A 72,089-nucleotide genomic window follows, 5' to 3' on the forward strand; every position below is an offset into this window, starting at 1 on the left:
ATTTTTGTACAAGTGATGTTTTTACCCTTTTTCATGATCTCTTCAGGGTATAGACCCAGTAGTGACATTATTGGATCAAAGGGTATACACATTTTTATTTCCCTTTGGACATAATTCCAAACTGTTCTCCAGAAAGGTTGGATGAGTTCACAGCTCCACCAACAATGCATTAGTATTCTGGGTTCTCTCTCTCTCTCTCTCTCTCTCTCTCTCTCTCTCTCTCTCTCTCTCTCTTTAAGGTTTTTTCCAAGGCAATGGGGTTAAGTGTCTTGCCCAACACCACACAGCTAGGTAATTAATTAAGTGTCTGAGGCTAGATTTGAACTCAGGTCCTCCTGACTCCAGGGCTGGTGCTCTATCAACTGCACCACCTAGCCACCCCCTGGGTTGTCTCTTAAGCACTATCTGCCTCAATTTCCTCTTCTGTAAATGGGGACAATAACAGCACTTCCTTCCCAAAGTCATTGTGAAGACCAAATGACATAACATTTGTAAAGTACTTTATAAACCTCAGACAAATAGATAACAGCTATTGGTGGAGGAGTTGTTTAAAACTTTATTGTTTGTACTCCCAGTCTCTGGTAGTCTGGCATAGAGAAAATGCTTAGGGAATGATTAAAGAGGCACTTACACCAGTGAAATAATGTATCTCCTCCCCCCTTTTCCCTTTATTTTACCCTCAATTACATGTAAAGCTATTTTCAACATTCATTTTTTGTGAGATTTAGAGTACCACATTTTTCTCCCTGCCTCTCATCCCTTTCCTTGCCAAAGAGTAATCAGATATAAGGTTATACAGGTTCAATCATGTTAAACATATTTCCATATTAGTCATGTTGTGAAAGAAGAATCAGAAGTAAAGGAGGGAAAACCTTTAGATAGGAAAAAAAAACCCAAGTTTTGAAAAGGGAACATAATATTCTATGCTCTGCATGCAGAATCCATGGTTTTTTCTCTAGATATGAATGGTATTTTCCATTATAAATCTTTAGAATTGTCCTTGGTGGGGGTGGAAGATGAATAATGATCCATCCAAAGATACAAATAAGAAGAAAGTCAGGAAACATCAGTGGTATGGAACCCAAGGCAGGAGAAAGTTTCTAAGAGGAGCACGTAGCAACAAGTACTAAACATTGGAGAAAACATTGGAGATAAAAACTGAAAAATGGCTATTTGGTATAGTAGTTAGAGATTGTTAGTATTCATGTAGTTTGATCTAGCAATTCTACTATTGAGTATCTCAAAGAAGTCAAAAACAGATATCTTGTACATACTAAAATATCCACAGCAGCACTCTTGTGATAATAAAAACTGACAATGAAGTGTTACCCACCTCATTGGAAATTTTTAGACCAAAAAGAAAACGAATTGTCCTTGGTCCCTGAAATGCTAAGAGGAGTTAAGTCCATCATAGTTGATCATCACCCAGTGTTGCTGCTGCTGTGTACAAAGTTCTCCTGGTTCTGCTCACTTCACTCAGCATCAGTTCATGGAGGTCTTTCTAGGCTTTTCTGAAGAGCATGGATATTTTGAAATATGAAAGAGGAGGAGCAGAGGAAGCAACCACAATCCATCTACAAGTATTATTCAGCTCTTTGCATACATTGGGCACTGATCTAAGCTCTATATCTGAACACAAGCCTGGCAAAAATATAGCTGCTGACCTCCGTGACTCACGTACAAGTGGGACAGATGGCCTGCAGATAAGTGAGTGTGTTCCAGACTGTACAATGTAAGGAGTCTCAGAGGAAAGGTACAAGTCAAGTCAAAAAAACATTTATTTAGAACTTACAAAGTGCCAGGATTAGAAATATGAGAGAGAGAGAGAGAGAGAGAGAGAGAGAGAGAGAGAGAGAGAGAGTGAACAGAGAAAGATTGAGAGATTGAGCAAGATTTAGAGACAGAGAGAAAGAAAAACAGACAGAAAGAGATTGAGCAAGATTGAGAGAGACAGAGGGAGACTGAGCGAGATTGAGACAGACACAGAGAGAGAGAGACAGGGAGAGACAGAGAAAGAGAGAGAGAGAGCAAGACTGAGAGAGAGAGAGACAGAATCCTTTTCCTCAAGTAGCTTGTATTCTAATGGAGAAAGACAACACATAAAAGAGAGCTGAAAGTAGGACTGGGGAGGATGGTGAGGAAGGTACCAGGTAGGAAAGAATGATGGGGAATTCCAAGAAGTCCAAAATGAGCAGGGTCAGATGAGAATAGAAACTCTGTCTGTGCTCCCTTCTTCAATGGAGGTTGTGGAGTTCATGGCTCCACCCTCCAATCAGAAGACAGAGGGCAAAAGTAAGGGGTGAATACCAAGTGTGATTGATGACATTTCCCAAGCTGATATTCCTGGGGACTTGGTAGAGAGGTTGAAGAAATTCAAATGAGTGTAGCTGGGAGGCATTAGTAATGAGAGTTGGGAAGGTCTCCTCCAGAAGGCAAGATTGGGGTTGAATTTTGAAGCAGACATGGACAGAAGACATGGAGTGAGGAGATGGGGTGTCCAATGAATGTCATAAACAGCAGCAAGCATAAGACTGGAAAGGGTCGGATTATAAATGGATTTTATGCCAAACTTTGTATCTGATCCTGGAAACTGCTGAAGGCAGGAACATCAATGAGAAGGCTATTGGAAGAGATCAGGAGCAAGGAGTTGAGGGTATAAACCAGGATAGCAATTGTATGAGTAGAAAGAAGGGGACATAAATAAGAAATATGAAGGTAAAATAGACAACACTTGGAAACAGATCAGATATGTGTGGTAGGTGCAAGTGAAGAATGGAATTAAGGATGGCACCCAGATAGCTAGGCATATATTTGACAACAATATAGATATACATACATATATGTGTCTAAGTATGTATATGTATATATAATATGTAATATGTGATATTATGTGTGTATAAAACAACCATGGAGTCTCATGGTATATATATATATATATATATATATGTATATATATAGTAGGTATGATATAAATGTTTATTCTCTTCCTTCCCTTGAACTGCTCAGCAACCACATTCAAATTCAGAGTTCAAGGTTCAGGGTTAGAAACCTTCTTTTGCCACCTACTACATGTGAAACATTAAGTGCATCGATTGATCTTGCTGGACTTTTAAGTTTCCTCACCTAATAAAATGAGGGGGCTAATGATCTCCATGGCACCTTCCCACTCTAAATCTATGTTCCTAAATAGAGATGCCTGAAATGTGGCATTGTTTCCTTGGCAAAGTGAAAAGTGTTCCCTTTCATTCTTAGATACATGGTGGTACCCAGTTGTCATGGTTACCATAGCTTAGAGATTGAAAACAGGCTTGCTTAGAACCCAGGATTCTTGATTTTTGTTACCCAAGTGGTCCCTCATCGATTCTGTTCAATTCAATGGCAGCAAGTTAGTGGGAGTGTTGGGACGAGAACCTCGGAGTCCTGGGACCAGCTTTCTTTCCATTCTTCTGATACTGCTCCTTCTTCTTTGTTAATTCAGGGGAAGAATGGGGACAAGTCAGGGGAAGAAGATCTCTATTAAGAAAATATATGATGTCATTTCTGCGGCTTGATGTTTGATTACTCACCATCTCCAAAGGCGGTGATTCACTGGACCACTTGTGTTTCTAACCCCAGGCATGTGTGGAGGCTGTGTTTTCTCTGAGCTCAGATTCCCCTTGCATCATTTCATATGGTAGAGAGACATCTGGGGAGATTCTCCTCCCTCCCCCTGACCCGTTCCACCCTCATCCAAGCCCTGGCCATCAATTGACATTTTCCATGTTCCTGAACCTTGGGAAAACAAAAACAAGGAGACTGGGATGGAAGTCGGGAGAAAAGGCAAGAGCAGAGGAAGTCATTCAACCCCTGGCGTCCAGGCCCAGACCTGGAGCCCGTGGCAGCCATGATGGATTCAGGCTCCGAGACGGACGCCCACAGCACTTGGAGTACAACCTTCATCTATAGCAACTGTGCTTGATCCTTAAACAATATTTTTATAATTGTATTTCTATATAATTTGTTTCCTTTGAAATCTTAAGTATTTTATTGTATACATTTAAAAACAGGATTCTGAGAAGGGTCCATAGACTTTAGCAGACGCTGCCTGAAGGAATTGTGATCTCCCCAAATGGTTAAGACCTCCTCTATAGGCTCTGGACTGGTCAGGACCCAAGACCAGGGAGAGGACCTTGTGTAGGGTAGGGACCATCAAGGCCAAACCAAGCAAGGCTTACACCCAAGAAATCATCTGTGACTGTCCCTGTTTCATTGTCTTTTGGGTAATTTTTATTAATGGGGTGGGCTTGGTCAAGTTTCTTTCCCTTTGGGGGCTGCAGTTTCCTCATCTACAATCTGAGGTTGGACTCAATGACTTTCAAGCCTCTTTGGATTTGATGATTTACAACTCAGGGTAGGCTTTGGATCTAGAGACCTGGATGGAGTATGGATTAGAGTGTGAGCTGCTGGAGGGGAAGGGCTGCCCTAGTCTTCTATTTGGATCCTCAGCAATTAGCACAATGCTTGATACATAGGAGGTGATTAATTAGTGCTTCATTCATTCATAGGTTTAGATTTAGGAGTGACTGTGAGAGTATTTGTAATGCACTTAGTCTACAAATGAGGAAGGAAAGAAGGAAGGAGAGAAGGAGGGAGGAGGATAGGAAGGAAGGAGAGAAGGAGGGAGGGGGATAAGAAGGAAGGATGGAAGGAAGGAGAGAAGGAGGGAGGGGATGGAAGGAAGGGAAGGAAGGAGAGAAGGAGGGAGGGGATGGAAGGAGAGAAGGAGGGAGGGGGATAAGAAGGAAGGAAGGAAGGAGAGAAGGAGGGAGGGGGATAGGAAGGAAGAAGAGAAGGAGGGAGGGGCATGGATGGAAGGAAGAAAAGGAAGGAAGGAAGGAGAGAAAGAGGGAGGAAGGGAGGGAGCAAAGAAGGAGGAAATGAGGGAGGAAGGAGGAAAGGAGGGAGGGAGGAAGGAAGGAGGGAGGGAGGAAGGAATCATTACATTCAGTCTTTATTGTCGCGTTTAAAGCACTGTTCTAAGTGCTAGGGATGGTTGGTTCTTGTCCTTTATTGAAGAAGACCAAAACGACATCACTATGTTAGAGACAAGGTACATACAGTGTGCCTGCCTGCGGCTGATCAGACCAACATATTCTTGGAATACTCTACCACAGATAGTCCAGGGGAACCCCTGAGGTGGGCCAGGAAGGGACTTTAAAAGGCAATCTACATCAATGATGGACGCAGCTCCTCTCAGCAGTTCAGAGATCAAAAACAACCCCGAGAGATCTGTCTCTCTGCCATTTACATCCAGAATAAAAATCCATCAAGTCTGAATGCATACTATGTTCACTTTTTAAAAACTTTTATGTTTTCCTTCTTTTCTTATTTTTTCCTTTCCCCTTAGTTCTAATTCTTCTTTCACAACATGTCTAATATGGAAATACGTTCAACAGAATTGTAATGTACAACTTTTACATGGAGACTATTTGCCTCCATGGGGAGTGGGAGAGGAAAGGGTGGATAGTAGAAAGATGTGGAACTCATAAATTTGCAAATGGATGAATGTTGAAAAACTACCGTTGGAAAAATAAAAGAAAATTTCAATAACAAACAGATTATCTAGACAAATCTCTTCAAGAAACTGAGGCCCAGTGGGGTAAAATGCTAAGTCCAAAGGCACCTGAGTAACAAGTAGATGAGGTGAGATTTGAACCTTTTTTGTTTTTTAGGTTTTTGCAAGGCAATGGGGTTAATTGGCTTGTCCAAGGCCACACAGCTAGGTGTGTCTATTAAGTATCTGAGGCCGAATTTGAACTCAGGTACTCCTGACTCTAGGGCCGGTGCTCTATCCATTGCACCACCTAGCCGCCCTAGGTTTGAATCTTTTGACATCAGTCATTGCCTTTTCTACCAGTACCTTAATAATAATAATAATAATAATGTTTATCCTTCATTCTTGAAGAAGACCACAACATCAGGGAGCTGATGTCATGACAAGCACATGAATTGGATTGGGGGGTAGGCCTGTGCTAAGTCATCAGCCTCTGGATCCAGTGACCAGATATGAATTGGGAAGATTGGACATGGCCCTGAATTTGAGACAATCTGGGTTAAGTGACTTACCCAAGGTCACACAGCAAGTAAATGTCTGAGGTTAGATTCCAGCTTCTTCCTTCTGACTCCAAGGTCAGTGCTCTATCTGACCCTTACCAGTGCCATAATTACTATGCAGATAAAATTCACAGAGTATTTTACATGTGAGGTAAGGGCTATGGTAAGCACCTCTTTATAGAGGGACTGAAAGACATTAAATGACCTTCCCAGAGTCACACTTTTGCTCTGCATTTTTCATATTATTTTTATGACATAATAATATTCCATCACATTCACACACTACAATCTGTTTAGTCATTCCTTAATTGATGGCCCCCACTTTGTTTCCATTTTTGTTTTGCTTTGTTTTGTGTTTTTGCTACAACAAAGAGTGTTGCTATGAATATTCTGGTGTCCATGAGATCCTTCTTTCTGTCTCCGACCTCCTTTGAGTGGTGTATTGCCCGTCACACTAGACACCAACATAAATATTTGTTGAACTGAATCGAGTTTACAAATCATAGCTAATCTGCCATAGCATTTACTGCCAACTCATCTGCCATGAGGAAAATACTTTGGAAACCTTTAAATCACTTGAGAAATGGTGGCTCTTGTTCCTATGAGGATGCCAGTGCCTAGGACCTCCTATAGTTGGGACCCTGATTTGAGGTTGAAGCTTTAGGGGTCCTCAATTCACATAGAATAAGACGAGCTTTTTCCTTCCTGTGTAGGCAACCCCTGGGCTGTGACCCAGAATCTAAGAGGACGAACTCATCTTCCAATTGCCAAGCCCTCTGGTTGCCAACATAAACAGAGGCTATATATAGCAGCCCAGAGAGGGGCTTTGTTTGTCTTACAAGGTGGAAAATTCTCCTGGTCCATCTGAGCTACCCAGGGGTACTTGGTTGCCATGGTTACTCCTGACAAGAGATTAACAGAAGCACTTTTCTAGGAATCTGGGGGTCCTGCTGTTTACATCTGAATTGGAGTATTTATTAAGCTCCTGCTGTGTACTTAGAATGGGACTTCGAAACTACCTGGAAATAGGAAACATTTTTCCTGCACCAGGACCTGGAAGGGGGGACTCTTTCCTTCTTCAAGAATTTTTTTTATCTCTCTGAAACCACAGTCAAGATTTCAAACCTCCTATTCCCAAAGATCTTTTATTTACGGTTTCTCCTCTGATCAACTCAGCAGCCCTGCCAGGGAAGTAGGCAAATGGCAGGATGGTAAATGCCAAATGGGAAGGGACCAAACCCAGATATGAAATGACTTCCCCTTGGTCATACAGGCAGTAACAGAGCTAGGGTTTTCAATCCACTGATCCCAACTCTGTTGCCTTTTCCACTGGGCCACATTATTTCCTTTTTTTTTTAAATAAAAAAAATGAAGGAACCACAGAAAGGGAACTAATTTTTTTTTCTTTTTATAAACAAATGAGGAAATCAGAGAAAGGGAACTGATTTACCCAGGGTCACACAGCTAGTAGGTGCAAGAACCAGGATTCAACCCAGGTCTTGTGATTTCTGCATCTGGGCTCTTTCTGCTACACCCCCAGCCTCTCCTATTACCACTAGCTAAGAGGAAGAAGTATTAGTCAACATCTGGGAATTCCTCATCCCCCTTGCTCCACCAATGTTCCTGCCCTGCCAACCCGCAGCCCCTAGCAACCCATAGCATCTGATTTCTCCAACCCAGGGTCTAAGCTGAGCCGCTGCAGCTGACTCCGTTCACTGTAATCTCGTGGCATATAAACTCAGTGGGGCCCTCACTGATTCTTAGCAATCCTGTTCTTCCCACTCTCAGTTGTTGTAGTGCAGTTATTTCAATCATGTATGACTCTTCATGACCCCCCCCCCCTATTTGGCAAAGATAATGGAGTGGTTTACTATTTCCTTCTCCAGCTCATTTTAAAGCTAGGGAAACTGGGGCAAGCAGGGTTAAGTGACTTGACTAAGGTCACCTAGCTAGGAAGTTCTGAGGCTCAGTAATCTATACACTATACTGTCACTCATCTGCCTCCCAAGAAGTATAAAATTGTTGTTTATTCATGTCATACTCTATATGATCCCATGGATTTCAACCCATGGGTTTTCTTGGCAAAGACACTAGAGTGGCTTGCTGTTTCCTTTTCCATTGTGTTCCTAGTTTACAGATGAAGAAATGGGGTAAAAATATGGACCCCCCCTAGTTGCCCATTACTCTTAGTTGACTCCCACATTATTACTCACAGTATTACCTTCAAGTCTCCTCTCTCTTCCAACCTCTGACAAGTTAGCATTCATTTAGATTTCTGAGGTTTACAAAGTACCTTACCTATATGATACTTTGACCCTCACAACAACCCTGGAAGGCAGGTACTACTATTACCGCCACCCCTCCCCCCCCACACCTTTTACAGATTAGGTAACTGAGGCTGAGAAAGTTTCAGTGATCTGCCCAACATCACACAGCTGTTAGGTGCATGGGGCAGTATTTAATTTTAATTTTGACAGTGTCCTAACCTCTGCACCATCTGGCTGCCAGTCTCTTTGCTTACAAGATTGAGGTCATTTAATATGAATTGGATCAGCAACACTCTTATGCCCATAAAGCATTAAAGCCTCTTCACTATTTGTTCCATTTTTCACCAAGAAACTCTATTCCCTCAGTCTCCATCTTTCATCCTGTCTCTTCCCACCTCAGCCTTCTTACCTACCAACACACATTGAGAGCAGAGTTGTTCTCAAAGGGAAAGAGGGTAGAGAGAGAAGAGATCTTGTGGGAAACCCACAATGGAGGGTTATGAAATGGATTATATTCCCTCAGTTTTACAAAATTTTATTTTATTTCAATTCCAAAGTCTCTCTCCTGAATTCATTGAGAAGAAAAGAAAAATAAAATCCATTATAAATATAGAGGTAGATAGCAACTTTCTTCATGAATCCTTTGGAACTGTGGTGATTCATTGTGTTGTTCAGAGTTACCAAGTCTTTCCCTTGATTATCTTTACAATATTGCTTATACTGTGTCAATTGTCCTTCTGATTCTGGCCATTTCAATTTATATCAGTTCATCTAAAGTCTTCATGGTTTTTCTGAAACTATCTCCATCATGTTTTATAGCATAATAACAGCATTCTATCACATTCCTATACTGTAGCTTGTTATCCAATTCCCTAATCCTCAATTGAAACCCTCAGTTTCCAATTCTTTGCTATCACAAAAAGAACTACTATAAATTTTTTTTTGTGGATCTGAGTCTTTTTTCCTCTTTCTTAATCTTTGGGTAGCAGTAGCATTGCATTTGGGGTATTGTTCCAAATTACCTTCCAGAATGGTTGAACTGGTTCATAGCCCCAATGATAATGCAATAGTGTGCTTATTTTCCTACATCCTCTCCAACATTTGTAATTTTCCTTTTTTTGCATTCTTAACTAATCTGATGAGTATTAGGTGGTACCTCAGAGCTGTTTTAATTTGCATTTATCTAATTATTAGTTCTTTAGAGTAATTTTTTTAGGGTTTTTTTTTTTGGCAAGGCAATGAGGTTAAGTGACTTGCCCAAGGCCACACAGTTAGGTAATTACTAAGTGTCTGAGGCTGGATTTGAAACCAGGTACTCCTGACTCCAAGGCTGGTTCTCTACCCACTGTGCCACCTAAGCTGCCCCTAGAGTATTTTTTCATATGGCTATTATTGGCTTTGATTTCTTCCTCTGAAAACAGCCAATTCATATTCTTTGATCATTTATCAGATGGGGATAGCTCATGTAAATTTGATTCAGTTCACTATATAGTTTAGAAATGAGTTTAGCAGAGAAACTCACTGCAAAGATATTTTCCCAGTTTCCTTATTTTCTTCTAATTTTAGTTGTATTAATTTTGTTTGTACAAAACCTTTTTTAATTCTATGTAATCAAAATTATTCATTTGACCTCATGTGAACCTCTTTATCTCTTGTTTGATCATGAACTCTTCCTTTATCCATGGACCTGACAGGTAATTTCTTCACTAATTTATGCTACCTCTATGTCTAAATTATGTACCTATTTTGAACTTAGCCTATTATATTGTGTGAGATACTGGTCTATAATTTATTTTGCCATTAGATTATAAGGTCCTTGAAGGCAGAGACTGTATTTTGTCTCTTTTTCTATCCTTAAGCATTAAGCTTGCCTCAAAGTAGGCACTAAATAAATATTGATTGGTCGATTGCCAGCCTATTTTCCAGTTCTCCCAACCACTTGTGTCAGATCTCAAGTTCTTTCCCATCTATGGCTCCTCTTGCTTATTTGCTTCTGAATACTTAGATACTTAATCTGTTTCACTGATAAACTTCTCTACTTTTTATCCAGTACCAAATTGTTTTGAGGATTACAACTTTTTTTGCATAGTTTGAGATCTAGTACTTATGATATGAATTATGAATCAGCAAAAGAAACTGAGGAATGATCAAATATATGGAAGGATACCAGGAAAAGTATCGTGGAAACCAAGGGAGGAAATAGTGACTTGGGAGGAGAGGGAAGTATATTTTGTGAGAACTTGAAGAGAAGCTGAGAAAAGACCAATAAATTTAGTAAGTTTATCATTTAATTTTAGTCACATGGTGGGGGCTGAAAGCCAGATTGTCAAAGATTAAGAAGTAAACAAAGGGTGAAGCAATGGAGGTTGCCATATTCAGTAGCCTGAGAGTAAGAACTGGAAAGGCAGATGGCACAGCCCAGGGTTGAATATTGGCAGAGTATAAACAGCAGAACAAGTGGGTCAGAGATTCAAGGGTGGAGCCATGGCATAGTAGATCTGACTAATTATAGGACCAAGGAGGAAGGTATGAAACTGAGGTCAGAACAGTGGTGGTGGTCTGTAAGAACAGGGAGTGATTAGAAATCATGATGATGTGTACACCTGATAAGTAAATACAAATACTGATAAATATGTGGGAGTAGATGAGTGAAGGATAAGAGTGTTGCATGCAAATATGAGGAAGGTGAGAGCCAATTGGGAAAAACATGGGTGGAAGAGGCACCTCAGTTAAGTCTTGAAAAAAACTAAAGAAACTGAGAAGTAGAGATAAAGCGGAAATCTATTCAATGTGTGGGAATGGTTTTGTTTGAGTGGTTAATTGCCAGATTACATTCCAGCTTTCCCAAAACCTGGTTTTTATCAAATAGTGGGTCTTCCCCCCCCTCCCAGCAGCTGGGTTCTTTGGATTTATCAAACACTGTTACTGTTCTCATTTTCTTTTATGTATTGTTGTTCAAGTCTTTTCAGTTGGATTCAACTCTTCATGACCCAATTTGAGATTTTCTTGGCAAAGATATTGGAGTGACTTACCATTCCCTCCACCAGCTCATTTTACAGATGAGGAAACTCAGGCAAACAGTTAAGTGATCTGTCCAGGGTCACACAGCTAATAAATGTCTGAGCTAGATTTGAAATCTGGATGATGAGTTTCCCTTGAATCCAGATCTGGTACTCTCTCCACTGAGCCAGTCTAGCTGCCCATCTGGTGTCTGTATTTTATATACCTAAGCTGTTCCACTGATCAATCTATTTTTTACCCAATACCAAATTGTTTTAATGTTTACAGCTTTATAGCATAGTTTGAGATTTGGTGCTTATGATATAGATTATGAATCAGCAAAAGAGACTGAGAAGGACTGAGAAGGAGTAGACTTGTGCTGATGCCTGGAGGATAAAGAACAGATTTAGAAGAATAGTCTTTTGGTTGGTGCATCCATCCCTAGGACCATCATTTTAGGAAGGACCCCATTCATGCTTCATTTCACAGATACTTAGCTTGTCTGTCATGACTCTTTCTTCTCCTTATCTGCTGTATTGTTGAAGAACCCTCTACTCTGAAGTTCTCTTTTCCTATTCAATGACTCCATCCCTGATCCACCATTTTGGAAAGTCTCAGTGCTAAGCATGGTATCTGACACATAGTAAGATCTTAATAAATGCTTTATCTGTTGGAAAGTAATGAGGCATAGAAAGAAGGGCGGGGACTGGTAAGCAGAGGAAGAAGACTGAAGAATTCAGGATCTCAGAATTAGAGTGATTTTAGGGGATAGTTGAGGTTTAAGTTGGAACCACTTCTGTGGGTGGGAATGTAGGTTATGGGACTTGAGAAGGGTAATTAACTGGGAGGTCAAGATATGTTAACAGGCATTATTAAAAATATTGAAATCTCTAAGAATGAGGGCAACTATGAGCCATCTGATACTGAACCTAAGGAGCAAGGAGAGTGTATCATGACAAGTGGCAATGGCAAAGATCTGGATGTATCTCTGTAGTCTGGGTATTTTGGGGGATCCCAAATGAAGTGTCCTGCCTCCTGGATTTTGTTCATTCTATTCTTTATACTTGAACTGTTTTTGGTTCCCATCTCCGTCTTTTGAAATCCTACTCATACATCAGGATTCAGTTCAAATGGTACCTCTCTTCCTTGAGACAAGGAATTCCCTTTTGTTCCCTTTTGCAATCAAAGACCTGGGTTTCCATCTCATTTCTGCTACTATGTAACCTTTCCCACACTTACCTTTGTGAGCCTTAGTTTCTTTCATCTGTAAAATGAAAGGGTTGGGGCCAGATACTCATAAAAATCCTTTCAAGTTCCAAATCTCTACTCCATGATTTGGTCAGAAGTTTAGCACTGTGTTTGAATCTTTCCTGATGCCATTGTTATTATTCTCTTCTCCGCCCTACTAATGTCTAAGTTGTTTTCCATCTCTTCCAGAACTCAAAACAGCAGAAGTTGCTGGGGTTTTTTAAAGTGTTTATTTAGCTGAACTACTATCAGCCTAATTGGGTATAAGCCCTTCATTACTTATAGGAGCAAAGGTTGCAAGAGACTGTAAACACTGGTATTTCAGGGATACAATAGATCCAGATTCCCTTCCATAATTTCCAACCCTTTAATTGTGTTAGCACATAGAAGAGTTTCCATTGGTATGTAAGTGCATTCCCTGTCCTTGAAGCCAGGAGCAATGACTCCAAGGAGACTTCCTTTGTGATCACTGGTTGGCTCTGCTCCTAGATATGGGCCTCAGTTTCCTCATGGGTAAAATGATTAGATTGTAGTAAATGATTTCAGAGGCAGCTGGATAATCACAATAGATAGAGAGTTGGACTTAGAATCAAATCCAATCTCAGACACTCACCAGCTGGGTATCTCTGGGGCAGACATTTAATATCTGTCTGTCCATTTCCTCAATATTAAAATAGTGATAATATTAATGCCTACCTCTCAGGGTAAGGATCAAAAGAAAGGCTGGCATCTTCCATCTTCCCTCATATGGTAGAAATTTAAGGTCCTTCGGTATCCTGGAAGTGATCCATCCTATGGATGCTCTCAATATCTTTTCTAAACTTTGATGTCCAGATCAATCACAGACCCCAGATAGAATTTGACAGGGCCAGAGAGAGTGTACTTGGGCACAACTGCTGCCCAAGTCCTTGTTGCAGCCCCACATTTCTCAGCTTTTCTTGGTGGTTTGTGAAGCACTCAGCCTAGGGGCTGGAGTATAGTAGACCTCTAATAAATGCTTGACTGACTGGACGGTCCTTCCCAGCAGACTGCTCACCAGGGGTTGAATTCTTTGGTTGTAGAAAACACTTGACACAAAGAAAGACACAAAATAGTCCTTGGTCCAGTGCAGTCCATTTCTGCTTCTACAGTGACAGAGGCAGAGTGTTGACAGAGGGGTTTGGGGTGCAGAGAAATTTGTTTTTGATGCTCTACATCTAGGTACACTAAATGGGAAATTCTGATCCAGGGATCCACAAGTGAAATCCACTCCTAGGAGAACAATCACATTGGTCTTCTCATTTTTTACTCTAAGTAAGACCAGAAGATGAAGGGAATTGTAGCTAATGGAAGGATGGTTCAGAGTCTTTTTGGAGAGGAGAATAAAGGAGTTGGCAGAGTTGGTTTTAATTATGTGAACAAAGGTGATGAGAAACATTTCTTTATGGAATATTTGGCCATCATGTCACAGCCATTAGACTCATGGAAAATATTTTCCAAAAGTCACCATGAAAATAGTGATAGGGAAAAGAAAAAAGTCCTAAGCAGAATTAGGTGTAAACAATAAAATTAAATCAGCATATACCAATAGGAAAATATGTGTAACATGATTATACCTATCATGTACAATGTTATCCTAGGGTGCGAAGAGAGAAAACTTTACAAAAATGAATGTTGATACTCAATGTTGGGATAATAAAACAATCTTGGAAAAAGTCGAGCAAGAATAAGGAATGAGACCAAAGACTTAGAAATTACATTGAAATCTCACACCTATAACCTGGTAAATACTTTGAGAAAAGAATTGGAAAGGAAGAGAAATTGTGAGCACAAGATAAAATAATAACTTTCCTTTTCTATGACATTAACAGAAGGAAATAAATTGTTATTATAGTTATTCATGAATCAGTTGTCTGTTATAATTGGATTACCATCTTGTTAAAGGTTAGAATTCATATATAATGTTAGAAAACATAAGAAATATGATGTCAGAATTAGACAACTTCAAGCTGACCAATTAATGCTGAAAATCAGAATATGAGTGGAATAAAGGACATTGAAAATAATATTCTCTCTCTCTGAAACAAATCCCCACATTAACCTTATCCCAAAATGTTATGTGTCTTTTTTGCCTTTTAAGCTTATTACCTCTCCATTAGAAGATGGCTAGCTTGTTTTATCTTCATTCTTTCAGACTAAAGGTTCTTCATTGTACTGATCAGAATTTTAAATTCTTTCAAAGTAGCTTTTCTCCCTAAAAATCATGTTTATTTATGTTTATGTTGAGCTCCAAATTCTTCCCTTTTCTTCCAAACTCATTGAGAAGGTAAAAACTATGATACCTACTAAACCTGTGAAGTAATACAAAAATTATTTCCCTATTACCTATGATGAAAAAAATGGGAAAAATGCTTCAATTTGTACTCAAGAATTCACTAGTTCTTTCTGTAGGTGGATGGCATTTTTCATCATGAGTCCTTTGGTTCTGTACAGTCCATTGATGTGGGTCATTGCCATTACAATATTGCTGATATACCTACATGTACAAAAATATTTTTGCAGCTCTTTTTTGTGGTAGCAAAGAATTGGAAATTGAGGGGATGCCCATTAATTGGAAAAGGCTGAGTTGTGTTATGAATGTAAAGGAGTACTATTATTCTATAAGAAATGATGAGTAGGTGGATTTCTGAAAAACCTGGAAAGACTTCTGTGAACTGATGCTGAGTGAAGTGAGCAGAACCAGAATATTGTACACAGTAATAGTAACAGTGTAGGATGATCCACTGTGATGGACTTGGCTCTTCTCAGCAATACAGTGATCAAAGATCATTTCAAAAGACTTGTGATAGAAATTGCCATCCACATCCAGAGAAAGAACCATGAAGTCTGAATGTAGATACAAACATAGTATCTTCACTTTTCTTATTATTATTTAAGATAATGGGGTTAAGTGATTTGCTCAAGGTCATACAGCTAGGCAATTATTATGTGTCTGAGATCACATTTGAACTTGGGTCCTCTTGACTCCAGGGCCAGTGCTCTATCCACTGTGCAACCTAGCTGCCCCTTCACTTTTTTTTAAAATTTGTTTTTTTGTTTTTTTTCTTTCTCATGATTTTCCCTTTTTGTTCTGATTCTTCTTTCACAACATGACTAATATGGAAATATGTTTAACATGATGAGACAGGCCTTAACCCATGTCAGATCGCTTGCTGTCAGGGGAAGAAGGGAGTAAAATTTGCAAAAATGAAGTTGAAAACTATCTTTACATGGTAATTTAAAAATACTATTAAAAAGGGAAAAAAATCTCAATATTGATGATACCCAAGTACAAAGTTCTCCTGGTTCTGTTCAATCCATCTTGCATCAGCTCAAAAAAGTCTTCCCAAGTTTTTTTCTGAAACCATCCTCCTTGTTATTTCTTTATAACACAATGATATTCCATCACAATCATTGTTCAGCCATTTCCAATTGATGGGTATACCCTCAGTTTCCAGTTTTTTGTTGTGAATTCTTTGCTATGAATATTTTTATACAAATAGGTCCTTTTCCTTTGATGTCTTTAGGATATGAACCTAGTAGTAATATTACTGGGTCAAAAGGCAGGTATAGTTTTATAGCCCTTTAAGTGTAGTTTCAAATTGTTCTCCAGAATGGTTGGACTAGTTCACAACTCTTTTTCTACATTTGTCATTTTCTCCTTTTATGTCATGTTAGCCAATCTGAATGATGTGAGATGATATTTCAGAGTTGTTTCAATTAGTATTTTTCAAATAATTAGTGACTAGGAGTATTTTTATATGACTATTATTACCTTTGATTTCTTTTTCTGAATACTGCCTGTTCATGTTCTTTAACTATTTACCTATTGGGAAAGGTTATTTTTTATAAAATTTGACTCAGTTTTCTATATTTCTGAGAAATGAGATTTTTATTAGAGAAACTTAAACACTTCCCCACCCAATTTCCTACTTTCCTCCTAAGTTTGGCTACATTTTGTTTATGCAAAATCTTTTAAATTTATTTTTTAAATATTTAATTTTATTTAAAATTTATCTATTTTTTTCTTCTGTGATCCTTTTAATCTTATTTTAGGCATAAACATTTCCCTTATCCATATATCTGACAAGGTTTTTTCCCATGCTCCCCTAATTTCTTTGTGATAAGACCCTTTAGGTCTAAATTATGTACGTATTTTAACCTTATCTTAGTATATACAGTGTGAGATGTTGGTCTATGCCTTGTTTTTGCCAGATTGTTTTCCACTTTTCCAAGCAGCTTTTATCAAATGGTGAATTCTTGACCCAATAGTCTGTTTTTTTTGGTTTAAGAAACAAAAAAGTTATTTTGGTCATTTACTTCTGTCTATTGAGAATCTAATCTATTTGATTGATCCATTTTTTTTCATCCAAAACTAGATTGTTTAGGTGTTTACTGCTTTGTAGTACAGTTTATAATGTGGTATTGTTAGGCTATCATCCTTCACTTTTTTATTTTATTTTTTTCATAAAATCAGCTCCTAGTTCTTATACTTTTCATTCTTTATGCTTCTCCCCTTTTAAATGTTCTATTTTATTTTTTCATAAAACCAGCTCCTAGATTTATTAGTTCAATGAAATTTTCCACTTTCAATTTTAGTTATCTTTCATTTGGGTTTTCAGAATTTCTATTCTGGTATTTAACTGGAGATTTTAAATTTGTTGTTCTTTGATTTTTTTTTTTAGTTGCATGTCTAATTTACTGATGTGCTCTTTCTCTTATTGATGTGAAGTTCTGAGATAACACCTTCCATCACTCTCCAAGTACTGCTTTGACTAAATCTCACACTTTGGCAAGTTGTCTTATTGTTGGTATAAGCTTTAAAGAAATCATTGCTTCGATGGTTTATTTGACCTATTCATTCTTTAAGATTAGATTATTTACTTTGTGATGAATTTTTAATGTATTCTTCCAAGACCTTTCATTGAATGTAGCTTTTATTGCACTAGGGTCTGAAAAGGGTGTGTTTGGTAGTTTGGCTTTTCTGCATTTGTCTGTGAAGTTTTATGACTGAATATACATAGTCAGTTAATTGAAAAAACAAACATGAGCTCTTTTTTTTTCCATTCAACTTTCTCCAAAAGTCTATAATATTTGACTTTTCTAAAATCTATTAATTTCCTTATTTTTTTTATGGCTAGACTTAACTAGTTCTGACAATAGTAAAATGAGGTCCTCTAATAGCAGAGGTTTCTATTTTCTCCTATAATTTATTTTTTTAAGAATTTGGATGCCATGCTATTTGGTGCATATATGTTTAGCATTGATATTATTTCATTATCTATGGTATTTTTTTTTTTTTTTGCAAGGCAATGGGGTTAAGTGGCTTGCCCAAGGCCACACAGCTAGGTAATTAAGTGTCTGAGGTTGAATTTGAATTCAGGTCCTCCTGACTCCAGGGCTGGTGCTCTATCCATTGTGCCACCCAGCTACCCCTTATGGTACTTTTTAAAATTGACATTTTATTTTTTCCAATATGTTATGGAAATTTTTTAACATTCATCCATTTGTATATTTATGTTACACATTTTTCTACCATTCTCCCTTTACCCCTTTCTCCCTTTGGCAGTGATGAGTCTGGTAAAATTGTACATGTATTTTTGTGTTTATAATATAGTTATATTAGTAGTCATTTTGTGTATGAGGAATTAGGAGTAAGGGAAAAAAAATAAAACCATGGGATAGGAGGGAAAAAGAGAGCTTTTAAAAAAGTGAATATAATATCCATTCAGATTGTCTTCTTTTTTTCCTCTGGGTGTGGATGGATGGCATTGTCCATCAGGTCTTTTAGGGTTGTCCTTGCTCTCTGAACTGCTGAGAGGAGCTGCATTCATCATAGTTGATCATTTCACAATGTTATTCAATGTTGTCTTGGTTCTGCTCCCTTCATTCAGCATCAGTTCATGTAATTCTTACTATGCTTCTCTAAATTTCAACTACTCGTGGTTTATTATCTATAGTAGTGTTAAGCAAAATACAGCTTCCCTGATTATCTCCTTATTCAATCTATTTTTGTTTTGCTTTGAGATCATGACTTATTCATCCCTCATTTTTGAAGGGGACCAATGACATCACAGGATGATGTCTTGACTTTATGCATATAACTGGGGAGAAAGGGATCAATCTCATTCCCTCTTCCAGAGTCATTGAAGTCTGATGGCAAGACAGAAGACAAGATGACTAGTAATGGTTCAGGAAGCAGTAGATGGGATCTTAGTGTCTTTGCTGTCTGGCCAAGCTTTAAATACTTTCATCACCATTGGAGACATTTTTTCTCATCTGCCTATTCCTCTGGGGAAAGTCTTCATATACTAGAAGTATACATCCCCCTGTTAAAAGTGAGTTTGAGGTTTACTGGTTAACCTCAATCCGTCTGCCTGAGATGGTTTATTGGGGTGTGACCACTCAAGCTACAGCTTCTTGAAGCTGCAGGTGAAAGTTAGGTGAGAGATGGACACCGAAGGTGGATGAGCAGCCCTGAGAAGGAATAGGCAAACTCTCACCCTAGTGCTAGTGGTGGTTTAACTGGTCAAAAGGTTCAGTAACTTTTGAGCCATAGTTCTAAATAGCATTCCAGAATGGCTGAATCCATTCATAGCTCCGTTAATAATAATACCTCTAATGTTATTTTCCTCATTTGTCATCTTTGTTGGTTTCAGGGGGTGTAAAATAGAAACTTGATTTGCATTTTTCTGAACTATTGATTTGAAGCACTTTTTGTTCTTATGACAATTGATAGTTTAGTTTTCCTTTGAAAATTCTTATATACTTATATACTTATATACCATTTATCTAAAGGGGAACAGCTTTTAATCCTATAAATTTGATTTAACTTCATTAGTTAAACATTCATTTTTAATTTCCATGATCTAGTTTGTTTAGTCATGACTCCTGTCTGGAGTTCTTCCTTGCTTTGGGGCTGTACCAGTGGACTCTTGCTAGAGGTTTTCAGGATTAGTTGAGGTGGATTCTGGCCATTGGGTTTAAGCACTCATCCTGTAGATGAGAAATCTCAGGGGCTTCTTCTTGAACTGGTTTCCTGCAAGCCATGGGCTTTGTGGGCCCTGCTGAGTTCAGCTCATTCATGCTCATATCTACCCATAACTTCTCAGGGTCACCCCAATGATCTCCAGATTGTTTCAGTGTCTCTGGATTTGAGGTCCCTCATAATTCCTGAGGTGAGAAATTCTAGGTTATTTATAGCAGGTTCTAGTACCCAATCTTCTACTAGGCTCATTTATTCAAAAGAAATAGCACTGGGAAAAGTAGTCTTTCAGCCATATCTCAGGCATCTTATTCTACCAAATCTCAGTGGATCTCTAGAGACACCTGAAGCCATTAGTTGATTACTGGTTCCTTAAGTTTGTGAACTTGAGGCCCACTACTCTTTTGGAGTTCCTCTGACATCACTGAGTGCTTCTACCAAACCTAGGCTGACACAATGTCTGATCCTGACCAGAGGAAGCCAGAGTGAACAAATTGTCCCACTTTCCATTAGTTATCAGTAGACAGATCACTGCTCTTTTGTTAAGATGAGACATCATTCCAAATCAACATGTGAATACTGTAACAAAACAATTGTTACAAAACATCTTCTACAGAGTTGGAATAGACATGTTACAAATGATGGTGAACAGAATGGAGGATTTTTTTTATTTTAAAACCAAATTAAGGTCATCTTATTTGATGTCTTCTCAGGTTTCTTCCAAGGTATTATCTTATGTATACATCAAAACTGTTCAAGCCTGAGCAAAGAAAACCTTATCTAATGGGTCTAGAAGTCTTGTCTCCATTGAGGGGATAAACTCTTGATGTCCCATTGATAGTCTGAGAAACAATAGAATTGCTCCAGAATTATAAAAATTCTTAAGCAGAAATGGAATACTAAAACATAACCTTGCAAGATGCAGATCCAAGAGATGGAAATAAACCTGCATTGGCAGTCTGGAAACTGTTTTATTTAATCCCCATTGAAAATCTGTAGGCTATTATCAAGTTCATCAAATTGCACCTGTGATAAATGTCCCAATGAATTAAATTTGAAAAATTTGAAAAAACCTTTTAAGTCAAAGTCTAATCAAACAACTGATTACAGTATAAAGGACCTAATTTTAAGGTTTGTCTCAAGTAGTGTCTAATACTACCGTAGCTTGGAGGACATACATACATAAGCAATTTTCTTCCTTTTAGATTCCAAACCAATACTGGTTATTTACCAGGTCTTTCCAAGTCTGGGCAGGAACCTAATCATGCTTTCTAAAGCCCTGATCTCTGGATCCAAATGCCCTCACCAACCTCAACCAAATTTGCCTCATCTCTTGCCTTGCCTTTAAAAGCAACAAAATGAATTATTCCCCCACCTTCCACCCTCAATTTTTTAATCCATGGCAATCTCTTCTCTAGCAGTTTTTTTTATTGTCAAAATTGACTAGATCAGGAGTCCTTAATCTGGGGTCTATGCATATAAAAACATTTGGAGAACTTGAAAAGCACACATTTTCTTCATAATCCTAGATTTTATTTTATGATTTAAAAATGTTTTGAAGGGTTTTAAGAATTCTTGGTCTAAATGGTTTCCTTCTGGGGGTGGCGGTTATTTTGTCATGTCATACAATTTATTTCCACTCCTCCTCAAGACTGAACCTCCCTCCCAACAAAATTTACATCTATCCTATTTTTACCCAGCTGCCCTTTTAAGTAGTGATCTTTCACAGGTCTCCCCTGCCTTTCTACCTCCTTAAAAAGATCAAGTGCTGAGGTGGGAAAACCAAGGAAAAAGTAGTCAACGGTCAAGTTTGTTTACTTTCAAAGAGCAAACAGCTTGCATCTGTATACAGGTTATAGTTCCACAATGGCCAATTAACATCACTACTCCTATGGGGGGGGGGGGGGGAACTACAAATTTGCAGATTCCATTTTTGTTGTTGCCCCACATAAACTGTAGGCCTATTTTATGTAGCTTCCTTTGTTTCCATCCTCAATGGCCACACCTTTTCCTGTCTCAATCTTCTTCAGTTATCCTTCCATAGATGTTTCTTTTGGTTGGAGGTCAGATTTTTTAGAACCATTGCTATAAAAGCATTTGGGGTTAATTTATATCTACAATCATGTCTTGCCAAATTTCTCCTCTTTAAATCCAAAGCCCTCCAAGTCATTCACAATTTCTTCATCTCAAGTCCTATTCTCATTACCTCAAGCCAAAACTAGAATGCACAAATGCAAATCTCTAAATCCTAATTAAGGCTATATATGTCTCAATTAAGTGATCAGCAACCAAATTACTTCACAAAACCAACAGTGTGCTCACTCTGGAAATATTGTCATCACACTCCTCAACCCATCTTTGATTCTGTGATACATCCTATTACTCCATTCTCTTTAATGAACTGCATCACTACATTTTAGAAAAAAAACTACCTCAACCTTGAAAGTGCAACAGCAAAATATGTTATGTTGGACAATCCAAATTTGGGAGCTAAATCAACTGCCACCACCTTGAATGCAGAGGGAGATTTTTAAAAACACCAAGAATTCCTAGGAATATCAACATACCTGTGATTCAACAAAACTACGGAGGCAGAAGAGAGTAGGATAGTAAAGTGTAAAGAACACTTACTAGGACCCAAGATCTTAAGATTCAAAGAGCTCAAAGTCATTCTCTAAAGTACTTGAAGATCACCCTCAGATTTGAGGCATATTCCAATTACAATTCTCCAGAGTAAGTTTAAGAGGAATTCAAAATATACACATAGACATTCCCCTCAAGTATCACAATGTTTATTGATAGATACAAGTATATAAAATCAGGGCATGAACATGACTTGATAAATTAAGTAGACTTAATTTCAATACTATAATAAGAGGGACCAATTCAAATTCTCACCATTTTTTGTTTCACACCCACAAAAACCACTTCTCTTCAAGGGCATTAACGATCTCTCAAAACTGATCAGTTTTGTGCAAGTAAACCATGTTTCTTTTAAAAAGACTTATGCACTTGCCCAGGCTCAAGGATATTAAAATCTAGCACATAAAGCCCATTACTAGAGGTAGAAATACAGGCAATATACTATTACGGCAACAACCATCGATTACAGTTAAGAATCCTCTGTAACAACCAAATGGATAATCAAATATTGCAACGACTCAAGTATTACACTGAGCAAAGTGCATCTCTACAGTATTCAGTGTTGCTATTCAGTTTTCTAACTTAAAACAGCCTATGATAACTGGCAGCCAAGAAGGTCCTTGCAACAGACTGCCTCTGCTTGAGAACTCAGGATGTAATTATTGCATGCTGCTAATACACTATCTAAACATTAAGGATACTCTAAGATATTTGATGGTAGACTATGATTAAGACGTTACACTACAAAAAACCTTAGGCAGAAGAACATCCTATTGACATGCTTCTGCTTTAGATATTGTGAAAACATGACAGCGGAATGAATTTTCGCAGTGGTTAGGTCAAACGCAGTTACATCCTAGCAACAGTATGTTTGCACAATTTTAAGGCTTTGGCTGGTCTTTTAGTCAGCTTCTTCCTCTGATTCTTCTTCTTCAGCAGTTTCCAGCCAGGTGAGCCATTGGTTGACCTATAAATTAGATTAACTGCTTTTAACATTCTGGACCACAATAGATTTACTTTTCTAGATTGATAGATTTCTATCAATACAAAAAAAATCCTGTTTCACTTCTGCTGCTGAGTGAATCCCAGATCCCTGAATCCTAAGACTCCATTCAAAGGGAACCTTGGGTGGCAGAGCACCATAACTAAGCCCAGATGGAACAGGGGAGATTAAAAACCAGGTCTACCAAACCCTAGACCATTTTTTTTAAAGTCACCTCAAATATAATTCTTTTCATACTGTGGGTGGCAAATTTCCAAACCCTTTCCTTCTTCTGGGGCTGAGGCAGTTTTAATTTTAAAGCATGGTGCCAAGGTCTTATTCTCAATGGGTGTACTTGTGTTTAAACCTCTAATTACCTCAAAAAGATATTGATTAATCTAGTGCCAGAGATGTTAAAACAGATGTAGATAGTGTGACATATACATATTTAGATCAGACAACATTATTGACTAAAGTGAGAATTTACCTGGAATAAAGCCTTGCCCTTCCCTGGAAACTCTTGGGTTATATCCTCTTTCCATGCTAGGAAAGCTTCCTCTTCAATTATTTCCATATCATAGAAATGAACAAAGAAGCGCAGTAACATGCCTACAAGGAAAATCAAAAGCCACTATTATCAAGTACTGTGTAAGAACTGAACAACCAATATTTATAGTATTAAAATCCTAACCTCAAAAGCTAAAGGCTTACAAGGCCTCTATTAAGTGAAATACTGACTCTTACCTTTTGGAAAGTTGTTATTGTAGCAGTGCACCTGAAGAGCATACAGGGCACTAACTTGTAGGTCAACGTGATCATGAAGGAACTTCTGCATTACTGGCTTGAAAGAGAGAAGCAGCTGTTTTTCCTGCTCCAACTGCTCTTTGGAAGGAGCAGAGGAAGAATCCGTTTCCTCATTGGGTGGGCTTACTTCACTAGAGATATACTGCAAGAAGCTAGACAGAAGAGAGCAAGTCAGAACTAAAAGCAACTGGCTTTTAGGAGACAAACATTTCTATAATCAAGTATCTTCCTAGTCTCAGCTTAATTTTAAACACCACAATTAAGAACATCTTACCTAGTCATTAAAATGTTCACAAATCCCTTGTCTACATGAAGTTTGGGAGAAATGTTGTCTTTAATCCATTTATATATGGTTTGAGGGGATGGATCCAACTTTATTTGCTTCAACAGTTCCTTCTCCAATTTGAGAAGTGGGAACAAGAAACTAAGTCCCTTTCCCTCCAAAATCTCCAACATTCGATCCTTATTCTGATCGATTTCTGCAAGTAAAAAAAGGTTAAATTTTACTAAGAAAGAGAATTTTGAAAAATCAAGTTGAATGGATTGTTAACTGCAATTTAGCTGAAATAAGTTAAGATTCATCTTCCTAGAAAGCATTAATGAGAATAAACCAACAATGAACTTAGATCACCTTCATTAAAAATAAAGCTTGCTATTATTTGGATTGGAAGCCTGAATATTTATGTGATTCCCTTTGTGTGGAACAATTGTATGGGTGGTCTGTACAATAGAGCTAGGGCCTAGACATTTAGGGCGATTTGTAGCTGAGCTGAAGGAGCTTCTCTACACCAACTAGTACAACCCAGGCTCCTTTCCTGCTACTGCAGAGCACTAAGAGGTAAAGTGACTTGGCTGTTCAGGGTCAGGTTAGGTTTTAAAGGCATTTTAAAACTGAACACAGGTCATCCCAGATTGAGATCAGCCTCTCTTTCTATTGTGACTGTCTTTTGGTGAGATGAAGATCAAAATCAACTATTAATTAAAAAAAAAATTATCTTACCTGGAAGCATTTTCTGCATATTGACTTTGCTTTGTTGGAAAAGTTCTGTTAACCATTCACGATCTTGTAACTTAGCTAATTGTTGAAGGCAAAGTAAGAAGAGAGGGAAGTGGGTGCCGCTTTCCAGTGGTTGAGCTAGCTCTGAAATGCTCACCAACTCTGAAATGATGGCCCGGGCTGCAAACTGTGCTAAATAGGATTTCACCAAAGGGATGTCTACCTCAAGTTTTGGGCACTGATCCAATACATTCAGGAAAGCCTGGTGAGGGAAAAACCCAAACTTTCATAAGCTTCAATCCAAATTGTTTAAAAGACTTGGACAGGTAATTTCAGTTTTAGAAGCAATATTCTCATACCTGCATAAAGTTGTCACTAGTGGCTATTCCTTCCTGTTTAAGTAAACTGATCAAAGCACTTGCTTTTTCTTTGTCTTCATCAGTCCTGTCTAGTGATTGGATGATTACTTTGCTTAACATTTCTGGGAGAAAATGTTTGGGGGCCCTCATTTCACGTACACCATTGACAGCATCATTTGCATTCCCACTATTCAGATACTCTGTCACCACAGCTTCCTGCAACAGAGAAATAGCCAAGATATGAGGACCTTTCCTAGGTATGTGCCATAAAATAAAGATTTCCCAGACTATTTTAAAGATAACTTACAGTTAGTTTGAGTAGTTCTTCTTTTGATGGTGGAGGTTTTTTACTGATCTTGGCAGGCTTTTCTTGAATAAGTGGTGGATTAGTTTTGAGGCCAAGCTGAGGAGTCTAAAAATATCAATGAAACACATTAAAAAAATCTTTACATCATGTTGTACACATCATCTTTTATTTAGTTCTATAGTTTTTTTGAGATGTCACCCCCCCCCGACTTTACCACTAAAATAATAGCAAAGTATGGAAGAGGATCACAGAGAGGAAGTCCTAACAGCATTTACCTGTCCCAGAGGTGGTGTTTGAGTGCGTGGTGGTTGTGCACTGGGAGGAATCATAGTTATCTGGGGCTGAAGCTTTGGCACTTGATTTTTATTCATTAGGAAAGATTGAGCAGGCCTCAGACTAATCTGGAATGAAATACAAATCATTCTTCCATCATTAGACTTTTAAGAAGAATCACCTAGAAATCTTTGAAAGTCCCTTCCCATCCCCAAATCAGGCACAGAAAAATCTAAATCAAGACCGTTTACATTTAAATTTACTAGTAGAGAAACTAAAAATGGTGGGATTGACACTTATAGTAAACCTATCATGTATTTTCTCTGAAGTACATTATCCCATCAGCTCAACTATGTTTAAGTTAAAAGACATCTTACAGGGAACAACATATATCATGTCTAATGTTTTCCTTCCTCTAGTATTTAATGGGGGGGGGAAGGGTAGAGTTGCCCTCATATCTCATAATCTTGTTCACAGGACGCTGGACATCCAAAGAAGGAGAAAAGAAAGAAAAGTATAGGGGGAAAAAAAAGGAGGTAAAGAATTCCAGCATTAAGTCCTCATAATAACGCGTCTTTCTATAATCATTGGGCAATATATTTCGAATCCACAAACTATGGTTAGGAGTAACACAGGTAAAGTACCTCATCTGCATTAAGCTGTCCTTTTTTAGAAAACCGAGGTGGCATATCCTTCGACTGTCCTTGCAGCTGGGATAAGAGTCCCTGACTCTGGTTATGGTAGAGCTGGCTTAGCCCCTATTTCAGAAAGAAATAAAAGTCTAGATAAAGGAGTCCACAAATTATGGTAATAAAGAATCAGAACAGTCAAGTCATGATGAAAGCCTAGTTGGATATGCCCAAAGAAAGGGAATAATGGGGAATAAAAAAAAGTACCATCTAGCCTAAGTGGTACTTTAGAATGAAGCCAGCTGTTTCCAGGTGGACTAACTGGTACAATCTAAGTGAAGAGAAAATTAGGATTTTACTAATTTTAGAGGTATGGGCATTTCCAATATTTTTATTACAAACTTAAGTCTGTTCATAGAGTAGATGGAAGTTGTTTTAAATTTGTATTCTAGCTTTATGAAAAATACTTTTAGAATGCTTTCTTACCTGGCTTTTCATAAACTTGCCTCCCATCTCTCCAAACTGGGATTGTGGAGGCATGATATGACCCCCATGGCCATTGAAGAGTTGATTTGATCGATGACGTCCCATGGTGGGTGAAAATCTATCCTGGATAACTCCTGGACCAGTACCAATTCCGCTACCTGAAGATAAAAAATGAATAAATAAGAATTCTACATCTATAGAAACCTTTCTACAGTGAAACTGACTTTTCATTTATCTATCAGTCACCTGGCATTTGTCCAAACATATCAGCAAGTCCTCCAAGTGGGTCCCTGTCGAGTTTCATCCTGGGGGGCATAAACGGTCCCTCCAGGAAAAAGTCACTTCTCATCCCTTGAGCCATAGGAGCAGGAATAAAAACTCCTAGATCCTACAAAACAGCCAAAAAAAAAAAAAATTAGTCTGACTGCAATTAGCATTTATAGGGTTACATAGAAGAGAAAAACAGTTTGCAAGGACCATGGATTTCTTTAAGTCAGAATTACTGTCTGATTTTCTGATCCCTAACATTGAAGAAATGAGAAAAGGCAAAATAAGGTTCTAGGAATCAAACTCATCAAATATCACTAGTCACGAAATACCTCAAATATTACAAAAATCGTTCCTTACTTTTACTGCATCTTGACGGATTTGATTGATCGTCTTTGGTCCATTGTCAAGAAAAGCTTTGCGAGGAACCCAATTGTGTTCTCGCAACTCCACAGTATCCTTTAATTTAAAAAACAAGTTATTTTACTTTTGACTTGGTAAAAATGAAGATCAGAGTAATGGAATCATTTCATTTATAGACAAAGTCTTACCTGCAGCAGGAAACGAATCCTTGCTGGCAATTCCTTACTTAGCATTAAGGAACACATTCGGGCAAAATACTGATCCATTAAGGACTGAACAAAAGGAACAAAAATATAGCAATTATAAAACAGCATATGATTGAAATGGTCTGTGTATCAATCAATGTTAGATATGGAGATGTAAAAAGAATGATAAAGACTGAGTGTCAAATACCTTGGCTCTTTCATGGTCTAACCTAGGCCCCACTGTCCTCATTATCTGACAGAGGCACTCCAAATCCTCTCCCATATCTTTGAGTTGTACTCTCTTCTTCTTTTCCAAAAGCTGCAATGTGCCAAAAATAAGAGAACTGGTTAAATTCTTTGTACCACCATCGACACATTATCAAATAGCTCCATATACTGTGAAAACTAAAAGTTAAGGAAGTTCCAGCTTCCAAAAAACAGCTATACTGGGCAGCTTGACTTCTTGAAAATGTTGAGCTAAACTAGTTAGTAGCTAAAATGGTTTTACAATCTTATTTGACAAGTAGTACAAGGTACTAAAAGCCCCCCCCCCGCCGTTTTTAAGTCTACATTATTAATTTAAGCTCTCAAAGGAAAAAACAAAAAACTAAATACTTACTGTTTTGATGCACTTATGAAGGATAGATTCATGAATAAGATCAAGCTTGCCAAGTTCTCCAATGAATTTGATGTTCCCCAACATCTTGATCTTAGCAATGGCTCTCTGTTCCTCCTCCTCAGGAAGGAGGGGGTTGTCACGTTTGTCATAGACTAGAAAGTAGCAAAACCAAATTTTAGTGCTCAAGTTTATTAACAAAAAAGTACTAGGGGGTTGAAGGGAATAGACATCAGGGAAGAGAAAAATGACAGTCTTACTATCAACATTTCTGGTTCGGTTCTCAAATTCATCTTGTAGTTTGGAAATTAGGAGGCGTCTGAATGTCTGTTGACAAAGGAGAAACACTAATGAAATATTCTAAAAGTCAATGAGTAGTGAATATAATTTTGCAAAACTTTTTGGCAGGCAAAAAAGAAAGAAAAGTGAACAAACCCTTACTGTGCTCTGCTTCTGTCCTGGTTGACCCTCAGCTGCTGGGCCATCAAAGTTTGGTGCATCTTCTGCCAGTCGCAGACATAGTTGAGCATACAGTGAGCTATACTTTGGCTCTTCGAGGGCTTTGTCAACAATCTACAAAAAGAAGTTTACTCCTTTAGTAAATATCATTTGTTTGATACTGGGTTTGAAATCTATCATACAGCTCAACAAATTGTAAGCTAAAAACCAAAAAAAAAAATAAAAAAATAAAAAAAAATCAAAGAATTCTGCGGATCATAAACTATGCCTTTCAACTTTTATTTCATTTATACCAAGTGTTGTTGAAAATAATTACTTTCCATTTGATTAAAAATCAGCTGTGTTGTGGATACTATAGATGCCTGTCTCTTCACACAGGGGAAAGGGAATAATGTTATATTATTCTATGTATATACATCTCTTTTAGAACTTTAGGAATTAAAGCAAAGTGTTCCTAGTTCAGGTGTCACCTCATCCAGGAAGTCTTGTGTTTTCTTCCTCTTCACATATCCCAGAAGACTTTCTTTGCTCCACCCACCTTTTACTCTCTATGGCCCTGTATTCATTTGTATAAATGTTCCATTCTCTCTCTTGCTACCTTCCCACTTAATTCTAAAGAGTATTAAATATAGTATCTTCAGGAGTAGTTTTTATCATTACAAATTAAATCAATTGACTTAAATTCAGGAGTTCTAAGAATAAAATTTTTAAAGTTTCAAATTTTAAACTGATGGACAATCAAAGGGAAGGGAAACGTTCATTGTTTAACTTACCAGCAGTATGACCCCTTTTAAGATGAGTTTAGACTCTACACCCACATTGAGGAGCTCAAGGCATAGCTTGTCAAACTTTTCAGGAGTAAGCTTATTTAGTATGCTGGGGAAAAAAACAAAACAAGCATGAAATATTTCCTTTTGGCAATAGTCCAAATACCAGAATACTTTCTGCACATTTAGCTTAGTTAGGAGCACATAAAAAGTAGCTGTATTCTCTAACAAATAATTTTCCATGCATATATTGGCTTTATTTTAAGTTTCAGGGCACACTGTTTTTATAATTTAAGCTTTTGTGTGAACACATGGGGGTGGGGTGGTTTATTAAAAAAAACCCCAGTAGAATTTGGGGGGATAAAGTAAGCAGAGTGTATGTATTTCTAAATCTATTGAATCTACCATACTGGGAGTAGAACTCAAGACATTCCCTGTTACCAAGTCCTTATGTACTTCTACTTAGTGCCTCAGTGTTTGCTATTACTCTATCTCCTTTTGCTGTATATTGTCATACCAGCAACATCATTTATATGGTCTATAATCCATTTTTGTAGACAGATAAATGTCCTTTTCTTACCCTCTTACTTTCCTGAAGATTGCGTCATGTCGTTCTTTTTCGTTTGCGGAGTTGTTTGCTGCGGAGTTGTCATCTCGTCTAGTGCTTCGTGCAGGGATCCATTTCTGAGCGTTTTGCCCTGGGGTTTTCCCCAGGAACTCGCTGATTAAGGGCGAAAAGGAGAAAAGTAAAAACCAGGATTGTGATTAGCTTTTCCAGAACAAGAGATCTAAACATACTAAATTCACTAATCGAAATCACTGGGGGGTAGGAAAAGGGAAGAAAACAGTTCAGTCTTTCCCTCTAATAACACGTACACATATAGTGTGAACATCACTCTAGAACAGTTCCCAGGGGCCTTCTTGAAACTAGTTCTCTGGGACTCAGTTCCCTTCTTTTCACAAATGAGAGGTTTTAGACCTAATGTCACCACTCCCTTAGTGAAAGTCATGAAGGAAGAATGGCAAATGAATTAGTAAAAAAAAAAGCAAATACTATGAGAATTTTGAGGAGTAATTCTTTCTCAAGAAATCCAAAAGTAAGAAAGAAACAAAGAGTTAATGTAAAACACACTAATTCTCGAAAGATTGAAGGTCTTTTAAGCAAATTCTGCCTTACAGAGGTATTATTTGTTTTGGGGTTTCTAACACCCAAGATTAGATCAATCACAATGGTGAGGAAGATGGGGGAAATGTCTATACTTTACTAGAAAATACATGGATATTTTAAGCTGGAGAGTTCATATTTCAGAAGAGAAGGAGGAAAATGGAGAAAGAAAAGGAAAAAAAGAAATCCCAATCTGATAAATGGTCACTAAAAACAGGCAGTTTTTATAAGAAAAAATTTAAATCAAGATACCTGCTGCCGGCAGTCTTGGGATAGTGCTGAGGTGCACCCCTACTTCCTCCTCCGCCCGAAGAAGCACTATTTTCAAAAAAAAGGCAAAAAAATGTTCCAACTTTCTTCTATAAGGCCCCCCCCCAACTGCTATCTTTAGGGAAGGGCTTTGAGGTCGGAGGACCCTTTGTACCCTTATGGAGCCAGTTTAAGGTCACGCCCGCGACCCCGCCTGCTTCCCGGGGTGGGGGGATCCCAAGCACGAGGAGGTGCTGCTCTTTGTGGGCTCAACTCACCTGAAACGAGAAGCACCCCCTTCTGCAATCGCACTCTCCACTTTGGCGGCTTGACAACGAAGAGTCTTCAAAAGAATAATATTAATGGATGGGGGTGGGGAGGGGTGGGGGGAGGGGGGGAGAAGTGAAAACCTGAGGAAAAAAAATGGAAAAGGAGGTGAAATCAGGCTGAGCGAGCTCAGGAAGGGGGGTCCCCAGGCGGCTGCCCGGGCGGGGCGGCGGCTCCACCGCAATGCAGATCCCAGACAAAAGTGCGGCCCGGCCGGGTGGGGGCGGGGCGGGGGCTCCCTCAAGCTCAAGGTTGGAGGCCCCCCCCCCCGCCGGGGAGGCGCCGCCGCTCCCCTCCCCCACCGTTAGGCTAGCGAAGCCCGGGAGGGGGAGGGGAGCGGCGGCCGGGCCGGGCCGGGCCCCGCGAACAAAGAGCCGGGGCCCCGCGGGCCTCGCTGCGCGGCCCGGGCCCGGGGCGGCGCCGGCCCGCGGCTCTTTGTTCTGCCCCCGCCGCCCGCCGGGCCCGCACCTGCTCCTCCCGGCCGCCGGGGCTGGCACCGGGGCTGGCACCGGGGCCCCCGCCGCCGCCGCCTCGGGCTCGGCCCGCCCGCGCGCACGCGCCCTCCCAACGGCGGAGCCGCTCAGCGGCCGCGCCCGGCCCCCGCCGCCTCCGCGGCGGCGGGAGGCCCGGCCCGGCCCGGCCCCGCGGCCGCCATGGCCGCCGCCGCCATTTTGTGCCGCTCGAGCAGCGGCCGGAGGCCGGCGGCCATCTTAGAGCGCGCCGCCGCGGCCCCGCCGCCGCCTCACCTTCTCCGAGGCCGCAGCAGCCGCCGCCGCAGCTGCCTCCTCGGGGTCCGGTCGTCGGGGACGGGGGAGGGGGAGGGGAGCGGAAAACAAAAAAGGGGGAGGGAGGGGGAAGGAGCCGGGGCCGGGGGGGGGGGTCTCGGCTCAGGGGAGTCGCCGCTGCAGCCGCCACCCGGTACCCGCCGCCACCTCCATAGAGCTCCGACTCGCTGCTGGCGCGGCGGCGCGTCTGCAGCCGAACTTATCGCGCCGGGCCAGCCGAACCCGCCGGAGCCGCCCCGAACGGCCCGCCCGCCGCCCAATCAGCGCCCGCCCCGCCGCGGCCCGCCAATCGGCGCCGGCCCCCGGGGCGGGGCCGGCGCAGCAAGCTGGGTTGCGGCGCGGCACAGCCGCAGTGCGCCAAGGCCGCCGGCCGAGCCCGCCGCGCCGCGCCGCCCCGGCCCGGGGGCCGCCGCCTCCCCGCCTCCGAGCGCCCCGGGCCCGCCGCGTGCTCCCGGCCGGCCCTTTGTCCCCGGGGGGGCGGCCGCGCGGCGCCCCGGCCCGGCGTGCTGCCCCCTCCCCCCCCGGCCCGGGCCCGGGAACCTTCACCTTGACCCCCGGAACCGCCGCGCTCCCCGGCCTGGCCGTGGGGGGGGGGGGGGAGGGGAGGGGAAAAGGCGCCCGAGCCGCGTCCTTCACGGAGACCCCCCGCCCGGGACCCCGGAGGAGCCCGGAAAGGGCCGGAGCCTTTGTGTGCCGGGCAGCCGGGCAAGGCCGAAGCCGGGCCCACGCGCCCCTGTCAGCCGCGGGCGCCGGGCACGAGGCACGGCCGCCATGAAGCCTTTGCCCCACGTGAACAGAGGCCTGCCAGGGCCGGATTAGAATCCAGAGCTCTCCTCGCTGCTTCAGGGGCGCCGTGACCACGCGTGCAAGCACCAGCTGGTCGGGGGGCAATGCTGGGGGAGCACGAAACCCGGGGGAGACCGGGGGGCAGGGCCCCTGCCAGATGGGGGGGGGTGCTGGGGGCGCAGGAAACCCAGTGCAAACCTGGGGGGCAGGGCCCCAGCCAGATGGGGGGGGGGGCAGGAAACCCGGTGCAGACCCGGGGGGCAGGGCCCCAGCCAGATGGGGGGTGCTGGGGGAGCAGGAAACCCGGTGCAGACCCGGGGGGCAGGGCCCCAGCCAGATGGGGGGTGCTGGGGGAGCAGGAAACCCAGTGCAGACCCGGGGGGGGCAGGGCCCCAGCCAGATGGGGGGTGCTGGGGGAGCAGGAAACCCAGTGCAGACCCGGGGGGCAGGGCCCCAGCCAGATGGGGGGGGTGCTGGGGGAGCAGGAAACCCAGTGCAGACCCGGGGGGCAGGGCCCCAGCCAGATGGGGGGTGCTGGGGGAGCAGGAAACCCAGTGCAGACCCGGGGGGCAGGGCCCCAGCCAGATGGGGGGTGCTGGGGGAGCAGGAAACCCGGTGCAGGGCCGTGGGGACCGGAAACCACAGCCCGAAGGTCCATTGGGCTCAGATGCGCAGGGGGAAGGAATGAAGGGAGCCGGTGTTCCCAGAGGCAGAGAGGGCCTCGGGCCTGGAGCCGGAGCGCAAGTGGAGGGGAGACACTCAAAGCTTGACTGGAACAACGTTCCCTGGAAATCGAGTTTCAATTTTTATCCCAAACTAACAAAGAATGGGAACTTTTATTCCGTGTCAGGTCTCTAGGACTGAAAAACAGAATTAAACGATACATTTTGCTTAAACTTTGTTTTTCGTTTCTATAAAGGTGGGAATGGTGCATCCCTCATTACTGTGGCCATTACAAATTGCAGAGAATATGGATGGGGTTTTGCATTCCAAAGGCTTAAAATAGTATCAACAGAATTGGGACTGAGTCTACATTTCCATCCCTGAACCTCTTATCTAAAAACTATTATTTTTCTGTCTTCCCTCTTAAAAACCAGCTCCTCTGTTTATCTCAGCAACACCTCCACTCCTAGACATAAAACCTCACAGCATAGACCTCTCCTAAAGCCACCAGTTTACTCTCCAAACTTAGCAGATGAATTGTCCACTCTTCCCCAACACTTAAAAAATACATAGTTTCTAGTATATGCTTTTCATTTTTATCCTTAGAGCCATCCTTTTGGCTTTCTTTTAAGTATCTTTAGTATCAAAGCTAATCTCTTCAGGAGCACCCTGAATATTCATTTGTCTCTCAGATCTCACTCCCCTTTCTCTCATTTTTCATGTCTTCTTCCAAGTGTTTATTTCCATTTTGTCTCAAACATACGTGTTAACAATACAAGTTGATACATCTAGCACTTTGAGGTTCATAATGCATATTACATGTTCATTTTAACTTCACAACCCTGGGAGAAAAGGTGCTATCTCCCTTTCACAAATGAAACTAAGGCAGATGGCAGTTAAGTGATTGTTATTGGTCACAGAAGTAGGAAATATCCTAGGGAGAGCCCAACCTAAGATCTCTGGGATCCTAAGTGATTCCATGACCAGTAACCCCTTTCTTGTGAATTGTTCTTGTTCCAGTGTTTAGCATCGTAGGTGCTAGCTGACTGACTTGACTCACCTCTCCTAGTTACCCATCTCCTTACTTTCCTGCCAACCTCCTTGCCATTTAGAGTAATAATCGGAGGTGAATTTACTTAGCCCTTTGGCTTAATAGAGCATTTTTCTCACAGTAGTTGAGATAGGAGGTAGTAGTACGTACATTCTCCAAAAATACTACTTAGCTCTTTGGGGGGAGTAGAATGGTAGGAATCATAACTGATTTTATAGATGTTTTCACTGATTGGCACCACCATTCCCGAACCAACTCAGAGTTGCCTGGAACATTTAGAAGTAACTTGCTCATAGTAGGTAGCATAGCTGGAATGTTATCAGGCAGCACTTGAACTTGGGTCCTCCTGTCCCAAAGTCCAACAACCCCTCTATCCATATTTCCTTTCTGTCCTTTTTTAGCCTCCTGTAATTTGGTTTCCACACACTAAGAATATTCTCTCATATTGCCAGTGCCCTCTTTTATGTCTTTTCTCCTGCCTTTATCCTTCTTGACTTCTATGATATGATTGGCATTTGGGGCCTGTTCCACTTCCCTCTTGAAATCCTCTTCTCTCTTGGCTTGTGATTCTACACTTTCCTGCTTCTTTCTGACTGCTCTCTCTTCTTTATTAGGTCTTCTGTGGGTCTGCTCTTGACCTTCCTCTGTTCCCTGCAGTCACCTTATTAGTAAACACATCTACTGTCACTTCTGGGCTGATGATGTTCAGGCTGATCTCCAGGCCTAAGGGATCTCCAACTCATTTCAGTTTTCTTTGGGACAAATACTGGATGTCCTTCTGTGATCTCAGATGCAACTAATTTTTCTCCCCTCTCTCCCCACAAGATCCTCTTTCTAATCCTCTTGGATTTTTTTGGTGGGGGGAGAGGGGGAATCTTAATAGCATCTTTAAAATTATACATGTAGGTTTCAACATTCATCTTGAGTTCCAAATTTTTCTCCCTCCACTCCCCAAGACAGCAATTTTGTTATAGGTTATTCATGTATAATCATGTTAAACATAATTCCATATTAGTCACGTGTGGAAGAATCAGAACAAAAAAAAGGAAAAACCACAAAAAAATCCTATATTTTAAAAATAATATGCATTCAGACTATGTAGTTTTTTTCCCCCTTCTGGATTAATCCCCTTAGTTTTTACAGTGGTCTTCCAGTTCTAGAATCCTAGACTTAAAAACCTGGAGTCAAGTGACATTTCCCTCTTTGTGTCACTAAGGCCTGAGTTTTGTTTGTTTTTCCCATTCCACTGCTTTTCCATAGCTGGGATCTGTGACAGGATGAGTGGATAGGCCAGTGTCTCTCTGAATGAGACCATCAGTTCCTCTTTCTGGTGGTCCAGAGAGATGGAATGTCTCTATTGTGCCCTCTCTGTCCCTACCTTTTAGGTTTTATGGGTGAGGCCCAGCTGAGGCGCAAAGCTACAGTCTCCAGGGAGGCAGAGATTTTAGCTTTTCTCCCTTTACACTTTCGTTGAGCTGAAATTACCTTCCTTTAACTTTCTGGGGACCTGGATGACACAACCTCTGTCTACCTACCCTGCATCCCAATTATAGTTGTACCCTCTGGAGTCAAATAGAATGTCTCATCCCCTTTTCTCCATGAAATATGGAAGATTAAACTTCAGAATAAACACTCCCAAATTCCTTCTGAGTCTTCTTTCTATCCTGATTACCTCTTCCTGCTTATCAGAGTGCTTATAAGACCCAAACAAGACATATCAGATATGGTCTGATCCACAGAGGCAACACTGTCACTTTGTTCTAGACATTATGTTTTAATCCAGCCCAAGATCACATTAACTTTTATAGTTACTTTATTATATTCTTGGCTCATCTTGAACAGATAATCTCTTAAAATCACTAGGTCACTCTATAGTTGAGATCATTTTCACATGTGCTGTTGCTTAACTATGTATATATCTCCCACCTCAACCCCTTTATTTCTCCTTTTACCAGTTTAATTTTTTGGAACTAAAATGTATAGCATTACATTTGCCCCTTTTACATTTCTTCATGAACTATATCTCAAGATCTTGAAGGAAAACTAGATGTGATTGTTTTGCCCTATCAATGATCTTGGAAAGAATGGAGAAATATCCCTAGATGGGAGAAGGTGAAATTTTCTCCCTATTAAAAACAATACAAAACTAGTGAGCCCACTGTAAGATAATTGGCTTAATGTAGATGTTTAGCAAAAAATCTAGAATTTTTATTAAAAAAATGATTACTCAACACCTAGGCATGGTGGTGTGCACTGAGAGACACTGTCCAGGAGTTCTGAGCTACAGTAATGATCTGCCTATGGGGTATCCAAACTAAGTCTGACTCAAAATAGTGAACCACCTTAGGCACAAGGTTGCCTCAGAAGGGGTGAACCAGGCCCTCCGGTCAATCAGAACTGGGATCAGGCCTCTTGAATGGCTGCTAGGCTTTTCACCTTAAGGGAGATTGGGATAGTCTTGAAACAAATCAGTACCAAAAAAAAAAAAAAAAGAATGAATAATGAGCCTGTATGACTTCATGAAAAGGGAGTCTTGTCAGACTAACCCCATTTTCATTTTTTAAATAGGTTAAGACACTGTATGTCAAAGTGAATTCCATAGAGTTTACTTATATTTTACAAAGGATTTGATAGTCTTTTATGCTGTCTTTGTGATAGATGGCAAGATATGGGCTAGGCACCAGTAGAGTTAGAGGCAGTTGGGACTGTTTAAATGGTTAGACTAAATGTATAACTATTAATGGTTTGATGTCATCTTGTAGGAGGACTCTGTAGAGTCTCAGGCACACATACCTGACTTGATGCCAAAACTCCCTAGCAATTCAAACTATTCCCCAAGTGGACTGGATTATCTTAGAAGTGAATAGGTCTCCCTTTCATTTGGCATCTTCATGCTACATGGCTGAGTATATTGTAAATGGAATTCTTTTCAAAATATGGCTAGGACTTGTTCCTCTTGAGTTCCCTTTAAGTTCTGGATCTGTATAACTTTGCAGTCTTGTTGGATTCGGTCCATTGTTCCAGCCTTCAGTAACTTCTTGGATCCCCTATCTGTCATCTAACCTATTAGTCGTCAGCTAACCTGTTAGCTGTCATTCCTAGCTTCCTATCATTCATAACTTTGTCATCTGTGTCATCCTCCAGTCATTGATAAAAAAAAAAAAGTGGAATAATCTGGGGTGGAGGATAGAGCCTGGTCATAAATTACTGGTGATTCCTCTCTAGATGGGTCTCATTCTGTAAATCAGTAATTTTTGAATCACTTGTTTGCTTGCGAATCCACCTAAATGTATTTGGCTCACATTTCTGTTTTGTCCCCAAGGATATCAGGAGAGGCTTTGTCAAATACTTTGCTGATATTCAAATATCCTAGTGTTTCCCTACTCTACCTGCATAGTAACTCTGTCAGGGAATGAAATGGGATTAGCCTGGTATGACTCTAATCTTGTTAAAGCAAGCATTTCATCATATCAGTCAAGGGCCAAACTTAGCATGTTCTCCATTTCTTGTAAGTTCAAGAGAGGTAGTGTATTGAAATAGATTTGGACTCAGAGGTGCCGGATTCTGTTTCTGTTTCTGCTACTTAAATATCACCTGTGTAACCTCTCTGGGCCTTATTTTCCTCATCTGTAAAGCAAGTTTGTATAAGAACTCTGGAGCCCCTTACAATTCTAAAACTACTATTCCAGACTATTTTGCTCAATCTTTAAGACCCTATGTAAATCATCTATACTGTAACTATTCACTTGATAGTGCACTATTTTCTAACATAAATCTCCTCAAGGTTAGTCAGTGTTGCCATATGTGTGAAGAGCTTATTCCTTTCCTTTGTTGCTCATGTTGCCGGCAACTAACCAAATTCTACCTTTTCATTAAAGCTCATATAAAGACCTCTTTGAAGCATCTCAGTCAACAATTAATTCTTCTTCCTTTACATTCCTATTGCACCTAAAAATGTAAGGGTGAGATTAATTTTTAGTTATTAGTCAACATTCATCAAAGAGAATATTATGTGTTCAGCCCTGTGCTAAGCCCTGGAAAAACAAAAGAAAGGCAAAAGCTGGTCCCTACTGTCAGTGAGATCACAGTCTAACGGGGGGAATGATAAACAAGGGACTATGTCCACACAAGCTAAATAATATGAAGGGGTGGGTAGAAAAGATTTAGAGACGCCGAACCTTGAAGGAAACTAGCATGACAGGCAGAGATGAGGAAGGAGAGAATTGTAGGTTGTAGTATCCCCCACCCACCCTACCCCTTCCTTTCCTCTCCTGTCCCCCTCTTCCCCTCTCAAATCTAGACCCAGGAACTGGTGATGGTGTGCTCCAAGGCAGATGTGGGAGATGGCAGACTGAGTTCAGGGTAAAAACATCATCTGGAATATAATTTGGTGAAGATTAATGGGAAATAATGCTGGAAAGAAAGATTGGATACATGCTAGACTGGGGATTTTGTATATTGTTATAGATCATCTATTAAATTATTTGTTATTATGAATTATTAAACATTTGTGAAACACAGTGTACCAGGCACTATGGACTGAAAGACAAAAAAGCAAATAGGCCCTACCCTCAAGGAGATTATTTATTCAGGGAAATGACACGTACACATATAAGCAGATATATGATGCCTATAAAACAAAGAAAATAACATTGCAGGGATAGGGGAGGCACTCCTGGGGTGGTAGTGGGAATCAGGCAATAGGGAGTCATTGGAAGTTTCCAAGTCAGAGAATGGCAGGATCAGACCTATGCTTTAGGATGATTATTTAGGCAGCTCTGCAGAAGGTTTATTGAAGAAGGAAGCAGAGAGACCAATTAAGAGACACAACAATAGTCCAAGGGAATGGTGATTAGGTTGTGAAACTAGGGTTGGCACCTCTGGAGAGGATAGGGCAGACCAAAAAATGTCACAGAGGTAGAATTAAATGGAATTGGCAAATAATTTGAACTTGGAAGAGCAGAGATAGGGAAGAGTCCATTTGGCATGACTCTGAGATTATGAACCTGGGTGATGGGGAGGATGCAGAAGAAATTTTTCAGAAGAAATGAAAATAAAAATTAGAGGGGGGGGAGTTTGATGGTTAAAGACATTGAGTTCAGTTTTAGATATGCTGATTTTGAGATGCTATTGGAATTTCTAAATGGAGATGTTCTGCAGGCAAATGGGGATGTAGAGTTGAAGTGAAGGAAAGAAACTGGGCTTGGATAGTTGAGAGTCCTCTGTGTAGAAATGATAAACCCTTGGGAGCAGATGAAATCACCAAGGACAGTGTATAGAGGGAGAAGAAATGAGGGCCTAGGATAAAGCCTTGTGGGACATGCAGTTAGGAGCATGACATAAATTATGAGCCAGCAAAAAAAGACTAAGAAGAAGTGGTTAGATATTTAGAAGGAAATCTGAGAAAGTAGTGGGAGCCAAGCTAGGAAACAATCTAGGAGGTAGGGTTGGTTATCTGAGTGAGAAGCTTCAGAGAAGTCAAGGAGAATGAGACCTAAGAGACTTCAGGATTTATCAGATCTTTGGTAATTTGGAGAGTGTGATGCCAGTCAAATGGTGGACACTAAAGTTGTGTTGTTAAATGTTTAAGAAATAGCTACTGATGAGTTTTAAGTTTAATTTTCTTCATTAACATTTTCTCCATCACATTTTTTAAGTCAAGACAACAGAATAATAAATTAAGCCCTAATTTGTGACATTTGCTAAATTTGGAGATGGAAATGTACACACTGAAGATTTAATAATGGGTTCTTTCACACCTGTAGGAGTTGTTTCCAGTCCTCTCCAGTAAATGGAAACTAAGAGACTAAATTGTGAGTGAACAGTGATTCAATAGAGGCAGAAAGTAGTTGCTTCTTTTGAGGATATTTGGCAGGAAAAGAAGAAAAGATGGAGGATGATGTCTTGGGGAGATAACAGGCCCAAATGAAAGTTGATTTTTTTAAAAGAATATTGGGTGAATTGACCATGCTTATAGGCATCACAGTAATTCATTTTGGCCCCGTGACACAAAAGTAGTGAAAATTCTGCTGATTCCTGCCGATCCAATGTGACAGAGGGCAGGAGAGGAGTAGCAGCCATCCCTGGAGGAATTGAGCAAGGGTGAGATGTCTTCCAGAATAATTCAAGTTTCTAGAAAGCTGGCCCATGTGAGGTGGCTTTCAGAGCTCCAGAACTAAGGACCACCATCAAGAAGGGCTCCACAGGCATGAGAGTTTTGCATATAAATGCACTCCAGTTCATTGTTGGACAGTCCTTCCTAATGTGACAGCATCATCACATTTGAGGTAAAACCTCAAAGCCAGAAAAATGTGGGTTCAAGTCCCATTTCTGACATGTATTTGCTGTGTTAATTCTGGGTTATTCACTTAAAACTTCAAGTGCTCCAGGACTATAAGTTATTGCTTTTCTCATCTAGGAATTCTCTAGACCTGTGAAATCACAGGTTCAACCTTTATACCCTATTCCTTGCTAATAAGAAAGGAATTCTAGAGGACCCAGTGATGGATGGCAAAGAAGAGGACCTGGGAAGGGCTACAGTTACAATCGATGATGAGAGGAAGCCAAACAAAGGGGATTTTGCTTTGGCATAGACAATACCTCTACATCTGGGGAAAAGGAGGAGTGAGTTTGTCATCCATATCGTGGGAGAAATACCAGCTGATTGTGCATTCCATCAATCAGAGATAGGGGACAGACAACTGTTACCAGGAGGATTGTTGGAAAAAGGAGGTCTATGGGGCTTTCTGTGACAGAGGGACCACTATTCCAGGTATGGCGACCAAGTGACCACATGAGATATTAGTCTGTCCTCTTAGAATATTATTCTAATAGAAATAATAGAACATTTCAAGTTACTAAAACCCCCTTGAAGAAAATGGAGAAATCACAAATGCCTGTTACTATAATAAGATCTACCTTTATTATTATTTTTGGTTTGGGTGTAAGATTCTCCTTTGTTGGTAAGTCAAAACTAAATTACGGAACTTTAACTCTAAAGGTCCAATTTCTCTTCAGATGATAATTGCAATCTATAAATAATAGATGATATTCTTAGCATCATAACCAAGAAGCATGTATCTTAGGTGCTAGCAATTATAATGAATAACAATTGCACTCTAAAGTGTTTTGATGTAGTGTGGTAAAATGAATAGAACACTGAATTCAGAATACAAGTCACTCAAATCCTTTGTGCCTCAGGTAACTCCCTAGAATTTCTCTACTAAATCATGGATGGATCACATAGACCTTCAGCAGCTGCAGTTCCCATTCTGGAAGTTCTCAAGGCTGGAATCACATGTCTTTCACATATAGGGGTATTATATAGGGCTTTATGGTCACAAAGTGCTTGCCAGAGATTGGTTCATTTGTTCCTCGCAGCAGCCATTTGAGTGCAGCAGACCAAGCATGAGAATCCTCATTTTCCAGTTGAGGCAAGCAAGATCAGAGAGGTGAAATAATTTGCCTAAGGTCACACACACAGCTAGTGAGTGAATCTAGTTCTTCTGATTCCAAAGTTTTTGTTCTGACAAAAAAAGACTAGACCTTTCCCTTTAAAATCTCATTCTTAAAAAAATACAATACAAAAAAAAATCCCTAAAACAAAACAAAAAAACCCCCTAAATTATTGTCTTATTTCTTATCCATTTTCAAAATAACCTGTAAAGTGCATTGCTCTTTCAGGATGCACACAGTAAAACAGTTTTCCTTCTAAGTTCTGTATTGTGTATAATGCTGAATTTTGTCAGAATAGTATGCTTGAGTTGTACATAAGCCTCTCTAATAGCCTCCTTTGGGAATGGTAGACAGTATGATTTTAATAGAGAGTGCTTGGGGACAAGCTGCTTGTTATCTCCCAGGTTTTCCACTATTTTTGTTTTGTTTGTTGTAAAACTTGTTGCAGTTAACTCAATTTGTCCTCAACAGGAAAAAATGTCTACCCTTCTATATAATGTTTATGTTGAATACTGAATATTTCTATGGCTGTTTGATTTTGTTTTTACTGTCATTTTCTTTTGCCTGTGTAAACCCATTATTTTAATAAATGTTTTTCTTTTCTTTTTTTCCCCCCATTATTGTCTGTATGTGCTCAATGAACAGGCCTCGATCATGACAGGTTCCTGTTGATAACCAGTAAGATTCCTTTGTGTACAAAATGATATCAGGAAGGCATATGGTTTTTTCCAAGAAGATCTGCTAGAAGTTGTGATGGAGTAAGGAGTAAAACCTAGTTTATATTATCACCAACTCATGAGAGATAATATTCTTCGTATAAAAGAATTGAGGGTATTAATAGGCTTCACGTTTGAATACACATTGTGACCTGGGAACCAAAAAAGACTACCATGATCAGAGGCTGCATTCATAAAGATTCATTATACAAGGTGAAGGAACTGATCATCTCAATGTTCTCTATCTAGTCAGAGGGGCAGCTAGGTGGTGCAGTGCATAGAATACTGGCCCTGGAATCAGGAGGATCTGAGTTTGAATCCAACTTCAGATACTTGACAAAGACTAGATGTGTGACCTTGGGCAAGGCGCTTAACCCCTATTGCCTCGCATCCAGGGTCATTTGGTTCCTTAGATTCTTTTCTGATCACTAGACCCAGATTACTCTGGAAGAGAAAGTGAGACTGGTGATTTAGCACAGCATCCCTACCCTCAATTCCACTCATAGCATCACCTCCCTAGTGTCATGGTCTTCTTTAAGAAGGAAGGACAAGCAAGAACATCGAGTCAGAACATTCAGTATATTCAGATCATAGTGATATATTTTAGCAAGTGGTCTGGGTCTGAAGAGAATGTTGAATGCTAAAGGGAATAGATACTATTCAGTGAAAGGATTGGATGAAGAAATTGGCAATGTTCAACCTGAAGAAGAGAAGACCAAGGGGGCAAAGGATGAATGTTATAATCATCTCCAAACAATGGAGACTTGTTGCTTGGAAGAATGCCTTGACTTTTTTTTTTTTTTTTTGGCTTGCTCCACAAAGGATAGAAGTTGGAGCAAGGGGTGAAAGTTGTACAGACAGATTTAGACTCAAAATAAGGAAATTTTTCTAACAAGAACTGTCCCCAAATGGAACAGGCTGCCGTGGGAGGTAGTAGTCTTTTTGTCACTGAAGTCAACGGTGGAGATTGGGTAACTTCTTGTCAGGAGGCTTTAGAAGTAATTCTGGTTTAGGCACTACAGGATGGAACTAAATGACATCATAAATCCCTTCCCACTTAAAAGAGTTTTTGATTTTTTGAGGAGCGTGGGAATAGGGAGAGGTTCCTAAGCCTTCTATCTTCTGCTTGTGTTCCTTTGCCTAAGCTGATCCTAATGTTAGAATGTTCTTCTTCTTCACCTTTACCATTTAGAATCTAGCTCTTTTTTGAGATTCAGTTCAAGGTGATAGTTCCTTCGTACTAGCTAGCTCCATCTTTTCTGTTCCCCCCCCAATTATTGGTGCTTTTCTTGTTCATCCAAAATTGTAAAGTATGTTTTTTGTATTTAAATACATATTGTTTCTTGTTAGTAGAAGGGAAACTTCTTGAGGGTAGGATCTATTTTCTTTTTTGTTTCTTATTCCACAGGGAATACCTTAATGCCTTTTCCAAAGAAGACATTTGATAAATGTCTGTTGAACTGAATTCTGTAATAGTACTTTATTTTTGTGAGAGTCAACATTTCTAATTCTACATAGGTTTGATTCAAACTAATCTTGTATTCACAATAGTTTTTAGGCTACATAATCTGATACTTTTTTAAAGTTTGTGGAGTGGAATAGACGTATTTAGTGTTCTTATCATTTTCACTATTTTCTTCCAATTCCACCCCCAGAAATTCACTGAGCTAAAAAAGGAAAGTATTTTCCTATTTTAATTAAGATATTAATCACTTCTGGGGGCAAGGGGAAGACATATGATCAGAACATGGCCCAGATTTGCTCATCTCTCCCAAGTACTTTCTTCCTTAAGCCTCCTGGGAGGCAGTGAGTCTCTCCATTCATTACCCAACAAGGTAGTACAATCTCTGAGTTAGGTACCAGTTACTACTCAAGTCATCAGCCAGTCTCTTGTCATTCTCTTTTTGATTTCAAGTGTGGGTTAGCTTTCCTATGACACTGTAATATCCCCACTGCCCACCAGAGGGTACTCAACTTGTGAACACTTAGATGCCCCACTCTCCTCACTCCCTTTCTCCTTTCCTCACTGCCCCCCAATTACCAAGTCTTTATATTCAGATGTAGGGATAAGCAATTTGGTTCAGTTCATGTTGTCTAGTCTGGAATTAATCCATGGGATGATATGGACTACTTCTCAAATATTAAAATGTACAACATATGCTTTGTACATAATTCAGGGATCTCCACCCTAATCTGAGCATTCCCTATATACCTTCCATATTCATGAATTCAAGGAAAAACATACTATGGTCAATTTTTTTCAAAATTGTATATTATGTGAAAGGAAAGGAAATGAATCAAGAACTCCTATATGGAGACCTCCAGTCATCTCCTAAACCTCCTTCTGCTTGTCTGATCAGATCTTCATTTATACCAGAAGGATTCTTGAAACACACACTCCATCAATTTATGGAAAGGGAAAACATCCTGTCTCAGGATTCAAGAGAGAAGAGTAAGTTGGCAAGAAGTGATACATTTTCACTTCTCCTAGAGTGTAATCAAAAGAAAGTGGGCTAGATGGTGATAGAAATTGGTCTTTCCTTACCAGGTCACTAGCTCAACATGATTCTTAGTGGCTGGCAGCTTTTGTGACCTAGAATCATTCCTTCTCAGGATCTATCTTCACACCTGCCCTAGTAGTAGTAGTCTAGTACATCCATATTGGTCTCTGGGTATCTCTCTTACCATCAGATATTCAAACCTCTGGACACAGCATCAGTAACAGTAAGTAGTAACTGCTATGTTGAAAAAAATAATTTTTGCTTCCAATGACCTCATTGAAGCTATTCATGATTAGCAGAAGGAAAAGAAGAAATTAATTCTGGATACCAAACCATACAGATCATAACCTTCCCTATTTATCATGAGATTTCCTGCCCACAATCATCATCATCACCACCACCACCATCATCATCTTCACTATCATCATCATCATAAGCAGCAGCAGCATTTTTAAAGTACCTACAGTGTGCTAGGCACCTTACCATGCACTTGGGGTTATAAAGGGAAACAAAAAAAAGAGTACTTCAAGGAACTTGCAATCTAATTTACAGTGAAAAAAAAAAGCAAGTCAATGCTTAAATTTAAAAAGTTTACATTTCTTATAAAAAAGAATTTTTAAAGAGAAAAGTTAGAAAAAGGTGAACATAAGGGAAAAAAATCAAGACCCAACAAAACCCTGAAAATATATGCAATGTTTTACACCCATGGATCTCCCACCTTTGCAAAGAAGGGGGAATGAAGTCTTTGCATCTGTTTTTTGGAGCCAAACTTGTTCTTTGTAATTTCATAACATTTTTCTTTTTATTGTTTTATGATTCTGGAATTCATCACGTGTATTGTTTTCTTGGTCTTATTTCATTTTTCATCATTTTATGTAAGTCTTTCCATGTGAATTTATATTATTTCTCACAATACAGTATTAACCTACCATGTAGACAGAATGAAGGATAATCTATGGAAATTTATGCCTGGAAAATAGTGAGTTCTTAATATATCCATGTTGATTGATTTACAGCCTATCATTCCATCTCCTCATAGTGTCAAGAGGTGATAAGAAATACTTCTGGTCCATTTGGGTAAGAGAACTGGAGAGGGAGAAATAGTCAGTATTTAGTCCTATAACTAAATAACTTCCTCTCACTTAACTCTTTTCTTATTTTTGTCTCTTTTCTCTTTTGGTCTGGCATTGAAGTGCTGTTGGATCCCTATTGCAATTCCATGGAGGGGGATTGTAGCAGTGAACTGTGGATATAGTTTTCTGTTTAATTCCCTGGACTTAAACCTGAGACTCTTAAGGAAAGGAAATTCCAAGTGTAAACATCATTTCTAATCCCTTGTGAATTTTCTCCAGATCCTATCCTTGCTCTTCTAAATACAGATACAACTCTCAGGCTCCAAGGCCTTATCTTTGTCCCTTTGTAATGCTTATGATGGAACCAGGAGAATTGGTAAATGAAGAGGGGCCCATGTTAGCATATGCATATTCCATTTTTACTGTTGACTATTGAATAACTCTGGGTGAATCTTTTTCATTGATAAACAAAGAGTTCAAAGCAAAAGAATTAATGACAATGGATGAATGTGGGGATTAGAATCAGAACAGAGATACTCTCAAATTCACCTTTCTTTCCTGTTCCATTTTAGAACAAAAATATCAGGGGACAATGTAGGTGACTGGATCATAAGGTTTAGTAGCCATTGGCTATTTTTACATTTCCCATGGGACTCTGTCAGCTGAGGTTTATAAGAACTTTTCTAATTCTCTTTCAGCTACTGGCATTGACATAGGATTCAGAGCTAGAAGATTTCACATAGTTCAGTGGTTCTCAATGCTTTTGTTTGGTGAACATCTTTCAACAATAACAAAACATATTTTATGAACACTTTTTTTTGAAAACAGAGTAATTGAATACACTACTCATTAATTTAGATTAATTACTTCTAATAATTATGATAAATCTTTTGTCCACTCAAAGTTCTAAATTAAAATTTAATATTTTTTATAAAGTATATCATTATATATTCTACAAATATAGAAAATTTTAAATAGCAAAGTATGATATAATATTTGTAAAGCACTTAGGACAGAGCTTGTGTTTAATAAATAACTTCTCGTTCCCTTCCCTTTTCTTTCCCCTCTAATTATAAAATAATCACAAGTATTTTATGTGGGGCATTCTATGAGACTTAAAAAACTAATCCAGCAAGACTTCACATGAACAAGATCTGCAAGACTATATATTATATCATATCAATTTATTTTTACCAATTTGTGGAATGTAAAAGACATTTTTAATGAAATGAGTTATGACTTGGAATATATTTTATTTGAACTAATGTTTACAACATTAGATAAATAGTTTTGTCTGGTTCTGTACTGAGTTTATTTCTGTATTTTCATTTAACACAAATATGTGGTGGAAAATGGTAGGAGACTTTTATAAGCTCTCTTGTTGAGAGATAGAAATTCATTTTAATTTTTTTTAGTCACCCTAACACTTGACAAAAAAATAGCTACTTAATGATTTTAAATATTTATGTTTTTACTGACTAATGAAAACTGTGATTGTATTAAACAATAAATGTAAAGTTCAAGAGCATATATTGTTTCATTTTTTTAGCCATGTTTATATGTAAAGAAACCTTTGTAAGTTAGGAATCTCTTCCTATATGATTTTCTTCACTTCTACCACTGGCACAAAGAAACGCTACTTAATAACTGATCACTTTTGCCAGCCAATTCATTTTAAAATCTGCCAGACAGTAGAACATAGTTGAGGATAACTTTAAATTGGAAAAACAACCTTAGTACTGCAGTGAGAAGCAACATAGGTATTTTCCTGCAGAATGTTTGTGATGGTTCATGATGTTTTTAAGATGGCTTTTCATGAGAATTCTCAAGGATCATGAGTTGCAAGAACATTGGGTACACAGCTAATGAGGTATGATTACAAAGTAATGGGGGGAAAGGGAGCTCTTCTGGTACAATGTTCAGTACAACAATGAGGACATATGTTTGTTCTACCCATCTTTTGGGAATCAGTCTATCCTGGAAAGTCAGATCTTTGTGGTTTGGAAACAGTTTGATCATTTGTTGAGAAACTGCTTAGTTACACAGACACTAAGATTGTGCATATGATCATCATAGATTTCAAATTGCTGTAGATACAAACCTGTGATGCTTTAAAGATGCATGTTTGTTGTCACAGGGGAAAAATTAATTTTTAATATAATTGGGAAATTGTTTATTGTTTAAGGCAGTAAAACATTTTTAACTTGGATCCTTTCTTGAATCTTCAAAGTTTTTTGTAAAATGCTAAATGAGAATCAATGGGCAGCTAGATGGCTCAGTGGATAGAGTGCCAAGCTTGGAGTTAGGAAATCTCATTAGGTCTCTTACATTTACAAGCTAGCTGACTCTGGACAAGTCACTTAATCCTATTTGCCTCAGGTTCCTCTTCTGTAAAATGAGCTGAAAAAGAAAATGGCAAACCACTCTAGTATCTTTGCCAAGAAGAGTCATGAAGAGTCAGACATGATCGAAAAGACAACAAAAAATGAAAACCACGAATCCTGTCTAACCTGTTCATTTTATAGATGAGCCAACAGGGGTTCAGAGTTTAAGGTGAGTTTCTAAGGTTAGTAGTAGTTAGGATTTAATCAGTAGTCAGTAGCAGAGCTAGAGCTTGAAGACAACTTATTTACTCCACTGGACCTTCCCTTATGCGATGCTTTCCACAATACTAAGGTCTTTACATGTGAGGCCCCAAATTTCCATTGGATTGATTTTGTGTCTGTGTGTGTGTGTGTGTCTGAGGAGGGATATCATTTTCTTCTTCTACCTCTAGCTGAGCAGTCATAGAAAGTTCACAATCTAATCTAATCACAATATGTTAATGAGGTGTCAAGGGATCTGTGATTTCATTAATATGAGGTAGAAGTTCTCAAAAGTTTTTGGTCCCAGGACCTTTATATTCTTAAAAATTATTAAGGATGCCAAAGAGATTTTGTTTATGTGGGTGATATCTATGATATTTATCCTATTAGAAAGTAAAAGTGAAAAATGTTCAAAATATTTAAATATTTATTCCTTTAAAATAATACCCATAAAATGTTAAGTCACATTTTAAATGAAAAATAACTATATTTTACAAAACACAAACATTAATGAAAATAAGTACATCGTTTTATGGTTTTTACAAATCTATTTAATGTCTGGCTTAATTAAAAAAAGCTGAATGCTCATATCTACTACAATTATAGACCACAATTTATTCAGCCATTCCCCAGTTGATAGGCATCTTCTCAATTTCCAATTTTTTTACCACCACAAAAACAACTGGGATAAATATTTTTGTGTATATAGGTCATTTCTCCTTTTCTACAACCTCTTGGGGATTCAGTGATATTGTTGGATGGAGGAGTCTGTACAGTTTTGTAGACCTCTAGGCATTGCTCCAAATTTCCCTCCAGAAAGGTTACATTAATTTATCACTCCAGTAATAGTCACAGGCATCATATTTTTTGAATGTTATATATGTTCCCTGAAATTTTCCCCACCCCTGGTGATGTTATTATAATCTGAAATAGAATGTAGCTGTGGGAATATGTGGGGGAATTTTTTTTTTGTTTCTTATTTTTCTTTGTTGTTTAGATTAAAAAGCTTTTATTTTTAGCTAATTTCTCCTTGACTGATGAAAGAAATACGTCAATAAAGGTTTATACCCTATGATTTTGAGTATATGCTGATCAACATTCAAAACATACCTTGAATGTGAGGTAGTGTTTGGGGAGGGGGTTTCACATGTGAAGAGGTACCCAAGAGTTTGTATCACCATCCTCATCATCCATGTTTACCTGATGCCTTCAGTTTTCCAAAGAACAACAATCCTATGAGGGAATTAGTGTAAAGTCAGCGCAATAAAGGGACTGGCTGAAGATCATATAATTAATCAGGGAAAGAACCAAAATGCAATCCCAAATCCTGTGACTCCACACCCTTTCCACTATTTTCCGCTGTTTCCTACACATTGTGCCATGTCTAGTCTTATCTTTTACATCACAAACTTTTATTTTTTTGATCAAAGTACACCAACACTTAGTTTGCAGGCTTGTCCGAAATCATAGAATATTAGAGCTGGGAGGGATCAGAGAACATAGACCATAGAATATCAGAGAATATCAGGGGTGGAAGGAACTATAGAAAAAGAACATCAGAGGTAATCTAGTTGAAGGTATTGGAACTTACTCAAGATCATAAAGTCAATTAGGGGCAGAATGGAGAGTTAAACCAGGGGGTCTTGATTCCCTTTAACAATACCATATATATAAAAGAGGTTTCCCCTAAGCTCAGGAGAATCAAGGGAGATATATACTTATATGCATATTATATATATATATATATACACACACATACACACACACACACACACACACACACACAAACATACACATGCCCACACACATTTTTGTATCAAGATTTAACTTTCTCATTCTTGCAAACTAGAAAATGTGTATTTATTCTCTGAGACTCTCAGAGTCTTTGGTTCTCAGAGATTATGTCCCTTTGCCACAGGGCCCATGTAATAATAAACAGATAGCTTCTTCAGTCAGAAACTGGGAGATAAAAGGTCCTTTTACTATAAACCTTTGCTAGCTCACATTGATTTTTTCTGCTTGGACCTGTCTTTCTTCTTTTCAAAAACCACATAATCAGGTTAATTGGTAGTTGTTTGCTGCTGCCCGTAAACTAGTAAGATGGAATATTGGTCAGAAAATCCCTTCAGATGTTCTTGTGGATACAGAAAGAAGATATTGAGTTTTTTCTTGTTATTACTTTCCTGGAAAATGGCATTCATTGTGTCAGCTCACCAGAAGGGTTCTGAGGCATTGCAGGCTTGGAGAGGAAGATGAGCAGTTCGTGTCTGCCAGGGGAGGGCTAACCAGTGCTATTGGGAGAGGAGCAACAAAGACATTGCCTGTCCACTGTAAGAAAAATGTGTTGGGTCACAGCCCAGGCTCCTTGGTCAAAGAAGTTTTATGCTTTTTTACTCCTTCTTGAGGAGAAGAGGAGAAAGAACTTTGGACTTAATGTCAGGAGACCCGAGTTTGAGGTGAACCAGCAAATGAATGATCATTGAACATTCACTATATCCCAGACCTATGCTAAATTCAAGGACATGAAGACAAAAATGAGGTGGTCCTGCCCTCAAGGAGCTTACATTCTCTAGGAAATGTGATCTACATATATAAGTTTGTACAAAATTTATACAAAGTAGTGTGTGTATGTGTATGGGTATATATATATATACACACACACACACATATATATCTATATGTATATAGATATATAGATGTGTGTGTGTGTGTGTGTGCGTGTGTATGTATGTATGTGTGTGTGTGACACTAGCAGCTAAGGGGCTTTAGGCTTCATATAAGAGATGGTATTTAAGCTGAGCTTTGGAGGAAACTAGAGGGAATATATTTGGGATGTGGAGGACAGCCCATGCAAAGGCATATGATAGGGTCTCATCTCATTTAAGAAAACTGGTTTGGCGGGATTGAGAAATGCCAAAAATGAATAATATTTAATAGGGTTGGGAAGATAGCTTGGGACTAGATGGTAAAGAACTTTGAACATCAAAATGAGGTGTTTATATCTGATCCTAGAGGGGATAAGTGGTTGGCTATTGGTGTTTATTGAGGAAGGGAGTTACACAGTCAGACCTGTGCTTTAGGAATATCACTTTGACAAGTCACTGCATGGAGGAGGGATTGGAGAAGGGAGAAAGAAACTTGAGGTGGGGAGATCAGTTAGGGAAGAGATTGTCAAGTGAAAGATGATCAGGACCAGACTAAGGTGGTGGTTGTAAGTGGAATGAGGTGAAGAGGATGAATATGAGTGACACGGTGGAGATACAATGGACAGATTTGATGGATTTATAAGGTTAGGAAGAATGTCTGTCTGTTTCTCAGACTCTGTCTCTCTCATTCCCTCTCTCTGTCTCTCTGTCTCTCTCTCCCTCTCCCTGGGTTTCTCCGCTTGCCCCTTTCTCTCTATGTCTCTCTATTTCTGTCTGGTTCTCAAATCTGTAGTTGGAAAGGACCCGGGTGGCTAGCTAGTCCACTCTCATTTTGCCGCAGAGGAAATGGATACTCAAGGATATTAAGTGACTCATCCAAAACCACCCAGGCAGAAAGCATTAGAGGTAGGATTTGGTCTTACTTCCTTTGACCCCTGAAGCAATGTTCCAGTTGCAGATATGCCCCATAGTGTGAACATGGGTGACTGAAAGGATAGATAAAAGAATGTTAAGAAGAGAGATGTGTTTTTAGGCAAAGCAAGTGAATTCTGTTTTAGATAGATGGAGTTTAAGCTGCCTATAGGGGATCTAGTTCAAAATGTCCAAAAGACAGTTAAGAACCATCTACATGGAGATGATAATTAAATCCATAGGTGGAAATGTGTGTGTGTGTGTGTGTGTCTCTCTGTGTGTGTGACAGAGAAAGAGAAAGCAGAGCAGAGAGGGAGGGAGGGAGAGAGAGAGAGAGAGAGAAAAGGCAGAGAAAAAGAGACAGAAAAAAAGAAAGATGGAGGGAGACATGAAAGAGAAAAAGAAGAGAAAGAGGAAAGGAAGAGAGATATAGGGAAAAGTGAAAGAGAGAGAGAAAGACAATGAGATAGAGGCAAAGAGACAAAGAGATAGATGGGGCAGACAGAGCAAGTTGGGGACAGAGGGTCTGGTTTAGAAAAGTCACATCATTTTATTATAGAAATACAGGATCATGAGTTTAGAACTTGAAGAGATGTCAGACATAATCTAGCCCAAGCTCATCATTTTACAGAATAAAAAACTCTGAGGTCTAGAGAGGGGAAGGGATTTGCTTAAGGTCACAGAGCTCATAAGGAGCAGATTTTATCTATCACTTGGATTGGGGTGTAGATAATCCGACTCCAGATTCAATCATCTTCCTCCTATATCATGATCTTTTTGAGTCCAAGTTTTGTCATCCGTAAACTAATAATAAATATTTACATAGTGCCTTACAAATATTGTCTCTTGTAAGTGTCCCAACAGTTGTGTGAAGTTAGATGTTATTTTCCCCAGTTTGTGGAAAGGGAAGTATGGTAGAATTTGAACCCCAAACTTCCTGATTCTAGCTGCAGTGCACTATCCACTATACACCCCTGCCTTGCAGTGAAATGAGGGTATGAGTACTTGTTCTCCCTGGCTCAGTCAGGGGTAGTAGAAAAGGCACTAGATTTGACTACACAGGTCTTGGATTTAAATCCTGCTCCTTATCGTCTGTATGAATTTGAATAAATCACTTAATTTTTCTAAGTTTCAGTTTCCCCATCTGTAAAATGGAGATGATAAAGCCTCTCCTACACACTATTTAATCCTCAGTTTCCTCAGCTGTAAAATAAGGGGTTTGGAGTTGGTATTCTCCAAGGCTGTTTTCAACTTTAATTCTATGTAATTCTATGATCCCAAGACTGTGAGAGTACTACTATAAATGTCAGCTATTAATAACAACAGGCTGCCATGATTACTAATGTGTATAAATAGGCTACGGCCTTTCACCAGTGATGACTTGCATCTAACAAGTGACGTAAAAGAGATAATTAAGGATATGTACGATCTCCAAAGGAGGTGGGCTGGTCATGCAGGAAGAATGATAAACAATAGATGAACAGCTCAGATGCTACATGGAGATATTTAAAGACCCCGAGGAAAGCTTCTGACATGTTGGATGGCTCCTCTGTGGATGCTTAATTAATTAAAGGACAAGTTTGAGGTTTGCATAGGATGAGAGGGCGGGGAACAGTTGAGATCTGTGCCAGTGGAGCGAAAGGCCATGTGGAGGAGATCTCAGATTTGATTTGAGCTAACTCTTCTGAATTAGAAATAACAACAACAACAATAATAACTAACATTTATATTATCACTTTGGGATTAGCAAAGTGTTCTAGGTGTATCTCATTTGAACTTCAAATGAAGGCAGTGCTTCATTTTCCTCCATCTGGTTTACTTGGTTTTGACCTCACCACCATTACAACCTCTACCCTCACTCCTACCATTATCACTTCCACCATCATCATCATCACCATCATCCTCATCATCATCACTATCACCACCACCACCACTATAACCATCATCATCATCATCATCATCACGATTCACCTCCCCTCTAGTTAATCACCAGGAAACCTGTCATTGTAGAGATTGCTTCAGCTTCACTAATTACCTCTCATCAGTATACTCAATTGCTTTTTTATAAATTTTTTATTTTTAGGTTTTTGCAAGGCAAACGGGGTTAAGTGGCTTGCCCAAGGCCACACAGCTAGGTAATTATTAAGTGTCTGAGACCGGATTTGAACCCAGGTACTCCTGACTCCAGGGCCGGTGCTTTATTCACTACGTCACCTAGCCGCCCCTCAATTGCTTTTTAGAAGACAGTATGATGGAACCAAAAATTCCTTCCATAGCCTCCCTTTAGCAAAGGTTCAAAATCCTAGCTGACTTTTCATTTGCTGCCAGCTGCTTTGCTTGGTTTTGATTCCACCAGTCCTTGTTCCAGGGACCATCTGGCATACCTTTCCCACTTTTCACCTTCCTTTTGTATGTGGTCATCCTTCATTAGATTGTGGGCTCCTTAAAGACAAGGATTTGAGGGAAGTCTTTTTTATTATTGTATCCTTAGCACTTTAGTTTAGGGCCTGTGCTTAGTGAATGGTTATTGTATCAGAGGTGTTACTAAGTATCCCCATTTTACAGAAGAGGAAACTGTGGTGGAGAGAAGTTTAATGACTAGGTTAGAGTTACAGAAGCTAGTTAGTAACTGAGGGAGGTTCTGAACTTGGGTCTTCTTGACTAAATCTAACACTTTAACTTCTATGCCAACTAAGTGTCTAGAAAGTAATGAAAAAAAACATCAACTCACTTTTGATTTCCCCAAATCGTTAATTAGGGATCAAATGAGATAATATTTGTAAAAGTAAAATTAGCACAATGTATTAAAACATGTAAAATTAGCACAAAACCTGGACATAGTAGCCATACTGGATCCTGAAAGGCTCTTTGTAATTTCCTGCATTCACTTCTTCAGAGGGAGGCTGACTCTATTATCCCCTCCTCATCCTGGCTTCTTCCTTCATGTCCCAGCTAAAATCTCTCCTTCTATAAGAAGATTTTACCAATCCCCCCTAAGGCTAGTACTCCCCTTGTTTGATTATTTCTAATTTATCTTGTATACATCTTGCTCATTCATAGTTGTTTCTTTGTCATTTCCATGAGAGCAGGGACTGTCTTTTATTTTTTGTTTTTTGTTTGCATCTTTTGAACTCAGCCTAGTGTCTGGAATACATTAGGCATGGAATAAATGCTTGCTGATTGACTTTTAACCTTCTGAAATAGAGATTACAGATTCAGCATCCATTTTACAGATTAGGAAATACAGTAGTTAGGTAACTTTCTGCAGATCACACTGCTGCTATACATTCATTAAATTAGCTCCTGGAGGACCTCTACAAGGTAGTAGTTTATAATAATTTAGAGCAAGCTACTCTATGCACTTGAAAGTAATCAAGCTGCATTTCCCCCTTTAATCCTTGACTTAAACTTTCTACAAATTCAAACAGGCCTTTCCCCCATCATCAGAATGAGAGACTGGATGTGGGCAGTCCACTAAGGAGTTGTACTGTTCACCTCCATGCTAACTTTGGTTGGGCCAACTGCAGAGGTCATGTCATGGCCAGAAGTGTCCCACAAGCTAGACACATCATGTGCATGACGTATTGGATTGACTTGGCACCAAATAAAGGCTCTTGACTTAATCCAAACATATCTTCATTGATTTTGGCACCAGGCGTGAAGTCTGTAACTCACTCTGATTCAACAGAAGATTTCTTGCTTACCAGCAGGAGCCTGGACTCTCTGTTTTTAATGGTCTTATTTTTAAGAGCAGCTAAATTGAGAAGAAATATAATGTTGATATTCTTCACTTGACTAATATCGATGGATTGGTAGATTCATGACATGGAAACCTAGTTATATCTTCTCATCCTGCTCCATTATGGACCTTGCTGGTGTCCTTTCATTCATTAGTCCTCCACAGAAGACCTGAGTTCTAGCTAATGTGCTTTTTTTTTGATATCATATGGGTATCACTCCCCATCTATATCTTTCCACACATCTACATCTATCTAAATCTCTATACCCATATCTATATCTATTGATGTCTCTCTCTATATAATCTATATCTTATCTATCTATCTATCTATATATATATGTCTATGCCTATATCTATATCATCTCATTGTAGCAACTTGACTTCATTTCTTTTATATTAATAATGTTTTATTTTTTCCCAGTTGCATATAGAAATTGTTTTCTTTTTTCTTTTTTTTTTTTTTGGCAAGGCAATGGAGTTAAGTGACTTGCACAGGGTTACAAAGCTAGGAAATTATTAAATGTATGAGGTCATATTTGAACTCAGGTCCTTCTTCCAGGGCTGGTGCTCCATCCACTAGCTGCCCCAGAGATAGTTTTCAACATCCATTTTTGTAAAATTTTCTCCCTCTCTCTTCCCTCCCCCCCTTCAAGACAACAAGCAATCTGATATAAGTTTTCCATGTACAGTCCTGTTAAATGTATTTCCATATTGGGCATGTTGTGAAAGAAGAATCAGAACAAAAGGGGAAAATGATGGGGAAGAAAAAAATAAAAAAAAAATAAAAAAGTGAATAAAGTATGCTGTGATCTGCATTCAGCCACCATAACTCTTTCCCTGGATATGGATGGCATTTTCCAGCACAGGTCTTTTAGAATTGTCTTTGATTGTACTGTATTGTATTGTATTGCTGAGCTAAGCCTATCTTGATGATCACATAATGCAGCTAGTCTTTCTAAAGGTTATCCCTCCCTCTAGCTTAGAGCTAACATTAAAATTTTTTAAATATTTTATTGTTATCTAATGTCCCTCTCTATTCCTTTCTCTCAAATCTTTCAGAGAGCCATTTCTTCTAACAAAAGAATGTTGGTTTTTTGTTTTTTGTTTTTTTTTAGGTTTTTGCTAGGCAATGGGGTTAAGTGACTTGCCCAAGGCCATGCAGCTAGGTCATTATTAAGTGTCTGAGTTCAGATTTGAACTCAGGTACTCCTGACTCCAGGGCTGGTGCTCTATTCACTGCGCCACCTAGCCACCCCAGAATGTTTTTTTAAAAAAGGAAAAAAAAGATAAAAAGAAAGAAGTGAAAAAAATTGAACAAAACTGATCAATTTATTGAAAATATTTGATAATATATAGTGTTCCCCCACCCATAGATTCTTACACAAAATGTGGATATGTAATACCTGAAGTAGTCTTCTCATCTTTTCTTTGAGATCAGTCTTATTTTTTAAAATTTCACAATATTTTTTTTCTATTATTATTATATGACTGTTGATCTTCTCATTTATTTTTGTTTTCTGTTTTTTTTGGAAGGTAATGGGGTTAAGTGATTTGCCCAAGATCACACAGTTAGATCATTATTAAGTGTCTGAGACCGGATTTGAACTCAGGTCTTCCTGACTCCAGATCCGGTGCTCTATCCACTGCACCACCTAGTTGCCCTTCTTCCCATTTACTTTGTTGTAGTCATTGTATATATTGCTTTCTTGGTTCTGTCTGACTTTACATTGCATACATCACATTTATGCATTACTGTTGTTTAGTCAATTCTCAATTGTCAGGTATCTACTTTGATTCCTTCTTTGCTACCAGAAAAAAATGCTGTTTATGCATAAGTAGCAATTTTTAAGCTTAGGGATAGACATCAACATAAAACAGACAGGGGTAGGATGTGTCCATGGGGGTAAGGAAATACACCCCATGATAACACTTCTGTCACCAAGGGTGACCAAAGAATAGCATTACCTCATTTGAGGGTATGGAGACATGGGGGGTGGATGGTAGCATGGCATTTTGGGAGATCTGGAAAATGTCAGTATACTTGCCTAAAGCCCTCTATGTCCTGCTGACACAGTGGTTCTACTCTCTTTGCATCACTGGGCCATCCCCTTTTCTACTCACTTTGATGAATTTGAGAGTTGTAGTAGGTGACATTCCATTCATACTTTTCATGCATTTCTCCTTTGCTCTTTAGGTGAATGGCAATTTGGATTCTTCAAAGATTATGTGCCATTCCATGATTTGTAGCCATTTATCATTACTGAAAAAATAATGGTGTTAAAAAACTTGGGTTTTGGGGCGGCTAGGTGGGACAGTGGATAGAGCACCGGACCTGGAGTCAGAGTACCTGAGTTCAAATCGGGCCTCAGACACTTCATAATGATCTAGCTGTGTGGCCTTGGGCAAGCCACTTAACCCCATTTACCTTGCAACAACCTAAAAAAACAAAAAAACAAAAAAAAACCCTTGGGTTTTATTTCAGGGAGAAGCTTGGGATCACTAAAATATTGCATAATTCATATCTCCAATGATCACTTTCTTCACCTGAGCTGACCCCTTTTTGCACATGATTAATATTATTGTCATTTTATTCTGTTGTGACCTTTTTTTTTAGTCTTAACGTGGAATTTGGAGAAGGCAAAGTTCTCTGAACACAGGAGGATCCTCTTAGGAGCATACTTGTTTAGAATTTCTTAGAATCACAGAGTTTCAGAGTTAGGGGGATCATAAAGGTTAGCTAGATCCAATGAGATGATCTACCCACAGCTCTATGGCTTGCCCAAGGCCACACAGCTAGGTCATTATGAAGTGTCTGAGGCCGGATTTGAACTCATGTACTCTGACTCCAGGGCCGGTGCTCTATCCACTGTGCCACCTAGCCGCCCCCAAACCCAAGTTTTTTAACACCATTATTTTTTCAGTAATGATAAATGGCTACAAATCATGGAATGTCACATAATCTTTGAAGACTCCAAATTGCCATTCACCTAAAGAGCAAAGGAAAAATGCATGAAAAGTATGAATGGAATGTCACCTACTACAACTCTCAAATTCATCAAAGTAAGTAACATATTATATCAATAACAACCATAACATATTATACCGATACCAGTTCTTCTTCTTATTATCTAGGGCAATAATTGTTATCTAAGGTACTAATAGCCAGAACCATTGGTCAACTGCAACTTGTGAGGTTCAATGGATTAGTCAAATGTATAATAATGGTGTTTGACCAGAATGTTTTAACAAACCAATGAGAATTAATACCCTAGTAAGGGAAACTCTATGAAAAGGGTTCCTTAAGCTTTTTTTTGAGTGTGTGTGTTATGGACTCTTGGCATACTACAGAAGCTTATGGACCACTTTGGCATCTTGAAGAAGCCTATGGACCCTTTTGGCAACCCATGGAACCCTTGTCAGTCTGACGAAAACCTACAGACCCCTTTAGTAGTCTAGGGAATCCTATGGATCCCTCTGTATGGTTAAGCTTATAGACTCCTCTTCCAGAATGATGTTTTTAAATGTCTAAATTAAATGTGGGATTACAAAAGAAACCAATTATATTGAAATAAAGTTGCCAAAATATCTTTTAGAAAGTTCTCACAGTCCAGTTTACAAACCCTTGGTCTAGAAGGTATATTAAGCAAAAGCTTCTTACTGGCAGGAATAGTTTCATTTTTACCTGCTATATCCCTAGGGCCTACCATTATGCCAGTCTAGCAAGGGGTGACTAAAAAATGCTTAGTGATTGATTGACTATTAGTCCAAATCTGTGATTTCTTCAGTGTAGGAAATTCCCTCAGCAGATCAGTCACAGATCAGTAAGCAATTTATGATCTTCTAAGAAAGTTGCCTGGGGTATGGAAACATTCTTGGTACACCAGCCTCCTGACTGTTCCACAAAGAAGACTTGCAATCTCTTGGATCTGGGCATTTTCTCTAACTCTCCCCCAACCCTGGTCCTCCACAGACTACTGACCCCCTTGACTTCCTTTATGTCCCAGCTAAAATCTCACCTTCTACATGATGCCTTCTCCAATCCCTCTTCATTCCATTGCTTTTCTTCTGTTAATTATTACCTTATTATTCTCTATATAGCTAGCTTTGTGTAATTTGTTTGCATGTTCCCCCCCCCCCCCCCCCCATTAGATTGTAAGCTCCTTGAGGGCAGAGATTAGCTTTTGTCTGTTTTTGTATCCTCAGCTCTTACCCCAGTGTCAGGTAAATAGTGGGCACTTAATAAATATTTTTTGAAAAGAATTGGAAATTAGTTATGACAGAGGCAGGACAGAAACCCCCAGCACTTCCTAATTCCAAGATCCATTATCCCAAAGTGCCTTATGATGTTTCTTCCTTTTGGTGATAATAGTAACTGACATTTGGACTAATATGGAAACATTTTGCATGATTGCACATGTGTAACCTCTATCAAATTACCTTCCTCAGGGAGGAAGGGAAGGAAAGAATTTGAAATTCAAAACATAAAAAAAGAATGTTAAAATTGTTTTTACATGCAATTGGGAAAAATGTAGTATTTTTAAAAAGAGTGACATTTATATAGGACTTTATAGTTTGAACAGCACCATATTATCTCATTGATCAGTTAATACTAATTGTTAAAATTTATATAGTGCTTTATGATTATCTCATTTTTTCTAACTATATTCATTTCTTTTTTTCTCTTTTTTTTAGGTTTTTGTAAGGCAGTGGGGTTAAGTGGCTTGCCCAAGACCACACAGCTAGGTAATTATTAAGTGTCTGAGACCAGATTTGAACCCAGGTCCTCCTGACTCCAGGGCCGGTGCTCAATACACTGTGCCACCTAGCCTCCCCTCTATATTCATTTCTAACCCTAACCCTTCCTGACTCTAAACTTAAATTCTAGTCCTAACTCTAACCCTAATCCTAACTCTCAATTCATTTCTAACCCTAAATTTTAACCCTAACTAACCCCAACTCTAAATTCTAACATTTCTATTTCTAACTCTAACCCTAAATGCTCAATTCATTTCTAACATCCTGAATTTATTTCTCACTCTAGGTGTTATTATTATTATGCCCATTTTGTTGTCGTTGTTGTTTGTCCTTCCTTCCCAAAGAGGACCAAAACATCAGAGATGTAATGCCATGCCGTACAAGTGAAACCTTCAGGGTCTTCCCCTCCCACAAGAATTGTTTTTTCTTTTTTGGAACTAGGTTAAAAAAGTCCCACCTCTGCCTCATTTCTTTCTTGCATAGCTTAATCTTTGAATGGGAGTTACTTCAATCAAAGTCCTTTATCCATATCTGACCAGTGGACCCAGATGACTCTGGAGGAGAAAGTGGGACTGGTGATTTTTCGGTCCTCCCTCACTTAAATCCAATTCACTAAGTTGATTTTACATTTCAGTAAACAATGGTTAGTGACTTGTCTGGATCACACACCTAGTAAGTACATGAGGCCAACTCTTATCTTCTTGAGTCTTGGACCAGCCATTTATCAACAATGCCACTTAAATGCCTCCCAATCGACCAATAAATATTTAATAAGTAACTTTTGTTCACCGCCCCCCCCCCCCCCCCCCGAGGACCAATGACGTTACAGGATGATGTTTTGACTTTCCTGTGAGTTAGAGTTAGGCAGAGTTGCACTACATTATTAACCTCTCTTCCAAAATCATTAAAGTCAAATGGAGAGATGAAAATCAAAATGACTATTGATGGCCCAAGGCACAGAGGATGACTTTGTGGTCTTTGATGACTGACCAAGTTTTAGGTGCCCCATAGTGCCTACTTTGCTGACCTTCATGACCATCCCTCAATTCCCCCATTTCTCAGAGAAAGTCTTCACATGTTTGGCATATACACTCTAACCCACTAATGAATTTGAGACCTGTTGGTCCATCTGGTTTAGTCCATCTGCCAGATTGTTTTATGGGACTGTGACTGTTGGGCATGCTATAGTGTCTTGGAGCTGTTACTCTATGTGTTCAAAGCACAGGTATGAAGAGTGAAACAATGCTGATCATCACAATAACCATGGGATATAAGTATGTAAGTATTATTATCACCACCACCCATTTTATTGATGAGGAAATTGAGGTAGAGGAAGCCTTAGTCTACCCAAAAAGTAGATATCAGAGGAGGGATTTGAATTTTCACAACTTGTATTCATTGAATGGGACAGAACTTGTTTGGGGGAATATCTCTCCTGTTTCATCTTTTAACTTCTTGCCCTTGGCGAGGGTCCTTCAGGCCACTTCTACAAACATTATCCTTCTCTTAATTCCTAGGACATGAAATATTAAGTCACTCCTTTGATATAGGAATGAAAATAGGAGTGACTTGTTCAAACCACTGAGTAGCTTTGCTTCTCAACCATTTCCCTCACCCCCCCATACTCTTCTATAGGCATCCATCCAACTTCCATAATTTTTTAGGATGGAATTCTTCATGAGGCACTGAGCCAGATATTTTATAAGGTTTGAAATTCTTTCCAAATCAAATGTCAAAGTGGGCTGTCTTTCTTATCATAGGCATTATTCTTGGCTGTATATCAGTCAATCAATGAGATCAGCTATAATTAATAATATTAACTGGAATAAGTGACTTGTTTATGAAATAATTTATATTTACAAAACTTTACCCATTGTTTGTCTTTGCCTTCTTTTCCCACCATTAAACTTTGAAATTCCTGCCTTGGGAGTGGGGCAATCCTGATCCTGGTGTGAGGGAAAACTTCCTCAGTTCCTTCTCCTTCTATCATTCCCTCTCACTTTTTACTTCTTGCACTGGGAAGAGTGATCAATTCAATTGTTGATTGATTTTTAGTATGTTGGACACTGTGACTCTCTTTGGGGTTTTCTTGGCAGAGATACTGGTGTGGTTTTCCATTTCCTTCTCCACCAGATGAGGAAATGGAAGCAAATGGGGGAAATGACTTGCCCAGAGTCACACAAGTAGTGTCTGAATCTAGATTTGAGTTCAGGAAGATGAGCCTTCCTGATTCCTAGTCTGGTACTCTATCTGCTGTGTCACCTAACTTCCTCATCAAATCAATACTGCCATTTATTTTGGAAACAGCATGACAGTCTCCACTGTAGCTCTACTCTGCAACTCACAAAACAAAAACTCCATTCCTGGGCTACATCTGGTCATATTGTTTTCCCTCTAGAGAATATAAATTCCTTGAGGGTAAGGGCTTTCTCATTTTTCTCTTTGTAGCTCTACCAAAGTGGTTTGCCATTTCCTTCTCTAGTTTATTTTATAGATTAAATCGAGGCAAACCAGGTGAAGCGACTTTCTTCTTTTTGGTTTTGCTTTTGTGGTTAAGTGACTTGCCCAAGGTCACACAGTTAAGTAATTATTAAGGATTTGAACTCAGGTCCTCCTGACTCCAGGGCTGGTACTCTATCCACTGTGCCACCTAGCTGCTCTGTGAAGTGACTTTCTTAAAGTCACACAACTAGTAAATGCCTGAGGTTGGATTTGAACTCAGGTCTTCCTGATTTCAAGTCTTGTACCACCTATCTGCCCTATACCTAAGTGTAAAGGTGTGAATAACCTCTGCATTCCTTTTTTTTTGAAATGTGAAAAGATTGATTCAATTAGAAGAGTTGAATGACTGGTTGAGCCCATCCCTAGTCTCCTTTAGAGATCTAAGCTTACAAAGCCCCAAATAGTTGGAGAGTCAGGGAGCAGCTCTGCAGAGGGGGAGCCTCACCCTTTGGAGCTGTTCCTGAGCTATGGAGGGGAGCAGAGCCAGGGGACCCCACCGTAGAGAGGTTGTGTCCAGGGGGAGCAGGGCAAGGGCTCTGTGAGGAGAGAAGGTCCATTTTGACCTTGGAGGATAGCAGTTGTGAATTGTTTTGGCTGCAGGTATTCATATATGTGAATGTATGTGTGTATGCAAACATATACACAATACAAACTTATACTCACACTAAAACTATGTATACTATATATATATACACACTATTTATATATTCAGACATATATCATGGATGTACATATATATGTGTATAATTTACATATAGCAATATATTTCATTGTTGGTATATGCAATCTCTGCTCATTCTTCCCACATACATTATATGTATTTATGGGAGAATGTATCCTGGATTTATGGAGGGAGGGGGTGGAATTTCCCTTAGCTATTTTTCTTACTATGTCATTTTTAGTAAATGCCTTCACTTTAAGGTAATTGCATTTCCCATAGAAAGGGTCAGCTGACTGATGCAGGCTCAGGTGTTATGATTTTGGGAAGTCTGCATGGTAATCTTGAAATCCTTGAAATCAGAAAATGGTGACACCTCTGGAAATTCAATCAATAGATTTTGAGCTCCTTGAGGGCAATGAGCCTCTTTTGCTCCTTTGTATCCCCAGAACTTAGCACAGATTGCTTTATAAATCTTTGTAGACTAGATCTTTGAGTAATGTGTGGGGTTGGGGTGGTGATGTCTGGAGTGTATTTGGGTATGCTTAGGTGGTGCACTGACCCTTCAAATGTGAACTCAGACCCTTGACACCTACTAGCTGTTTGACCTTAGGCAAGTCACTTAACCCTGATTACCTTGTGTCTAGGTCATCTCCAGCCATCCTCATTCATAACTGGCCACTGGACGAAGATGACTCCAGAGGAGAAAGTGAAGCTGGTGACTTAGCAGGGCAGTTCCCTTACTCAATTTACATGCATGTCATGGCAGCACCAGCCTGATGTCATAGTTTCCTTCAAAAAAGAACAAGGGGTGGCTAGGTGGTGCAGTGGATAGAGCACCGGAGTCAGGAGTACCTGAGTTCAAATCTGGCCTCAGACACTTAATAATTACCTAGCTGTGTGGCCTTGGGCAAGCCACTTAACCCCATTGCCTTGCCAAAAAAAAAAAAAGGACAAACATCATTTGTATATCTATGTATTCCAGGGAATGACTTAGAAATTCTCCATCTGGGACAATTCTGCCTTAGAAAGGCAAGGATTCACTGGAGAAAAAAAAATAGTGTTTTTTTTTCCTCCTCCTTTATTTAGAGTAGACTCTAACTGGACTGTCAATTTTCTGGTGTTTTTCTTTTTCAAGTCAGATCAGTTTTGTTGAGATAACATTTACATGGTTAGATGATTAAGTACTGGTTTCAATGACTACTTTGCATTTTATTAGTAAGGAAGTTAAGGTCAACAGTATCTACAGGAACATTTGATCCTTAGAATGCTGATCCTTAGTAATGCCACCAGGACCAAACCTAGTTCCCACATCCATTCCATCTGGCACCTTCCCTCCATAGCCACCACTTAGTTTAGAACCTCATCACCTCTTGTTAATTGTTCTCTCTGTCTGAAATATCTCCTTGCTTAGAGGCAACTAGGCAGCATAGTGAATAGAAAAATTTGAGTTCAATTCTTGCCCCAGACATTTACAAACTGTGTAAGCTTGAGCAAGTCACAAGACCTCAGTTTCTTCAACCATCAATGGAGCTTAATAATAGCACCTTCTTAGTAGAGTTGTTGTGAGGATCAAATAAGATGATCATTGTGAAGTGACTGGCACAAATATCTATTTCCTTGTGTCCTCACTCTAATCTATCTTCTATGTTGTTGCCAAAAAGTGATTTTGTTTAAGCTCACATCATTCCCCTACTCAATATGCTCAAAGAGCTCCTTATCAAATATTATATTATTTTTCTCTGTTCCTTTTAAAATTCAGTTTCTATGTGTTTTATAATATACTCAATTACGAGCTGTACAGTTATTCTAGAATATAATTTATGAATCAGTAAAAATGCTCATATTGGCATCAATGTGCTCATAACTTTGTTTTGAAGAGATAGAGAACTCAGTCCTAGAAGTTTGGAGCCCACTGCTCTCGAGAAAACCAAAACAGTTTCATGGCTGCAGTAGTCAGTAGAAGGACCAGCAGGCTCTGCAGCTAGCTTCCAGGGAACGGCATCAGCAAAGATCCTAGGTTGTTAGCAGAACTGGCTTGAGCTGTATGTTTGTGTCTTGGCAGTTATTTGAGGTCACTACACAGTTAAAGCTCAAGTAGATGCCTTATGAGGTTTGCTGCTTTGTACAACTCCATAATTCAAATGTCAGATGGCATTCTTGTACTTTCGTGTTCTGAAAAGACTCATTGGTTTAGGTCTTGCTAATGGCTGCTGGATTCAATGGGGTCTTGATGATGAACCAAAGCATATATTTACCCAAAATTCTCCATCATAAAATACCATCCACATCCAGAAAAAAACAAAAACAAAAACTGGAGTCTGAATACAGAGCAAAACATACTAAGGTCTCTTTCTAAAAACTTGTTTTATGCTTTTTCTTTCTCATGATGCATTTTCCCCCTTAGTTCTAATTCCTCTATCACAACATGACTAATATGGAAATATATTAAACATGATTGTACCTGCACAACTTTTACCAGATTGTTTGCCACCATAGGGATGGGAGAGGGAAGGGAGGTGGTAGGAAAATGTGGAACTCATAAACCTGTAAATGGATGAATGTTGAAAACTACCTTTGTATGTAATTGGAAAAATTTTAAAAAATTCTCCATCCTTTAAAAGGAATTCTCTATCGGAGTTGCAATTCTCTCTCTCTCTCTCTCTCTCTCTCTCTCTCTCTCTCTCTCTCTCTCTCTCTCTCTGTCCCTGTCTCTATCTGGCTCTCTGTCTGTCTGTGTCTCTCTGTTTGTCTCTGTCCCTGTCTCTGTCTCTCTCTCTGTTTCTCTTTCTCTTTTTCTGTCTCTCTTTCTCTGTCTGTCTTCCCATCTCTGTCTCTTGCTGTCTTCCACTCTGTCTCTCTCTATTTCTTGTTTTTGTTCTTCTCTCTGTTTTTCTATTTCTTTTTCACTCTCCCTCCTTCCCCCCCCTCTGATTCTCTCAGCTGCCTTGGAAGATGGAGCTTGGCTGAAAAAATACAATAGAATAAATGTTTGTTCAATGACTGAGTCAGAACAAAAAGACTTCTGGGTTTCAATGTTATCTTTGCCAACAACATGTCTCATTAGAGCAAGTTTTCTCAATCTAGAATCCATAAACTTGTATATATATATATATATATATATATATATATGTATATATGTATATATACATATATATATATATATATATATATATATAACTATTTCAATGTGGTTGATTTCTTTTGCAATCCTTTTTTATTTTATGCATTGATTATTCTGAGAAATGGTCCATAGGCTGCAGCCAAAGAGAGGTCCATGTTACCAAAAGTTAAGAACTCTTGTCTAAGAGAGTATGTAGTGACTCTTATTTTCAATAATGACCTCCCTCTTTCAGCAGGCCACCATAATTACTGGGTTCCAATCATTGTAATAGTCAATGAGCATTGTACCTCTATGGCCCTTTTGCACAGTCTTCCCAAATACTTCATAGACACTATGTAATGAATCCCTGCAGGATCCTTGGTATTATAATTATACCTACTGACAGAAGGAAATAGAGGATAGAACAGTTCAGTGAATCAATGTAAAATAATGTGGCAAAATCCTGTTTGCAGTTGGAATGAAATTCTGGTATCTTATACTGCTTTCTTCTATTACCACTTAGGTAATTATGTTCAGTTGTGGGTTCCATATTTTAAGATGGAATCAACAAACTGGAGCCAGAAGAGAATGACTAAGATGATGAAGGAGAGTTTAACCATGTCATTTGAAGATTAGATGCAGAAACTGGGAATGCTCAAGTCAGAGAAGAGGAGGGAAGGGTTTGTTTATATGGAAAACTATAATTGTCTTCAAGTTTTTGCTTGACTCCAAGGGTAGGACTTTAACTAAAAATGTTAAAGGGTTGCTTTTTGAAGATCCGCATAAGGTGACTCTCTCCAGTGTTGTACAGATATCATAAAGCTATTACAGAGGTGGGAAAATATGCAAATGTTTTAGTAGTTAATAATATTTCCCTAGTTGTCTTTTTTGGGAGATATAATAATATTCTTGAACTTTCGACGTCTTCTGTTTGAGCTATCTTGCATATCTATCATATACATCAAGATAAGATCCCGGCGGCGGCTAGGGGGTGTAGTGGACAATGTGGAATCAGGAGTACCTGAGTTTGGATTGGCTTCAGATACTTAATATAATCACCCGGCTGTGTGGCCTTGGGCAAGCCGCTTAACCCCACTGCCTTGCAAAAACCTAAGTAATATTATTAATAATAATAATAATAATAATAATAATAACAATAATGACAACAAGAACAACAACAATAATAATAACAACATAAGATCCAAATAGATTTTTTTTTGGTTTTTTAGGTTTTTGCAAGGTAAACAGGGTTAAGTGGCTTGCCCAGGATCCGAATAGATTAAAGTCACATCATAAACAAATTAGACAAGCAAGGGGAAAAAAATCATCTTTCAAATCTTTAGATAGAACAGTTTGTGACCAAACAAGGAATAAGAGAGGATCACGGAAGATATAATAGATAATTTTGATCAATAAATTCAATGTTTTTGGTTTTATTTTAGGTTTTTTTTTTTTTACAAGGCAAATGGGGTTAAGTGGCTTGCCCAAGGCCACACAGCTAGGTAATTATTAAATGTCTGAGGTCACATTTGAACTCAGGTCTTCCTGACTCCAGGGCCGGTGCTCTATCCACCCCTTAAATCAATGTTTTTTCACAAACAAAACCAATACATCTCAATTCAGAAGGAAATTGGGGGAGAGGTCTTTGCATCAAGTTTATCTTATAAAGGCCTTATTTATTTAAAAAAAATTTCAGTAATTTTTTTTAATTTATTTTTTCCCCAATTGCATTTAAAACAATTTTTAACATTTGTTTTTCTAAAATTTTTATTTGATTTTTTCAATTACTTGTAGAGATAGTTTTCAATATTCGTTTTTTATAAGATTTTTAGTTGCATATTTTTCTTTCTCCCTTCTTTCCCCCCTTCCCCCCCAGCCATGACAGTGAATCTGATAGAGTTTATACATTTGGTTTTTTTTTTAATTGAGTTTCAAATTCTCTTCCTCCCTTTATCCTTTTCTGAGATGGTGAGCAATTTAATGTAGGTTATACATGTGCAATCAAGTAAAACACATTTCCTTTTTAGTCATGCTGTGAAAGAAAAATATGCTTTGATCTTCATTCACATTTCATCATTCTTTCTTGGGAGGTGGGAGTCTTTTAGAATTGTCTTCGACCATTGTATTGCTTACAGTAGCTAAGTCATTTACAGTTGATCATTATACAATATTGCTGTCACTGTGTGCGATGGTTTCCTGGTTTTGCTCACTTCATTTTACTTCAGTTTATATATGTCTTCCCAGGTTTTTCTGAAACCATCCTGTTCATCATTTCTTGAATTTTTAAAATAGTATTCCATCACAATTATTTATCACTTATTAAATTGATGGGTGTTCCCTCAATTTCAAATTCTTTGCAACTACAAAAAGAGGTGCTATAAATATTATAAATAAATCCTTTCCTTTTTTTTTTTAACTTTGAGACATAGACTTTGTAGTGATATGCTGTAGTATATATATAATTTTAAACTCTTGGGGCATATTCTAAAATGCTCCTCAGAATGATTGGTTCAATTTACAACCCTATCAACAATATAGTAATGTTTCTATTTTCCCACATCCTGTCCAACATTAATCATTTTCCTTTTCTGTTGTTTTAGCCAATCTGTAGGTGTGAGGTGGTTCCTCAGAATTGTTTTAATTTATATTTCTTTCATCAATAGTGATTTAGATCAATTTTTTTATTTTACTACAGACAACTTTGATTTTTATCTGAAAACCACTTGTACATATTCTTTGACCATTTATCAATTGGGGAGTGACATATTCTTATAAAGTTGACTTAGTTCTCTCTTTACAAATTTGAAAAATTAGATAAAAACCTTATTTCTCAGGTATATAAAGGAATGTATTCAAATAAGAATATATCATTTTATCATTTGTCCCATTGGGCAAATGCTCAAGGGATATGGACAGTCAGTTCTCAAAGGGAAGAAAATAATAGCTAAACTCTCAATAACTATATCAAAAAATATTCTAAGTTACTAATAATTGCATAAATACAAATTTAATTACCTCTAGGGTTCTACCTAACACTTATCAGATTGGCAAAGTTGACAAAAAGGGAAAACTACAAATGTTGGAAGGGCTACAAGAAAGTAAGGATATTAATGCATTCCTGATGAAAGTGTATTAGTCTAACCATTTTGGAAAGCATCTTGGAATTATGCCCCTAAATTTGCTATACTGCCCAACCCCCTTGAACCAGCAGATGCCACTGTTAGATCTAAAGTTCAAAGAGGGGCAGTTAAGTGGTGTGGTGGATCCTGGCCCTGGAGTCAGGAAGACCTGAGTTCAAATCCTACCTCAAACATTTAATAACTATCTAGCTGTGTGATCTTGGGCAAAACAATTAACCCATTGCCTTGCAAAAAATAATAAAATTGAAAGAGGAAAAGGAATCATAAATGCAAAAATATTTATTTAGCTGTTATTTTTGTGGTGAGAAAGAATGTGAACCTTAAGTGGGTGCCCATCAATTGGGGAATGACTGATCATATTATGGTAATGAAAATGGCTCCAAGACTTTTGGACACATAACATTATGGAATGCTATTCTATCATGCAACAAATGAAAAGAATGGCTGTAGAGAAAATGAGAAGGATTTACATGCATTGTTATTGAGTGAAATGAGCTTAAGCAAGGGAATGGTTTATATCATAACAGCAGTTTTATAAAATGAACAACTTTGAAGACTTTCTGACCAGTAGAATGACTACCATGATTTCAGGAGACCAATGATGTAACTTGTTAGCTACCCCTGCTAGAGAGGTAATGGATTAACATTAAGATGCACGTTTTTGGTCCTGAACACTGTAGTGATTGGTTTTTCTGGGCTAAACATATTTGTTTTAAGTTTTTGCTTTTTTTTTTGTATTGGGGGTGGGTAGGAGAGAAAATAAATGCTTATTTATTGAAAAATGTATTTAGAAAAAGAAAATCAATCTTTAAAATTTTTGTTGCCTATAAATTGATTCTTCCCTTTCCCCCTTTGCCTTTGGCATTTGACTAAGTCCTGCTGATTTCCCTGATTTTCTTAGAGGGCAGCTAGGTAATACTGTGACAAGAGTTCAAATCCAGTCTCAAACACTGTGTGATCCCAGGCAGGTGACTTAGTTTCATCATCTGTAAAATGAACTGGAGAGGGAAATGGCAACCATATCAGTACCTGTGCCAAGAAAACCCCATACAGAGTTATGAAGAGTTGAGATATCATTGAAAACAACAATGGATTCTAGCTCTTCTTATAATACATTGAGCACTATGGAATTAGAGTTCAAATGTGGTGGCTCCACTGTTGCCAATGATGCAAATAGGTCACAACAGAAAAATCACCAATTTGCTGTATTTCACATCTATTTGTTATTTCCCTTTAGCTTTATTCATATATATTCTTAGAACTTTCTGGTTCAATTAGCTACATCAGTACCTATTTGGTATTAACAAAGCCTAGGAGGTTTCAAATGCATTTGATGGCTCCATTATGAAGATTTTACATGAAGATATGGTCAAGGATTGAACAGGAAGAGCAGGTAATAACCAGTTACTGTTCACACTGGTACAGAGAGTACCCAGAATGCTGAGATTAGGACTCTCATGAGTCCTGGCATTTCAAGCCCAGTTTTCTTTCGGTTTGTTTTCCCATACACGATTTTCATTGTTTTGTGAGG

General features: G+C 39.1%; 1 protein-coding gene and 1 non-coding gene across 2 annotated transcripts; both read right to left on the reverse strand.

The window, feature by feature from the left end:
- Window positions 1–20,253: 20,253 nt before the first annotated feature.
- EIF4G2 (eukaryotic translation initiation factor 4 gamma 2) lies at window positions 20,254–31,558 on the reverse strand. Its single transcript, XM_074230317.1, has 21 exons — window positions 31,441–31,558; window positions 31,166–31,231; window positions 30,329–30,469; window positions 29,755–29,857; window positions 28,958–29,095; window positions 28,783–28,849; window positions 28,526–28,677; window positions 28,115–28,225; window positions 27,910–27,993; window positions 27,719–27,817; window positions 27,338–27,479; window positions 27,092–27,249; window positions 26,621–26,734; window positions 25,979–26,104; window positions 25,704–25,808; window positions 25,397–25,612; window positions 25,041–25,299; window positions 24,315–24,519; window positions 23,981–24,192; window positions 23,724–23,845; window positions 20,254–23,221 (listed from the first exon to the last, which is right to left on the reverse strand). The coding sequence occupies exons 7-21, from the start codon at window positions 28,607–28,609 to the stop codon at window positions 23,156–23,158; spliced, it is 2,103 nt and encodes a 700-aa protein (XP_074086418.1). The 5' UTR covers window positions 28,610–28,677; window positions 28,783–28,849; window positions 28,958–29,095; window positions 29,755–29,857; window positions 30,329–30,469; window positions 31,166–31,231; window positions 31,441–31,558; the 3' UTR covers window positions 20,254–23,155.
- Window positions 26,423–26,571, reverse strand: LOC141519796 (small nucleolar RNA SNORD97). The gene has a single exon (XR_012477432.1). It is a non-coding gene; the product is annotated as a small nucleolar RNA SNORD97 (small nucleolar RNA).
- Window positions 31,559–72,089: the final 40,531 nt, after the last annotated feature.

This window comes from Macrotis lagotis, chromosome 3, assembly GCF_037893015.1.
Source record: "Macrotis lagotis isolate mMagLag1 chromosome 3, bilby.v1.9.chrom.fasta, whole genome shotgun sequence".
Classification (NCBI taxonomy): Eukaryota; Metazoa; Chordata; class Mammalia; order Peramelemorphia; family Peramelidae; genus Macrotis; species Macrotis lagotis.

Excerpts from the sequence above, each read along its gene's own strand:
- EIF4G2 (XM_074230317.1), bottom strand. The coding sequence starts at position 28,609 with ATGTTGGGGAACATCAAATTCATTGGAGAACTTGGCAAGCTTGATCTT. Across the intron at positions 28,226-28,525 it reads TTCATAAGTGCATCAAAACA|CTTTTGGAAAAGAAGAAGAG; the intron begins GTAAGTATTTAG and ends GGCACATTGCAG. Across the intron at positions 24,520-25,040 it reads TATGCAGAAAATGCTTCCAG|AAATCGATCAGAATAAGGAT; the intron begins GTAAGATAATTT and ends TTTTACTTGCAG.